Below are 72089 nucleotides of genomic sequence, written 5' to 3' on the forward strand. Positions count from 1 at the left end.
TACCAGAATCACTAAGAACAGAACTATCAAGAATATATTTTCTTGATATGTTCAGAAGTTAATTTGAATGAAAGAGTTATGTAACATGGCACGTGATGACGATATGATCTGTGAATCATCACGTTCCATTAGAAACTCAGCATGACTTACTGTAATATAATCACGTTGATCAAGTGTCATTATATTATACTAATTCATGCATCAATTTCTTTACATTTCTCCAGAATGTATTCATAAATTAAACTTAGATTTTTTTCCCGAAGTTTCCAATATAATGAAACACAGGAAGCACGGAGAGGTATATAATTTCGGACGAGAATATTTATGAAAATATCCTCAGAAATATCGAAGATATTGATGATGATATTTTGGAATTTCTAAGTTCGATGGTTGATGGAGAAAGATTTTCCGCAAGATTTTAATATGACTTCGGAGCAAGATATTCTCTAAAGATTTCAGCGGGTCCAGAATTATCTGGATTCTTTGAATATAGGGTATGGTCCTTGTATTTATCCTTGGTCTCCTTCATGGTTAGCTCAATCCGTTTTCCAGTTCCAACGTTTCTGAGCTTTTCCAACATACTATTCTTTATCATCAAAATTCTGACGACTAAGGTCGTTTACGGTTGCCTACAGTTTCTGCTGCTTCATTCAGCTTTTTCAACATTCAGAGTATCGATTCGCAAACTGGGTGCCTTTTCAAAATTTCAGAATTGAAGATCGTAATTCTAGGAGATAATTGTTATATGTATACATATAACTATTAATGTAGAAATGCTACGAGATTCAAAATACTGATTGCTGATTCTCGGTAATTGGTATGGCAATTATTGTTACAGGGTATAGATGAATACAAGATGGGGTTCAAATGAATATAATGATTTTTCGGAAAGTCCAAATTCATTGAAGTTGCTGGTAATTTTACTGCTAATGTGGTGAAATATAAACGGTTCTCCGGTAACGATGATGACAGGCAAACTTATATGTCGAGGTTATAATAAGGCTAATTCGAATGGAAAGTCGAAGTTGACTTGCTGGAGCTGTGACAAAATTGGCTAATTGGAAAAAAGAGTTGAAATGTTATTTTTGGTAATAACAATGTCAAAGGAGCTAGAACAGACACGTGTTAAACGTTTACACAGATTTCGAGTGTTTACAGGTGCATAACTATATGCATCAATCTTTTCTTCCATAGATGAAGTGCGGTTGGTTCATCCTCTGGATTGAGGTGTTTTTAAGAATCATGAAAGGTTTGAACGCAGATTGTAATCGTCAAGATACAATGAGGTTTAAGATGAAATCAAGTGGCAAACTTGAAGAATTGTTTAGTTTCATATGTTATAATCAATATTTTAATTCATTTTAATTTATCCAATATTATTAGTCCACAGTCGATAGTCCACAGTTAACAGTCCAATAATTCATATATAGTTTAATATATAATATTCGAATTAATTAATACGTGTCGTGACCCATGTACATGTCTCAGACTCGATCACAACTCAAATTATATATATTATTATAGAATCAACCTCATCCCTGTATAGAGAACTCGATCATTACTGCATATAGAGTGTCTATGGTTATTCCAAATAATATATATAAATGCGTCGATATGATATGTCAAAACCTTGTATACGTGTCCCGATATTTAAAGTGCGAAAAATAAATACAGAAATTAAATGACAATAAATAAAGTGCGTAAAGTAAATAACAGATATTAAATGACGATAAATAAAATTGCGAGAATATAAATTGCGATAATTAAATTGCGATAAATAAAATGTAATCAGTTAGCTAGGAACAGTTAGCTAGGATTTTGTTAGCGTGGATTCTTAACAAAATTTCTCGTAGTTAATTTGTTTGTTTCTAACAAATTTTATTTTTGTCAAATATTTTCTTTATTATGCCACTTGTTGGATTCTGGTATGTCAAAATCCAAATATGAAATTGAATGAAAATGGTTATTTTGTGGTGAACGAATTCGTATAACTGTGGATGTAAATAGGATAGTAAATGACCGTTGAATCAGATTCGAAGAACGTACAGTCTAACATGTTAATATGAAATCTAAATATTCCTCGTGTATTACCTACCCGTTAAAATATTTTCACCATTAACAGTTTGTACAAAAGAATTTTTAATTACCATCTTTATGAAAATATACTTCCATATATATTTTTCTTCAGATGTAATCATGCATTTAGTGAGTTAATATAATATTAATCTCATTTGATTTATCGTTAGTACAAGAATATATAATCTCTAGAACATTAGAGATTACATAATCGTCATGTCGTACGAAAATAAATGATGTAGAATATCATGTAGAACGAAGATAATCGATGTAGGACATCATGTAGTATGATGATTATGCTGGAGATACAGACTGTGAGTTTGAGGCGTGTAGTGTTGAGACTTGTGCTGCAGATGTTGCCGGTGCTGTTGCTGAAGCTGGTAGGTTTTGCACCACACTCTCCAAATTGATTACTCGAGCGCGAAGTTCATTGACTTCTTCTATTATTACGGGATGATTGTCGGTCGGAATGAGCGGATGAATAAGATCTAGAATTTTAGATAGAATATAATCGTGGCTAGGTATTCGGGAAATGAGACTGAAAATGGTGTTTTGGATAGGCTCGCCAGTATATGCTTCAGGTTCTTCACCAAGAGGTGAATTCGGTTGGTGAAAATGATCGCCTTCTTCTCGTCTTCATTGATTAAGTAGGCTACGATCTCATCAGATGAATTAGGGATGGATGATTGGTTGATTCATTCTGGTGAAACCGTTTTCGAAGATTAAGTGATAATCCATGTCGGAATAGCTGTCGAAATAACTATCGAAATCTGAGGGACTCGAACTGGTTGAGGGATTCATCTCGTACGATCAGATGAAGAATTTTCGATAAGAAATAGATTATAGGATGTAGATTAGTACCCTGCAATACATAATTTACATATGTATATATAATACTAAAATTTCATAAGCTACGGAGTAATCTACGGAATCTGTCAGGCAAAGGTAACAATAACAGATACGCTAAGATATGGATTAGTAGATATGCTAAGATATGAATTTTTGTCTATACACTATTCATGCAATTATTGCAGTAAGATATGTCTAGACTAAGAATGATAAGTAGGTATTTTCCTAAGGATGATAAGTAGATGATTTCTGACAAAAATGATAAGCAAAACTTTTAACATGCAGACACGGTCGAAGTCCAGACTTACTAATGCATCCTAACGACTATCAGTTAGACACACTAACGCAAGCCCTGGTTCCCTAAGACCAACGCTCTGATACCAACTGTAAAGACCCGTCCTAATCCATCCGGACAAAGTCCACATCGATTATAAACGATTCACAACAGTTGATTACATCGCGAGGTACTTGACCTCTATATGATACATTTTACAAACATTGCATTCGTTTTCAAAAGACAAAATTCCATCTCATTGTAAGTTAACAGGCATGCATACCATTTCATAATATATCTAAACTATAAATGACTTGATAATATTCTTGATGAACTCAATGACTCGAATGCAACGTCTTTTAAATATGTCATGAATGACTCCAAGTAATATCTCTAAAATGAGCAAATGCACAGCGGAAGATTTCTTTCATACCTGAGAATAAACATGCTTTCAAGTGTCAACCAAAAGGTTGGCGAGTTCATTAGTTTAACATAAATAATCATTTCCATCATTTTAATAGACCACAAGATTTCATTTTCAGATCTCATAAATATACGTCCCATACATAGAGACAAAAATAATCATTCATATGGATTGAACACCTGGTAACTGACATTCACAATATGCATATAAGAATATCCCCATCATTTCGGGATCCTCCTTCTGACATGATATAAATTTCGAAGTACTAAAGCATCCGGTACTTTGAATGGGGCTTGTTGGGCCCGATAGATCTATCTTTAGAGTTCGCGTCAATTAGGGTGTCTGTTCCCTAATTCTTAGATTACCAGACTAAAAAGGGGCATATTCGGTTTAATAATCCAACCATAGAATGTAGTTTCGATCACCTGTGTCTATTTCGTAAAGCATTTATAAAAGCAGCGCATGTATTCTCAGTCCCAAAAATATAGATTTCAAAAGCATTTAAAAAGGGAGTAATGAAACACACTATAATGTATTTTGTAGTAAAAATACATATGACGACATTGAACATGTGTAGGGTTGGCCTCGGATTCACGAACTTATATCAGGTATATATATTAATACATATAATCATAACCAAATAAATTTATATATTATATCTTAATTTATATGTCTTATATATTTAATTTGTATATATTTAAAATAGTTAATATTTATATAGTTAAATATTATATTAAAAATCAATAATTTGTAATAGGTAAATATTTATATAAATAATTCTTAATATATATATAATTTTATGTAATATTAGGGTAGTTATAATAAATATACTCATATATAGAAGATATTTATTTGTTATAATAGTATTGTTAATATAAAATTAATAATGATAATAATAATAATAATAACTAACATAATAATAATAATAATAATAATAATAATAATAATAATAATAATAATAATAATAATAATAATAATAATAATAATAATAATAATAATAATAATTATAATAATTATAATAATTATAATGATAGTAGTAATAATAATAATAATAATAATAATAATAATAATAATAATTATAATAATAATAATTATAATAATAATAATATTAATAATATTAATAATAATGATATTTCATCATAACCTAATTATAATTTTAATCGTTTCCATATTTGACATTCTAATTATTATATTTATAACCCTAACTTTATCAATATTTTAGTTAAATCATAATAGCTATCATACTTGTATCCATACTTGCAACTATATCTATAATTATATTGTTTATCATCATTTAACTCCTGATCAAAAATCATAATCTCATCAAATATTTAAAGATAATGTCAGATGTAATGGATTAAAATTATACCCTCGGTGTAAATTGAGCGTGAGAGTCGAGCATTAGTTGCACTTGGGCCTTCAGAGAAATTATAGCAGTCCACCAAGGATATTAATTTCCTGGGCCTTACAAAATTGCAAGAGCCCAATAACAGCCCGCCTAATTTATTAGATACTATCTGATTTCTCTTTCTTTGGTATCTGTCGGTTCACCCTCCCCAAATCAAATCGACATCAGAAGAAAAAAAAATACACCATCTTTTATTCAATCGATCATCAACTTTATCATCACTAGATCAACTGATTAACAACAATCATTGATGCTTCATCATCGTCATCGTTTAATCGTCCCCGCCAGTGTTAATCATCACCACAATCGAATCAATCAGAAAATTGAAGTTGTATTTGGGGGTCTGTTCAACTATGAAGAAATTGACAATCGAGTATTTACAGGTACTGTATCATTCATCGATCTAATTATCTTTGGTTATCATCATCATCAAGTCACTACAGAAATAGAACCCGTAAATGGGTGTTTCCTTTTATTTATTTACTTATTTATTTATATAATTATATAATTTTATCATCCATCATCGTCCACCATAGATGGTAAATCATTTCATTCAGATTTTCGGTGATGTAATCTATCTGTTTGGTTTATATAAGAACGATTGAAGTATTCTATTTTCTCTTGTTAAATTGTAAATAAATCCAATTTGATTTGTGTAAAAAGGTTCGATGGTGTTTGTGTGATATATTGGAAGTTTGTTTGATGATAATGAAGGAGAAAACAGTAGTAACTTTGGTGAGTCTGTTGTGTTTTGTATTTCTCGGCCAGAAAGATAATCACTGTCAACAATAATGGGTTTTGCAGGTTCATGATGTTGGAGTTGTGAGATTTTAGAATCATAATAGATAATCAGGGAAAGATTAAGCATGAAATGATGTGGCATTTTGTGGTGTTTACCTTCGTCCAGGAATAGAAGCATTGTAGGAACGTAGAGGTGTAGCTGGGTATCGAACAGAAGTAAAAAGAACCAGGAGCAGATGTAGGTGTTCATGATGAAGGGTCATTTGATTATAAGATGGTGGCGTGTTAGATGGTACCGGTGATGAAAGGTGGGAGGCTTTGAGTGTTATCTGATGGTGTTCAAGCTGTAAAATAGGGAGGAGTAGCAGCAAACGAAGTGGTTGTGGGTGACCATGAATATATGTATTAGGTATGTGTTTATATGTATATATATATATATATATATATATATATATATATATATATAATCAATCAATTAATATGATTATGATTGTAAATAAAGAAAACATTAAGCGATTAACAGCAGTTCGGAGATGGTGGTTCGTGGTAGTTGTGAGGTTGAATTGTAGCTGTGAAATATTAATAATATGTGCGTTTGCAGGGGGTTCAATTGGAAGATAGAAAGAAGGTATTGACTGATGTTGTGGTTGTGTTTTGATAGCAGTGATGGTGAATCAATGAAGATGATGAAGATGGTGTCAGTTATCTTGGTTCAAAGTGTAAAATCAGCTCGACAGGGTGGTGGGTTTGGTGAGAGTTGAATTTGGTGGTGGTTCAAATGGTTGTTGATAGTGGTTTGTAAAGTGATGATGGTGGTTTTTGGGTCGGTTTATTCTCAACGAGAAACTTAGCAGTTTAACAACATCAAAGCATTCAAGGGTAATTGATAGGAATTGTTTTAGGTGCTAGAGTTGTTGCTTAAAAGCTATGAGGACAGAGTTATCAAGCTGGGTTTTATTTGTTTTCAATTTTTAATTCAACAAAATTATATGTGGTATAATATATAATCTGATCTAGTACATATTGTAATAGTTTAATTCAATCACAAGTTTGTTTTGTAGTATAGATTGATAGACAGAAAATCAATTGGGAATAGGAGGAGAAGACTTTTGTAAAAGCCCATAGAGATTGATAACACAATACATATTATTTGGATATTTGTATGTATCAAACCGTATTTATGTATATACATACATATACTGTATATGTATTTATATATGTGTATTTGTATTTCGTATAAATATATGTATTTATTCATATATCTGTATCTATATCTTTATATATCAATTATATACATATATTTGTATTTGCATTTTAATTAAATAAATAAACATAATAATATTAATTATATAAACATTAATATTTAATATTAATTTTATTAATAATAATGTAACTAATAATAATAATAACAAAATTAATAATGATTATAATATCAATAATATTAATAACAATACTTGTATAAATCAAACTTAATATATTTATATATATATATATATATATATATATATATATATATATATATATATATATATATATATATATATATATATATATATATATATATATATATATATATATATATATATAAAGTAATAATAATATTAATAATATTAATTTTATCATTTATAATGAAATAATGCTAATAATATAACTTTTATATTTTAACTTGTACTTAATTTAATTATTAATATTACATGTTAACATATATTGAATATTGAATATTTATATATTTTATATATATTACAATATACATACAAGATTAATTATGTATAGATTCATATATTTACATAGATATTTATTTTTAATGGTTACTTCATTATTTTATATACTACTTTACATTTTCAACTCAAATGATTAGATTGTATTTTATTTTACATATTTAATTTAAATTATGTTTCATTACTTCTAATTATTATACATCCTTACATTTACATATATATACATATTAATTTACAACTAATTGTTCGTGAATCTTCGGGAGTAGTCCACGGTCAAATGAATATATTAACATAGTTCAAAGATTTTGAAATTAAACATTAGAGACTTTGCTTATCGTGTCGAAATTATATTAAGATCAAGTTTAAATTTGATCGGAAATTTCCGGGTCGTCACACCGCAACCCGTATGCGCACCTAATATGTATGCGGGCACCCGCTAGGGTGCGTATGCGTATGCCCATGTGCGTTTATCTTTTCTCGGTACAGCAATTACTTGACTATCAAGTAAATATCTTTTCCATAATTACATCCGTGATTCGGGGGAGTTTGTTATGGAAAGGATTGCCTTTATCTCGGATGGTTCTAGAATTAGGGTTTGCCTATATATACAAACCCTAACTATCATTCTAGACATCATCACCTTACGTAACAACTTCATCTAGCATCTTCTCAAGGTTAACAAGTTAGTTTCTTGATTAACTAGCACCTACGACCTTATTTGGGGCCTTCTAATCGACGATCGTCATTAAAAGGTGGACTTAATCACTTGGCCACCCCGCCAACATCATCATGTCGACCGGGGTTATTCACGGTAGCCGGACCGGAGTGCCTCGTTCTAAGATCCTTAAACCCCACTAACGTATTGAGCAGGCATGTTAAACCCTATGGTAAAAATATGCATGATCAAGTGGTGCTTTCATTGAGAGCCGAATTAGTTCAAGACTGTTTAATTGCTTTTCTCTTTTAAAAGGTTTTGAATCATAAGGCTTATTGTTCATGAAAATTTTTGAATTTTTTCTTTTAACAATATCATGACTTCCGGGGACTCGTCGAAACGTACTCAAACGGATAATCAAAACACACCATCTGGCAGTCAGCATATGCTGGCTATGATTACGGGGGCGGGATACGCGCCATATCTTCCACCTGTATCCGGCGAGCCTTTTCAGAGGTATAAGCCGATATATCCAGATGGGATTACACCGCCAAGGGCAAACTCGCCAGTTACCACCACGCGGTTGGATTTTTCCGCAGTGGATCCAAGGGTCATCTTGGTAGGCACTAGCGGTGAAACAGTAGGCCCAAACATAGTGTGCTGCGGCCAGGTACCTATTTATAGTACCACGGTTTCAATCCCTCTGCAGACGCAGAGTGTTCAGCAGAATTCATCGTTTACACCGTTGCAACCTTGGCAACCACCGCGTCCAATTTCGTAGTTTTTGATTCCTGCGAATGCGCAGGCATTACTTAATAGTTGGGGGTTCGGTGTCATTCCGGATGCCAATTCTCATTGGACGCCGATAACCGCAGAACAACAAAGCACTGCGCATACGGTTGGGCTTATAGCGGCATATCCTCAGGTCTCGCAGGCATCTGCGCCACAGGTTTCGGTACCTTTTCAGATACCCGTATACTCTGTGTCGGCAAGCCTGCCTTCTTTTCCAAATTAGCCTTGGTTGTATCCGCCGACGCCAGGGCAGCCCTGGCAAAATATTCAGGGGCAGGCAAACCTCGCAAGCCAATTTATGCAGGCGGCACCTCCTGACATGGTCCACCTATTTTCACAACCTGATTTTGTTCAGGATATGATGAGGCGTTTCTTCGCAGGGCTCAAAGGTGACCCTGTTAAACCACCTTTTGAGCTACCAACTACTTTTGATCAGTTTCCTCCGCATATAACTGCATATCCGTTTCCATCTGCGCCAAAGATACCTCATACGTTGGGTACTTACAATGGCTTAACTGATCCAGATGACTTCTTACAGCGTTTTGAAGGCGCAATGCGCACTCAACGTTGGGTGGATCCGGTTGCGTGTCAGATATTTCCAATGACACTGCAGGGTATTGCTCGTGAATGGTTTAATAAGCTGCCGACGGGTAGTATAGCCGGGTTTATGGATCTGCGGACGAAATTCTTGCTGCAATATCAGAATCAGAGGCCACACAAATGCACTCATATCGAATGTCATGATATTGTGCAGAAATCCAAGGAATCTTTGGGTGAATTTCTCATAAGATATACTAATGAGTGTCTGCGCATACCAGATCTCAAGCCAGAGCAACAGATTTCTGGACTCATACATGGTATAAACTCAGAACGTCATCCAACACTGGTAAGGCGTCTGCGCCATACGGTCCCAACAACTTATGCGGAAGCGCTTAATGAATGCCATGACTATATGCGGAGTGGCGAAGATAATGATATTCCAACAGCTAGTTCACGCAACGAGAGGAAAGACGATGATGATCGTTTGCGTGATCAAAATCGTGGCAACAACTCTCGCGGAAGGTATCCTAGCGGTGGTCCTATCAGGAATGATAAAGGGAAATCAAGTGGCAATTATCGAAACAATAATCATCGCGGCATCAATAATCAGAACTATGCGTGGCTTAAAAGTTTGTCTAAAACGCCAAAAGAAATTTTGTCAACCGAACCAGTGTGCGCAACCTTTGCGGTTCCAACTCCGCTTACAGAATTCGGTATGCGGGATAAAACAAAGTATTGCGAATTCCATGACGATTACGGGCATGACACTAATCGATGCAAAAATTTGATGGAATGAGTGCTCGAGGCACTACGCGCAGGTAAATTGGATCACCTAAAACCACCTAAGAAGGATAAGGGAAAATCCGCAGAAGAAGGGTCGAAGGCAAAAACTTTCGCATGGCAAAAAGTTGATAAAACAAAAAATGCCGACTTAACCATTAATATGGTCGACGCAGAGAAAGTTAGCCAGCGGAGAAAGTACAATGATCACCATGACTGGGAACTTCTCCCAATCACGTTTCCTCCTGTAATGTCAATCGACACAGTTAACGAGCCCATTATCTTCAAGTGTCGCATCCCTACTTGCGGAGTACAAGTTAAACGCATGCATATTGACACCGGGAGTGCCATGGACATTATGTACGAGCATTGCTATCGTTTCCTCCCTGATAAAGTTAAAACGCAGCTACACCAGTCTGATATTACGTTATCTGGGTTCTCTGGGGAAAGCTCATGGCCGCTGGGCCGGATAGAGCTAATAATAGAACTTGCGGATGACAAGAATCCGCAATTGGTTAGACACGAGTTAGTGGACTTTTACGTGGTTCGTTCAACTTCGTGGTACAACGCGTTGCTCGGGAGAAATTTCATACGACGTTTTAACATTATACCGTCGGTGGTGCATGGTTTAATAAAGTTTCCTACGAAGGGAGGGGTTGCCACAATTGCTTCACATTAAACAACCGAGTTGTGTGGATCAGTTGTGCCTGTAAACATTCCCAGCGTAGGAGAATAACCCGCAAGCAGTACGGTCATAGCAAACCGTTTACATTTGGATAAGCGGATTAAAATCGACGCAGGCTTGTCAGCCGAAACAAAGGCCAAATTGCACAGAATATTGACCGCTAACGCAGATGTTTTTGCGTGGCATGAATCAGACATGACCGGGGTACCGCGAGACATTGCGGAACATAAATTGAATGTTAACCCATCACTCACGCCCGTTAGACAAAAGAAGTGACATATGGCTCTTGAGCGCAGTGATTGGCTATGCGCAGAAGTAGATAATCTTGTTAAAGCAAACATCCTGCGGGAGGTGCGGTATCAAACATGGGTTGCTAATCCTGTGTTAGTCAAAAAGGCTGATGGTAATTGGCGGATGTGTGTTGATTTTAAAGACATTAATAAAGCGTGTTCTAAGGACAACTACCCTCTCCCGAAAATAGATTGGAAGGTGGAATCACTGTCAGAGTTCCAGTACAAGTGTTTTCTAGATGCGTACAAGGGTTATCACCAAATCTTAATGGCTACGGAAGATGAGGACAAGACTGCTTTCCATACGCCGCAAGGTATTTACTGTTATACGAAGATGCCCTTCGGATTAAAAAGCGCAGGTGCAACCTATCAGCGCGTAATTGATGCGGCGTTCAAACACTAAATTGGTAGGAATCTTGAAGCGTACGTTGACGACCTGGTAATTAAGAGCAACACTGAAGAAGAAATGCTCGCGAACATCCTAGAAACGTTTGTGTCTCTACGAAGGATAAACATGAAGCTTAACCCGCTCAAATGTAGTTTTGGGGAAGAGGAAGGCAAGTTTCTAGGTCATGTGGTGACAGCGCGGGGAATCAAGGAAAATCCCAAAAAGATTGAAGCCATTGATAGTTTACCATCTCCGAAGACAAAGAAAGACGTGCAGAGTCTAACTGGGAAGCTTGCGGTGATCACGCGATTTTTGTCGAAGGCCGTAGAGCCACAATTGCCATTCTTCAATACTTTGAAGAATTGTTTAAAGAAAAAAGACTTCGTGTGGACTCAGAAAGCAGAATCAGCCTTTCAGGAGATGAAGAAGGTGCTCGCTGAATTACCAACACTCACCGTGCCAGTATAAGGAGAAACGCTTACGCTGTATCTTGCGGCATCGAAAGAGGCTATCAGCTCGATTCTTATCGCAGATCGCGGAAAGGTAATCCACTTTTATTTACATGCATTATTTATTTCGCAGAAATATAACACTGAGGTTTTCTCAGATGCAAATGCCGGTCTACTTCGTAAGTAAGACGCTGACATCAAGCGAAGTAAACTATTCACCAATAGAAAAGCTAGTATATGCGCTAGTCCACACGGCGCGGCGTTTGCGCCGGTACTTTCAAGCACATCCAATCGTGGTTCTAACTGATCAACCGATCAAACAGGTTGGTACATGCCTAGTTTGCGGCAATGTTCGGGGTTACCGCATTGACTAACGCAATCATTTTTCTTTCAGGTGTTATACAAGCCTGAGATTTCTGGCCGAATGGCTAAATGGGCAGTTGAGTTAGGAGAACATGAAATAAATTTTTCTTCGCGCAGCGCGGTTAAGGGTCAAATACTTGTGGATTACCTAGCAGAGTTACCTGCGGATGTCGAGGCATCAGCAGAACATCAAGATACTCCTGCACCAACTTTGTCACCATGGGAGTTATACACCGATGGTACCTGCAGCGCAGCTGGCGCGGGTGCGGGTGTAATTTTAACTGGTCTAGATGGTGAAGAGCATACATATACGCTACGGTTTAATTTTGCTATTACGAACAACGAAGCAGAATACGAGGCTCTGTTAGCGAGTATGCGTATTGCGCATAAATTGAATGTTAAAATTCTGCAAGCTTATGTGGATTCAAAGCTGGTATGTAGTCAAGTCAGCGGGGACTTTGAAGCACCCGACATTGCCATGCAGCAATATTTATCGCTTGTTCATAACCTCGCTGACTAGTTTGAAGCTTTTCAAATCTCCCACGTAATGCGGGGGAAAAATAAGAAAGCGGGTGCGCTTAGTAAATTGGCCACTTTGACTTTTGATCATCTGGGGAAGAAAGTTCTTATAGAAGAACTGCATGCAAAATCCATCGTTATGATGCCTTTGGTGGCACCTGTCGATGAATCCAGCTCAACATGGATGAAACCCATTATTACTTTCCTGCGGGACGGCACATCACCTGCGGACTCCATTGATGCGAAGAAGGTTCGCACCAAGGCACCACTATATGCCCTTGAGGGTGACGTCCTATATCGGAAAAATTATTTAGGACCGCACTTAAGGTGTATTGGCCTGAAAGAGGCAGAGGAGGTTATACGCGAGGTGCATGAAGGTGCATGCACTCTTCATTCGGGGCACAGGTCTATTGTGTCAAAAATTATGCGGCTAGGTTATTATTGGCCCACTATGTACGCAGATACCGCGCGAATAGTTAAGCAATGCGAATCTTGCCAAATACATGCACCCATCAGCAGGGCACCTACGCATCCTATGATACCGGTCTCCTCACGGTGGCCATTCTGCAAATGGGCAATTGACATAGTCGGACCATTTCCAAAAGGCCGAGGTAATATTCTCATTTATTTTATACCGTATGCTATTTACGTCAGTATCTTACGCATACTCTGCACACGCAGGAAACATCAAATTCTTGATTGTTGCAATCGACTATTTCACGAAATGGGTTGAAGCACGACCGCTGGCGACAATATCAGGAAAAAGGGTGCGTAATTTTGTATGGGAAGACATAGTTTGTCGATTCAGTATACCAAACGAAATTGTTAGTGATAATGGTACGCAATTTGTGGGAGATCCTTTCCGCAGCTGGTGCTCGGAGCTTAATATTAAGCAAACTTTTACATCCGTTGCGCATCCGCATGCGAACGGCCAGTGCGAAGTCACCAACCGGGACATAGTGGCTAGAATCAAAGCTAGGTTGGGCCATGGTAGAGTTGGTTGGGTGGACGAACTGCCAAAGGTTTTGTGGGCGCATAGAACAACGCCCAAAGGAAGCACTGGTGAGACTCCGTTCAGTTTGGTCTATGGATCAGAAGCTGTTGTGCCCACAGAAGTTGGGGGTACCAACGTTCCGCATACAGAATTTTGACGAACAAAATAACTCAGAAGCTTTGCGGGAAAATCTTAATCTGCTTGAAGAACGCAGACTCTCTACGGCAGTAAACGAAGCCAATAACAAGCAGAAAATTGCGAAGTACTACAATCAGCGTATGCGTTCGCGCTCTTATAAGTGCGGGAACTTAGTTTGGCGTAAGAATGACGCAAGTCATGCGGAGGATACTGGAAAATTGGGCCCCCGCTGGGAAGGTCCGTATAGGGTAGCAAAAGCAAGCAACACCGGGGCATACCATCTCGAGACATTAGATGGAAAACCAGTGAAACGCACTTGGCACGCGACATTGTTGAAAAAATGTTATATGTAGCTGGATGGACCTGATCACTCCAATTTATTTTAGCGCATTATTTTTTCTATGTATTTTCCGTCCATTTGGATGTGTCGCGGTTGTAATAATTATTAATGCCAATTGAATATTTACTCGCGCATACTTTTATTGTTTTTCTTTTTGTATGCGGTTCCTGCCTACTTAAGGGGTGTCCTCTAGCCCCCGTGCGGCAGAAGCCTGTTTGGTTACAAGGCTAGACATTAACGGCAGGCGAAGGAAATTGATTTTTCCCTAGCCAAGCGCCACGCAGACTAGATGGCTGCCAAGTTGACTTAAAAATACAAGCATTGGTTTGCTTGTGTGTAATTACTCTCGCATTGGTTTGCGTGAGGAACTCTTAAGCATAAAAGCATTGGTTAGTTTTTAGTTGCGTTGCTTACCATACAGCTAAAGTGCACCCCTAGTACATGACAAAGCAATAACGTAGTTGCTTTTGAGTCTAAGTTGTTCAAGGAAAAATCGCTAAAGTATTGGTTTATTTTACGCAGTACCTGATCATACGCATAAGTTTTGGTTAACTCGCATGGGCATGCAGTTAATTCTTTGTTTTGATTCGCGATATATAAACAAATTAATACACTACGCATGCATAACACGATAATATATACATAAAATTATTACAAATGGTAATTGTTTCAAACGTCTGCCCATCACGGGACGTAAGGCCCAAAAATTGTATTTACAATTGCCTGCCTAAGCATAGGACTTACGGCGCAAACTATTACAACAACCTAATAATCCTCCTTGAGGAACCGGTCAATCGACATGTTAGGGTCCGCCGCAAACGCATTAATTAGGGGGATCGGGATGGCAGTGGTGGCTTCTTCTGCTTCCATGAGCACCGCAGCCGTACCCTCCTTCAATTTTTTCTGCACGACGTCGGGGTACGGCGGTGTGAGCCCGCAGGCTTGGATCACCTCTAGCACTGCCTTGTTGATTTCGTGGTCTTTAACCGCGTCAACATAGGCGTTGAACTTGTCGGACACGGGCCCGAAATCCATCACCTTCTGCGCAATGGTAGGAAGAGCGGTGCGAAGCTTTGTCAAGTCCGCCTCCGCTAGCTCGCGGCCAGTCACCTTGTCATCCTTCTCCCTAGTAACCTTTTCCAGCTCCACCCGCAGACGCTCAGTCTCCCTCTTGGACTGGTCAACCGCCCCAACCAGCTCGCGGTTTTTCTTTCTTTCTTCAATCAATGCGGTTTTGGTTTCCGCCGCAGTTAACTCTACCGCCTTGCGCGCTTCTTCCGCGGCGTCCCTGTCTTTCTTAACCTGCTCAACTCCCGCTTGCAGCAGCCCTAATTCAGTTTCTTTCCGCACGGCCACTTGATACAAGTTAGTGGAACAGTGGGCTTGATCCGCAACCATGCCAAAAAAGACGAGGCCATTTTGGATGAAGGCGTTGAGCGCCTGATTAAAGGGCAGTGCAGCTAGTTGGTTGCGGAACTCAGCCGGGAAGGTTTGTTGGAGGAAGGCGGATTGCTCTGCGGCGTTTTCCGCCGATGACTGGGTGAGCTGCGCCAGGTTCGCCAATCGGAAGCTACCGTGTGGCGGGGTTGGTGTAGACTCGGAGTCCAGGTGTATCGTCTTGTCCTTTGACTCGACGGTAGCTTGAAGGTACGGATTGACTCGTGGTGGGGTGTGATGCGTCTCTTCAGCATGCTCTGCGTATGATCACTTATATGTTCAAATCAGCTTAAGAGTATTGTGTACATTTAATTGCTTAATCTAGGCCAATAAAAGCGTATCAATTACGGAGTATTACTTTTCCTAACCAATAGATACCACCAAGGTGGTTCACCAGTATAAAGTTTCTTTCACATGTTTTCTTCTCTACAATACTGTTATTACAATGCATTATACATTATATATATTTAAAATTTACAGTTAATAGTTATAGACTGTTTTACAGGTTTTAGGAGTGGCTTATATTCAAATGTAGCAATTTTATATAAATGTTACCCACAGAAGTCGGATGCATATTCTACTGGATCGTTATCATGATGTTAGTAAAGTCTAGGAAGTAGGAACATATTGGAGTTTTCCATTCATTGTTCATCTTGATTGTTTAATAATGTATCAAAGTGTGTAGGGGTCGCTTTATGAATGAATATTTGCAATTTCATCTTATTTGTTAATTTGTTATCAATAGTTATCGAAATCATGTATGCACGGTAGGGAAAAAATCTGCAGGTATGGGTCATGATTTGAAACCAAAATGGATCCGACTTCTTATATGATTTGAAACCAAAATAGTTATGGCTTTATGAATGGATCCGCTCACGCGAACTACGTTTTGCCATCCTCGGGAATCAATTATATGAAACCAAAATTTCTTATACCTGGCACAAAAAAAAATAATAATAATAATTAAAAAAAAAATAGATCCATCGACTCAAACTTTTGGACCTATTGGATCTCGTGGACAATAAAAAAAGAGTTAATTACACCGATGGTCCCTGTAATCTTGGTTAAATTACGTCTCTAGTCCCTAACTCTTAAAAATTATATGCTTCATCCCTGTGGTTTTAAGTCCAAACGGAGGTGGTCCCTATGGTCTTGGTTAAATTACGTCACTAGTCCCTAACTCTTAAAAATTATATGCTTCATCCCCGTGCTTTTAAGTTTAAACGGCGGCGGTCCTTTTTTAAAACCACAAGGACGAATAACCGGATGGTTACTTTTTTTAAGTCTAAACATGAACTCAAGTTTTTTCATATAATATACACCGATCGTGAACACGCCTACCAAAATAATCAATATGCGCCGAACATAATACATACTTAATTCAACTGTACCATATGCAAACAAGAATATATATGAGTTGAATCAAATATTCTTTTATCATGATTGCAGTTTATACATAATTTAAAAGAGCATTCAAATCGAAAAAATTAAGTAGAGTTTGAATGATGTCATATATAATTAAATTTTAGACAAAAAGATTAGGGGGTGCTTTAATCAAGATCACAAGAATCACCGCCGTTTATATTTAAAAGCACGGGATGAAGCATATAATTTTCAAGAGTTAGGGACTAGCGACGTGATTTAACCAAGCCCACAAGGATCACCGCCGTTTATATTTAAAAGCACGGGATGAAGCATATAATTTTCAAGAGTTAGGGACTAGCGACGTAATTTAACCAAGACCACAGGGACCACCGCCGTTTGAACTTAAAACCACAGGGACGAAACATATGATATTTAAGAGTTAAGGACTAGCGACGTAATTTAATCAAGACCACAAGGACCATTAGTGTAATTAACTCTGTTTAAAATGACTCAAGATTGGACTCGCTCTTTTTATTTGTCGAGATTGAACTCACTCTTATTTTTTTATGAGTTAATTACACTAATGGTCCTTGTGGTCTTGTTTAAATTACGTCGCTAGTCCTTAACTCTTAAATATCATATGTTTCGTCCCTGTGGTTTTAAGTTCAAACGGCGGTGGTCCCTGTGGTCTTGGTTAAATTACGTCGCTAGTCCCTAACTCTTGAAAATTATATGCTTCATCCCGTGCTTTTAAATATAAACGGCGGTGATCCTTGTGATCTTGATTAAAGCACCCCCTAATCTTTTTGTCTAAAATTTAATTATATATGACATCATTCAAACTCTACTTAATTTTTTCGATTTGAATGCTCTTTTAAATTATGTATAAACTGCAATCATGATAAAAGAATATTTGATTCAACTCATATATATTCTTGTTTGCATATGGTACAGTTGAATTAAGTATGTATTATGTTCGGCGCATATTGATTATTTTGGCAGGCGTGTTCACGATCGGTGTATATTATATGAAAAAACTTGAGTTCATGTTTAGACTTAAAAAAAGTAACCATCCAGTTATTCGTCCTTGTGGTTTTAAAAAAGGACCGCCGCCATTTAAACTTAAAAGCACGGGGATGAAGCATATAATTTTTAAGAGTTAGGGACTAGTGACGTAATTTAACCAAGACCATAGGGACCACCTCCGTTTGGACTTAAAACCACAGGGATGAAGCATATAATTTTTAAGAGTTAGGGACTAGCGACGTAATTTAAGATTACAGGGACCATCGGTGTAATTAACTCTAAACAGAGTTAATTACACTAATGGTCCTTGTGGTCTTGATTAAATTACGTCGCTAGTCCTTAACTCTTAAATATCATATGTTTCGTCCTTGTGGTTTTAATTTAAAACGGCGGTGGTCCCTGTGGTCTTGGTTAAATTACGTCGCTAGTCCCTAACTCTTGAAAATTATATGCTTCATCCCGTGCTTTTAAATATAAACGGCGGTGATCTTTGTGATCTTGATTAAAGTACCCCCTAATCTTTTTATCTAAAATTTAATTATATATGACATCATTCAAACACTTCTTAATTTTTTCGATTTGAATGCTCTTTTAAATTATGTATAAACTGCAATCATGATAAAAGAATATTTGATTCAACTCATATATATTCTTGTTTGCATATGGTATAGTTGAATTAAGTATGTATTATGTTCGGCGCATATTGATTATTTTGGTAGGCGTGTTCAAGATCGGTGTATATTATATGAAAAAACTTGAGTTCATGTTTAGACTTAAAAAAAGTAACCATCTGGTTATTCGTCCTTGTGGTTTTAAAAAAGGACCGCCGCCGTTTAAACTTAAAAGCACGGGGATGAAGCATATAATTTTTAAGAGTTAGGGACTAGTGACGTAATTTAACCAAGACCATAGGGACCACCTCCGTTTGGACTTAAAACCACAGGGATGAAACATATAATTTTTAAGAGTTGGGGACTAGAGGATGTAATTTAACCAAGATTACAGAGACCATCGGTGTAATTAACTCTAAACAGAGTTAATTACACTAATGGTCCTTGTGGTCTTGATTAAATTACGTCGCTAGTCCTTAACTCTTAAATATCATATGTTTCGACCCTGTTGTTTTAAGTTCAAACGGCGGTGGTCCCTGTGGGCTTGGTTAAATCACGTCGCTAGTCCCTAACTCTTGAAAATTATATGCTTCATCCCGTGCTTTTAAATATAAACGGCGGTGATTCTTGTGATCTTGATTAAAGCACCCCCTAATCTTTTTGTCTAAAATTTAATTATATATGACATCATTCAAACTCTACTTAATTTTTTCGATTTGAATGCTCTTTTAAATTATGTATAAACTGCAATCATGATAAAAGAATATTTGATTCAACTCATATATATTCTTGTTTGCATATGGTACAGTTGAATTAAGTATGTATTATGTTCGGCGCATATTGATTATTTTGGTAGGCGTGTTCACGATCGGTGTATATTATATGAAAAAACTTGAGTTCATGTTTAGACTTAAAAAAAGTAACCATCCGGTTATTCGTCCTTGTGGTTTTAAAAAAGGACCGCCGCCGTTTAAACTTAAAAGCACGGGGATGAAGCATATAATTTTTAAGAGTTAGGGACTAGTGACGTAATTTAACCAAGACCATAGGGACCACCTCCGTTTGGACTTAAAACCACAGGGATGAAGCATATAATTTTTAAGAGTTAGGGACTAGAGACGTAATTTAACCAAGATTACAGGGACCATCGGTGTAATTAACTCTAAACAGAGTTAATTACACTAATGGTCCTTGTGGTCTTGATTAAATTACGTCGCTAGTCCTTAACTCTTAAATATCATATGTTTCGTCCCTGTAGTTTTAAGTTCAAACGGCGGTGGTCCCTGTGGTCTTGGTTAAATTACGTCGCTAGTCCCTAACTCTTGAAAATTATATGATTCATCCCGTGCTTTTAAATATAAACGGCGGTGATCCTTGTGATCTTGATTAAAGCACCCCCTAATCTTTTTGTCTAAAATTTAATTATATATGACATCATTCAAACTCTACTTAATTTTTTCGATTTGAATGCTCTTTTAAATTATGTATAAACTGCAATCATGATAAAAGAATATTTGATTCAACTCATATATATTCTTGTTTGCATATGGTACAGTTGAATTAAGTATGTATTATGTTCGGCGCATATTGATTATTTTGGTAGGCGTGTTCACGATCGGTGTATATTATATGAAAAAACTTGAGTTCATGTTTAGACTTAAAAAAGTAACCATCCGGTTATTCGTCCTTGTGGTTTTAAAAAAGGACCGCCGCCGTTTAAACTTAAAAGCACGGGGATGAAGCATATAATTTTTAAGAGTTAGGGACTAGTGACGTAATTTAACCAAGACCATAGGGACCACCTCCGTTTGGACTTAAAACCACAGGGATGAAGCATATAATTTTTAAGAGTTAGGGACTAGAGACGTAATTTAACCAAGATTACAGGGACCATCGGTGTAATTAACTCTAAACATAGTTAATTACACTAATGGTCCTTGTGGTCTTGATTAAATTACGTCGCTAGTCCTTAACTCTTAAATATCATATGTTTCGTCCCTGTGGTTTTAAGTTCAAACGGCGGTGGTCCCTGTGATCTTGGTTAAATTACGTCGCTAGTCCCTAACTCTTGAAAATTATATGCTTCATCCCGTTCTTTTAAATATAAACGGCGGTGATCCTTGTGATCTTGATTAAAGCACCCCCTAATCTTTTTGTCTAAAATTTAATTATATATGACATCATTCAAACTCTACTTAATTTTTTCGATTTGAATGCTCTTTTAAATTATGTAAAAACTGCAATCATGATAAAAGAATATTTGATTCAACTCATATATATTCTTGTTTGCATATGGTACAGTTGAATTAAGTATGTATTATGTTCGGCGCATATTGATTATTTTGGTAGGCGTGTTCACGATCGGTGTATATTATATGAAAAAACTTGAGTTCATGTTTAGACATAAAAAAGTAACCATCCGGTTATTCGTCCTTGTGGTTTTAAAAAAGGACCGCCGCCGTTTAAACTTAAAAGCACGGGGATGAAGAATATAATTTTTAAGAGTTAGGGACTAGTGACGTAATCTAACCAAGACCATAGGGACCACCTCCGTTTGGACTTAAAACCACAGGGATGATGTGACGACCCGGAAATTTCCGACCAAATTTAAACTTAATCTTTATATTACTCCGACACGATAAGCAAAGTCTGTAATGTCGAGTCTTAAAATTTTGAAACTATATTCATGAATTCAGTAACCTTTGACTAATCCCGACGATTCACGAACAATTGTTTATAAATAAATATGTATGTATAAATATATATATATATATATATATATATATATATATATATATATATATATATATATATATATATATATATATATATATATATATATATATATATATATATATATATATAAAGGTAAGTTTATTTTATAATTGGAAATTATAAAATATAATTTAAACATTTGAATTAAAAATATAAGATGAGTTACAAAATAATTATGTTGTAAATTAAAATAAATCTATATATAAATATATATGATTTCTATATATGAGATTATGACTATATGTATATTGTAATGTATAAGAATGCAATTCAATTACATAATATATAAATATTAAACATTATGTAATTAATAAGTTGTAAAATTAGTATATTAAAAGTAATCCTAAGTGAAAATATTGTTATTAATACTTTAATTATTAATAAAATAAATATTAATATTATCATAGGCATTAATAAGATAATTACATATATAACATATAGATATAAAATTTGATATGTATAAATTGATATATTATTATTATTAATATCATTATTATCACTAATAATATTAACACTATTATAATTAATATTAATATTAATATCATTAATAATATTATTATCATCAATATTATTATAATTCTTATTCTTAATACCAATATTAAAAGTATTATTATTATTATTACATTTATCTTTGTTTAGTATTAGTATAATATTAATTATATTTAAATTATCAAATTAGATAAACTAAGAAGTAATTTGTTATACATCTTTTTCAGCTGTCCACTTCTTTCCTCCTTTTTACTGATTCATTGTCGACATAGAGATCCTTTAGTATCTTTTTATTAACAAAAATGAGTGTACAATCACTTTCAATCCCTTATTTTATTTACTCCTTTTGCTGTACCCCTGTGATAACCTGTCGAACCATATATGATATACGTTAATCGATTTCCTCAAAAAAAAAATTTGTCACTCGAATACCACTATCAAATATCAATCATACACTGTTGCTATCTCTTACAATTTAATGAAGTTTAAACAGAAAATTATCAAAACCCAGTTGTCCACTTTGTTCGTTCCATGTTCAAACAAAAAAAAAATCGAATTAATTTGAAAATCTAGAAATACAGAAGTGTCCTAAATCATGCTTTGAATGATTCCTCAAATTTTCAGATTTTAATTCGTTGAATCAAATACGAATTCGAAGAGTCAAACTTCAAAACAAAAAGTCAACCCTATGTTCTTCAATTCAAATTCGAGATCGAGTTTGTGATTCAAGCCTGAAAGATGATCCCAATAGTTTATAGGTATGATCTTCAAACTATTTTGTGAAGGAAGGATAGTCTAAAACGAAGTTAAAAATCGAATTCAATTTTTTTCCCTGTAGCGACGAAAGAGCTGCACTCTTTAAAAAAAAAAATAAAAAATTTTTTCTTTTCTCAAATCAATTGGTCACGAATTAATTGTCTTTCTGTTTTAGATACTCAGTTTTAAAAATTATTTTTGTTATAAAAATTAGCAAGTGTAATGAATTGGGTCGATTGGTATTTGAATGAAGAAGAAGGAGTAGGAAACAGTTAGATAGGGTTTAAGAGGATAAATGGGTCGTAAATAAGCAGAAAGACAGAAACGGACTAGTGACTAGAGTGGTGTTTGTTTATCGAGAGGTCCCTGGTTCGAAACTTGGCATAGATAAATGTACATTTTTTTAGCTGAGCTGTTGGCAAAGGTGGGGTATTGGGCCTTAAATGATTTATTGTAGTTGGGCCGAGAATGGTGCAGTTGGGCCAATGGTAGAATAGGGATAGAATCAATTTCAGTTTATATGAAGTTACATATGAAATTATATAAGAAAAAATGGAATGGATGAGTGGTTTAAGGTGTTTTCGGTGAATGAGAGGTTGCGTGTTCGATCCTGGTCAATGGCACATTTTTTTTTTGAAGCTTATTATTGAGGTAGTCACCAATTTTTTTTTTATTATCTTTATTATTGTTATTGTTATTATTATTATTATTATTATTATTATTATTATTATTATTATTATTATTATTATTATTATTATTATTATTGTTGTTATTTTTATTATTGTTATTAGTATTATTATTATTGTTAATGTTATTGCGATTATTAGTAATATAATTATTATTATCTTTACAAATACAAGTATTAGGATAAAATTATCATTTATTATTATTATTATGATAACAACTAATATCATTAGTAATATTATTAATATTAACATTACTTTTATTATTAAGTTTTAACAGCAATATTATTATTAACACTTTTACTACTAGAATCATTATTATTATTATTAAAATTATATTATTATTATTATTACCAATATTTCTATCATAATAATTACAATAAAAGTTAGTTACATAAAAATATATTTAATAAAACTATATTATATATTTTATTTATTTAGAGTATGTAAAATAGATATATTTAGATTATTAATGAAACATATAATTTACTAAGATAACAATTGTAATAAATAAATATGTTCGATTACAATGTGTTAATATAAATAATTGATATAGGTTCGTGAATCCGAGGCCAACCCTGCACTGTTCAATATAGTCATATGTATTTTTACTACAAAATACATTAGGTGAGTTCATTTGATTCCCTTTTACTCTTTACATTTTTGGGACTGAGAATACATGCGCTATTTTTATAACTGCTTATTTAAATGCTTTTGAAATATATTTTGAACTGCGAATACATACAAATGCTTTATTAACTGTTTTACAATATTTATATGCGTGAGTTTCATTAATCCCTTTTTAAATGCTTTTGCAATATATATTTTTGGGACTGAGAATACATGCGCTGCTTTTATAAATGTTTTACGAAATAGACACAAGTAATCAAAACTACATTATATGGTTGAATGATCGAAATCGAATATGCCCCTTTTTATTAAGTCTGGTAATCTAAGAATTAGGGAACAGACACCCTAATTGACGCGAACTCTAAAGATAGATCTATCGGGCCCAACAAGCCCCATCCAAAGTACCGGATGCTTTAGTACTTCGAAATTTATATCATGTCCGAAGGAGGATCCCGGAATGATGGGGATATTCTTATATACATATTGTGAATGTCGGTTACCAGGTGTTCAATCCATATGAATGATATTTTTGTCTCTATGCAGGGGACGTATGTTTATGAGAAATGGAAATATGAAATCTTGTGGTCTATTAAAATTATGAAATGATTACTTATGTTAAACTAATGAACTCACCAACCTTTTGGTTGACACTTGAAAGCATGTTTATTCTCAGGTATGAAAGAAATCTTCCGCTGTGCATTAGCTCATATTAGAGACATTACTTGGAGTCATTCATGACATATTTCAAAAGACATTGCATTCGAGTCGTTGAGTTCATCAAGATTATTATTAAGTCAATTATAGTTAGATGTATTATGAAATGGTATGCATTCCGTCAACTTTTGATGTAATGAAAGATTGTCTTTTCAAAAACGAATGCAATGTTTGTAAAATGTATCATATAGAGGTCAAGTACCTCGCGATGTAATCAACTGTTGTGAATCGTTTATAATCGATATGGACTTCGTCCGGATAGATTAGGACGGGTCCTTTCAGTTGGTATCAGAGCGGTGGTCTTAGCGAACCGGGTCTCGCATTAGTGTGTCTAACTGATAGTCGTTAGGATGCATTAGTGAGTCTGGACTTCGACCGTGTCTGCATGTCAAATGTTTTGCTTATTATTTCGTGTCAAAAATTACTTGCTTATCATTCTTAGAGAATCACTTGCTTATCATCCTTAGTCTAGACACATCTTATTGCACTGAGTGCATGATTAGTGTATAGACAAAATTCATATCTTAGCATATCTGCTAATTCATATCTTAGCGTATCTCTTATTGTAAACTTTGCCTGACATTTTCTGTAGATTCCTCCGTAACTTATGGGATTTTAGTATTATATATGCATATGTAAATTATGTATTGCAGGATACTAATCTACGTCCTATAATCTATTTCTTATCAAAAATCCTTCATCTGATCATACGAGATGAATCCCTCAACCAGTTCGAGTCCCTCAGATTTCGATAGCTATTCCGATAGTTATTCCGACAGCTATTACGACATGGATACTCACCTAAGCTCCGAAAGCGATGTCACCAGAATGAATCAATTAATCAGCCATTCCCAATTCATCTGATGCAATCGTAGTCGACTTAATTAATGGAAACGCGCAGAATGCAATCCCTTCCACCAACCGAATTCACCTCTTAACAATGAACCTGAAGCGTTTACCGGCGAACCTGTTCGAGACACCATTTTCAGTCTCATTTCCAGGGTAACTCGAAAATATTATATTCTATCCACAATTCTGAACCTTATTCATCCGCTCATTCCGACCGACAATCATCCTGGAGTAATAAGTCAACGAACGTCGCGCTCGAATAATCAATTCGGAGAATATGGTGCAAAATGTACCAGCTTCAACAACATCACCGGCACCAACAGTACCATCAATCACAACACCAGTACCATCAACAATCCATGCTTCAATATCATCATCTGTACTTTGAGTATGATCTTCGTTCTACGTATCGTTCTACCTCATTTATCTTCGTTCGACATGACGAATATGTAATCTCTAAAGTTTTAGAGATTATTTATTCTAGTTCTAACCGAAAAGCAAATGAGTTCAATATCATATTAACTCATTAAATCCATGAATACATCTGAAGAAAATATATATGTATATATGTTTTCATAAAGATTGTAATTAAAAATTCTCTTGTACAAACTGTTAATGGTGAAAATATTTTAACGGGTAGGTAATACCCGAGGAATATTTAAATTTCACATTAATAAGTTACATTGTACGTTCTTCGAATCTGATTCAACGGTCGATTACCATCCTACCTACATCTATCGATATACGAATCCGTTCACCACAGAATAACCATTTTCATTCAAATTCAATTTCATATTTGGATTTTGACTTACCAGAATCCAACAAGTGGCTTAATGAAGAAATAATAAACACAATAAAAATTGATTAGAAACAGACTAATTAACAACATGAAATTTTGTTAAGAATCCACGCTAACAAAATCCTAGCTAACTGTTCCTAGCTAACTGTTAATTCCGTATTACATTTTATTTATCGCAATTTATTTTATCGCAATTTAATTCTCGCAATTTTATTTATTGTTATTTAAATTCTGTTATTTACTTTATGCAATTTATTTATCGTTATTTAATTTATGTTATTTATTTTACGCACTTTAAATATCGGGACATGTATTCAACGTTTTGACATATCATATCGACGCATCTATATATATTATTTGGAATCACCATAGATACTCTATATGCAGTAATGATCGAGTTCTCTATACAGGGTTGAGGTTGATTCTACAATAATATATATAGTTTGAGTTGTGATCGAGTCTGAGACGTATACGGGTCACGATACGTATTAATTAATTCGAATATTATATATGAAAATGAATTATTGGACTGTCAACTGTGAACTATCGACTGTAGACTAATAACATTAGACAATTAAAATGAATTAAAATATTGATTATAACATATGAAACTAAACAATTCTTCAAGCTTGCCACTTGATCTCATCTTAAACCTCATTTGTATCTTGACGATTACAATCTGCGTTCAAACCTTTCATGATTCTTGAAAACGCCTCAATCGATAGGATGAACCAACCGCACTTCATCTACGGAAGAAAAGATTGATGCATATAGTAATGCACTTGAAAAACTCTCGAAAACTGAGTAAACGTTTAACACATAACTGTGCTAATTTCTTTAGTGTTATTATTACCCAAAAATAACTTTGCAGTTCTTCTTCAAAATAGCCAATTTTGTCACAGCTCCAGCAAGTCAACTTCGACTTTTCGTTCGAAACAACTTTATTATAACCTTGATACATACGTTGTCTTTTAGTCTTCGTTACCGGGGAACTGTTTATATCCCACCACATTAACAGTAAATGTACCAGCAACTTCACTACTCTTTGGCGTAAGTCACTTCGATAAATCACTATATTTATTCATAAATACCCTATCATATACTCATCCTCATTTTGTAATAAGAATTGCCTTACCGGGAATCAGCAAATCAGTATTTTAAATCTCGCAACGTTTCTACATCAACAGTTATATGTATACATATAACATTTATCTCTTAGAACTATGATCTTTCATTCTGAAAAGCACCCAGTCTGCGAATTAATACTCTGAATGTTGAAGAAGCTGAATGAAGCAGCAGAAACTGTAGACAACCGTAAACGACCTTAATCGTCGAAAGTTTAATGATAAAGAATAGTATGTTGGAAAAGCTCAGAAAAGTTGGAACTGAAAAACGGATAGAGTTAACAATGAAGGAGACCAAGGACAAATACAAGGACCATACCCTATATTCAAAGAATCCAGATAATTCTGAATCCGTTGAAATCTTTAAAAAAAAAAAAAAAATCCTGCTCCGAAGTCATGTTAAAACCTTGTGAAAAATCTTTCTCCATCAACCATCGAACTTAGAGATTCCAAAATATCATCATCAATATCTTCGATATTTCTGAGGATATTTTCATAAATATTCTCATCCGAAATCATTAATCTCTTCGTGCTTCCTGTGTATCATTATATTGGAAACATTCAATAGAAAATTTAGTACCGAAAAGCGGATTAAGCGAAACTATGAAGGAAGCCGTGGACAAATCACAAGGAATAAGTTTAACTTCAAAGAATCCAAAAGATTCTATTTCTGACGAAATCTTTAGCAAATACCTTGTTTCCGAATCTAAACCCTTACGGATAAATCTTCTTCATCATTCGTCGATATTAGAAATTCCAAGATATCATCGTACGTTTCATTATAAATATCCTCCATATTTTTGAAGATATTTTCATAACTATTCTTATCTGAAATTATTAATCTCTTCATGATATCAGTGTTACATTATATAGAAACTATTAGTTTCTATATTCTGTAAACTTTCGAGCTTAAGATATAAATGTTATAGAAGTAATGTTGGGAACTGATACATGAATTAGTATAATATAATGACACTTGATCAACGTGATTATATTACAGTAAGTCATGCTGAGTTTCTAATGGAACGTGATGACTCGCAGAACATATCGTCATCACGTGCCAAGTTACATAACTCTTTCATTCAAATTAACTTCTGAACATATTAAGAAAATATATTCTTGATAGTTCTATTCTCAGTGATTCTGGTAATTTGACAAATCAAATCGTGCCATTACGATTTCCTTCTTAGAACATTAACGATGTTCATTCTGAAGTATATATTTGCGAATTCTTAACAATTACAAGCGGTGTTTAATCGCAAGAAGAAGAAACGAAGGGACAAAGCTTCAAAATATAAGAGAAAATATAAAGCCCAATAACAACACGGAGGTTACAAACCGTTGATATTAATACGAATAACAATATAAAGACATGGAATAATTAAGAATAGTATTACCCCAAGGCAATAGTAGAAGTAAACAGATTTTTTGGTGGAAGATTCAAAAAGGAGGATGAAGGAAATAATAATTAGGAAAAATATTAAGGATTAGAACTGGATTAAGCATTTTCATAATCTTTTGGATGTATGAACTAAGAAAGAAAGTATAGGAATGGAGAGAATAATGGAACGGAAGAGCTTAAATTTATAATGGAAATATCAGACAGAGTAATCAAGGCAGATCACCGTATTTAATTATAGATATCTTAATTTCCTTACTCGCCGAAGAATCAAATCTTTTAGAATTCGAAGATTTCTTTTAATCCCTTGAATTCCGGAATTCAACCAAGACAACATTAAAAGTTAAGACGCACCTTGTTTTCTAAATTTAATCGTGACTACGTCAAAAGTTATAGAAAATCTCCATTTATTCATCTCGATCTCTTGTGATAGCTTCCTTCGTGCTCTTCAAATAATCGAATTACTTTATCTGTATTATTCAATAATGATAAAACTCTATTTATCAGCTCATATTCGTCAGGAAAATATTTTTTGTTGTTAGCCATAACTACCTCACTCAAATTTCGGGACGAAATTTCTTTAACGGGTAGGTACTGTGACGACCCGGGAATTTCCGACCAAATTTAAACTTAATCTTTATATTACTCCGATACGATAAGCAAAGTCTGTAATGTCGAGTCTTAAAATTTTGAAACTATATTCATGAATTCAATAACCTTTGACTAATCCCGACGATTCACGAACAATTGTTTGTAAATAAATATGTATGTATATATATATATATATATATATATATATATATATATATATATATATATATATATAAAGGTAAGTTTATATTATAATTGGAAATTATAAAATATAATTTAAACATTTGAATTAAAAATATAAGATGAGTTACAAAATAATTATGTTGTAAATTAAAATAAATCTATATATAAATATATATGATTTCTATATATGAGATTATGATTATATGTATATTGTAATGTATAAGAATGCAATTCAATTACATAATATATAAATATTAAACATTATGTAATTAATAAGTTGTAAAATTAGTATATTAAAAGTAATCCTAAGTGAAAATATTGTTATTAATACTTTAATTATTAATAAAATAAATATTAATATTATCATAGGCATTAATAAGATAATTACATATATAACATATAGATATAAAATTTGATATGTATAAATTGATATATTATTATTATTAATATCATTATTATCACTAATAATATTAACACTATTATAATTAATATTAATATTAATATCATTAATAATATTATTATCATCAATATTATTATTATTCTTATTCTTAATACCAATATTAAAAGTATTATTATTATTATTACATTTATCTTTGTTTAGTATTAGTATAATATTAATTATATTTAAATTATCAAATTAGATAAACTAAGAAGTAATTTGTTATACATCTTTTTCAGCTGTCCACTTCTTTCCTCCTTTTTACTGATTCATTGTCGACATAGAGATCCTTTAGTATCTTTTTATTAACAAAAATGAGTGTACAATCACTTTCAATCCCTTATTTTATTTACTCCTTTTGCTGTACCCCTGTGATAACCTGTCGAACCATATATGATATACGTTAATCGATATCCTCAAAAAAAAATTTTGTCACTCGAATACCACTATCAAATATCAATCATACACTGTTGCTATCTCTTACAATTTAATGAAGTTTAAACAGAAAATTATCAAAACCCAGTTGTCCACTTTGTTCGTTCCATGTTCAAACAAAAAAAAAATCGAATTAATTTGAAAATCTAGAAATACAGAAGTGTCCTAAATCATGCTTTGAATGATTCCTCAAATTTTCAGATTTTAATTCGTTGAATCAAATACGAATTCGAAGAGTCAAACTTCAAAACAAAAAGTCAACCATATGTTCTTCAATTCAAATTCGAGATCGAGTTTGTGATTCAAGCCTGAAAGATGATCCCAATAGTTTATAGGTATGATCTTCAAACTATTTTGTGAAGGAAGGATAGTCTAAAACGAAGTTAAAAATCGAATTCAATTTTTTTCCCTTTAGCGACGAAAGAGCTGCACTCTTTAAAAAAAAAAAAAAAAAATTTTTCTTTTCTCAAATCAATTGGTCACGAATTAATTGTCTTTCTGTTTTAGATACTCAGTTTTAAAAATTATTTTTGTTATAAAAATTAGCAAGTGTAATGAATTGGGTCGATTGGTATTTGAATGAAGAAGAAGGAGTAGGAAACAGTTAGATAGGGTTTAAGAGGATAAATGGGTCGTAAATAAGCAGAAAAACAGAAACGGACTAGTGACTAGAGTGGTGTTTGTTTATCGAGAGGTCCCTGGTTCGAAACTTGGCATAGATAAATGTACATTTTTTTTAGCTGGGCTGTTGGCAAAGGTGGGGTATTGGGCCTTAAATGATTTATTGTAGTTGGGCCGAGAATGGTGCAGTTGGGCCAATGGCAGAATAGGGATAGAATCAATTTCAGTTTATATGAAGTTACATATGAAATTATATAAGAAAAAATGGAATGGATGAGTGGTTTAAGGTGTTTCCGGTGAATGAGAGGTTGCGTGTTCGATCCTGGTCAATGGCACATTTTTTTTTTTTTGAAGCTTATTATTGAGGTAGTCACCAATTTTTTTTTTATTATCTTTATTATTGTTATTGTTATTATTATTATTATTATTATTATTATTATTATTATTATTATTATTATTATTATTATTATTATTATTATTATTATTATTATTATTATTATTATTATTGTTGTTATTTTTATTATTGTTATTAGTATTATTATTATTGTTAATGTTATTGCGATTATTAGTAATATAATTATTATTATCTTTACAAATACAAGTATTAGGATAAAATTATCATTTATTATTATTATTATGATAACAACTAATATCATTAGTAATATTATTAATATTAACATTACTTTTATTATTAAGTTTTAACAGCAATATTATTATTAACACTTTTACTACTAGAATCATTATTATTATTATTAAAATTATATTATTATTATTATTACCAATATTTCTATCATAATAATTACAATAAAAGTTAGTTACATAAAAATATATTTAATAAAACTATATTATATATTTTATTTATTTAGAGTATGTAAAATAGATATATTTAGATTATTAATGAAACATATAATTTACTAAGATAACAATTGTAATAAATAAATATGTTCGATTACAATGTGTTAATATAAATAATTGATATAGGTTCGTGAATCCGAGGCCAACCCTGCACTGTTCAATATAGTCATATGTATTTTTACTACAAAATACATTAGGTGAGTTCATTTGATTCCCTTTTACTCTTTACATTTTTGGGACTGAGAATACATGCGCTATTTTTATAACTGCTTATTTAAATGCTTTTGAAATATATTTTGAACTGCGAATACATACAAATGCTTTATTAACTGTTTTACAATATTTATATGCGTGAGTTTCATTAATCCCTTTTTAAATGCTTTTGCAATATATATTTTTGGGACTGAGAATACATGCGCTGCTTTTATAAATGTTTTACGAAATAGACACAAGTAATCAAAACTACATTATATGGTTGAATGATCGAAATCGAATATGCCCCTTTTTATTAAGTCTGGTAATCTAAGAATTAGGGAACAGACACCCTAATTGACGCGAACTCTAAAGATAGATCTATCGGGCCCAACAAGCCCCATCCAAAGTACCGGATGTTTTAGTACTTCGAAATTTATATCATGTCCGAAGGAGGATCCCGGAATGATGGGGATATTCTTATATACATATTGTGAATGTCGGTTACCAGGTGTTCAATCCATATGAATGATATTTTTGTCTCTATGCAGGGGACGTATGTTTATGAGAAATGGAAATATGAAATCTTGTGGTCTATTAAAATTATGAAATGATTACTTATGTTAAACTAATGAACTCACCAACCTTTTGGTTGACACTTGAAAGCATGTTTATTCTCAGGTATGAAAGAAATCTTCCGCTGTGCATTAGCTCATATTAGAGACATTACTTGGAGTCATTCATGACATATTTCAAAAGACGTTGCATTCGAGTCGTTGAGTTCATCAAGATTATTATTAAGTCAATTATAGTTAGATGTATTATGAAATGGTATGCATGCCGTCAACTTTTGATGTAATGAAAGATTGTCTTTTCAAAAACGAATGCAATGTTTGTAAAATGTATCATATAGAGGTCAAGTACCTCGCGATGTAATCAACTGTTGTGAATCGTTTATAATCGATATGGACTTCGTCCGGATAGATTAGGACGGGTCCTTTCAGATGAAGCATATAATTTTTAAGAGTTAGGGACTAGAGACATAATTTAACCAAGATTACAGGGACCATCGGTGTAATTAACTCTAAACAGAGTTAATTACACTAATGGAACTTGTGGTCTTGATTAAATTACGTCGCTAGTCCTTAACTCTTAAATATCATATGTTTCGTCCCAGTGGTTTTAAGTTCAAACGGCGGTGGTCCCTGTGGTCTTGGTTAAATGACGTCGCTAGTCCCTAACTCTTGAAAATTATATGCTTCATCCCGTGCTTTTAAATATAAACGGCGGTGATCCTTGTGATCTTGATTAAAGCACCCCCTAATCTTTTTGTCGAAAATTTAATTATATATGACATCATTCAAACTCTACTTAATTTTTTCAATTTGAATGCTCTTTTAAATTATGTAAAAACTACAATCATGATAAAAGAATATTTGATTCAACTCATATATATTCTTGTTTGCATATGGTACAGTTGAATTAAGTATGTATTATGTTCGGCGCATATTGATTATTTTGGTAGGCCTTGTTCACGATCGGTGTATATTATATGAAAAAACTTGATTTCATGTTTAGACTTAAAAAAAGTAACCATCCGGTTATTCGTCCTTGTGGTTTTAAAAAAGGACCGCCGCCGTTTAAACTTAAAAGCACGGGGATGAAGCATATAATTTTTAAGAGTTAGGGACTAGTGATGTAATTTAACCAAGACCATATGGACCACCTCCGTTTGGACTTAAAACCACAGGGATGAAGCATATAATTTTTAAGAGTTGGGGACTAGAGACGTAATTTAACCAAGATTACAGGGACCATCGGTGTAATTAACTCTAAACAGAGTTAATTACACTAATGGTCCTTGTGGTCTTGATTAAATTACGTCGCTAGTCCTTAACTCTTAAATATCATATGTTTCGTCCATGTGGTTTTAAGTTCAAACGGCGGTGGTCCCTGTGGTCTTGGTTAAATGATGTCGCTAGTCCCTAACTCTTGAAAATTATATGCTTCATCCCGTGCTTTTAAATATAAACGGCGGTGATCCTTGTGATCTTGATTAAAGCACCCCCTAATATTTTTGCCTAAAATTTAATTATATATGACATCATTCAAACTCTACTTAATTTTTTTGATTTGAATGCTCTTTTAAATTATGTATAAACTGCAATCATGATAAAAGAATATTTGATTCAACTCATATATATTCTTGTTTGCATATGGTACAGTTGAATTAAGTATGTATTATGTTCGGCGCATATTGATTATTTTGGTAGGCGTGTTCACGATCGGTGTATATTATATGAAAAAACTTGAGTTCATGTTTAGACTTAAAAAAAGTAACCATCCGGTTATTCGTCCTTGTGGTTTTAAAAAAGGACCGCCGCCGTTTAAACTTAAAAGCACGGGGATGAAGCATATAATTTTTAAGAGTTAGGGACTAGTGACGTAATTTAACCAAGACCATAGGGACCACCTCCGTTTGGAATTAAAACCACAAGAATGAAGTGTAGTGACCCGAACTTTTCCATGTTTATATATATTAATTGAGATTGATATTTACATGATTAAATGTTTCCAACATGTTAAGCAATCAAACTTGTTAAGACTTGATTAATTGAAATATGTTTCATATAGACAATTGACCACCCAAGTTGACCGGCGATTCACGAACGTTAAAAATTGTAAAAACGACATGACGATATATATATGGATATACATATGGTTAACATGAGATTATGATAAGTAAGTATCTCCATAAGTATGTTAACAATGAGTTATATACATATAAACAAGACTACTAACTTAAGGATTTCGAAACGAGACATATATGTAACGATTATCGTTGTAATGACATTTAAATGTATATATATCATATTAAGATATATTAATATATCATAATATCATGATAATATAATAATTTAACATCTCATTAGATATAATAAACAATGGGTTAACAACATTAATTGAGATCGTTAACTTAAAGGTTTCAAAACAACACTTACATGTAACGACTAACGATGACTTAACGACTCAGTTAAAATGTATATACATGTAGTGTATTTAGATGTATTAAAATACTTTTAGAAGACTTCAAGACATATATCAAAACACTCATACTTAACGAAAATGGTTACAGTTACTTTCCCATTCTTTTCTTTCATCAAGAATTCTAGTCGTATTCTTACCCGTATTATACACAGCTTCAAAACGTACTTACTATGGGTATGTACCAATAGGAACTAGCATGGGATTCCACTCTTGATTATGTCATGTATGACTAATCAATTTTAACTTCTACCATGAGCTTGTCAACTAACTAGAACTCCTTTTAACCCCACTCACCACTCACCAATTACCACTCATCATTCACTCCATTTCACTTCCAATTCTCTTTCTAATTCTCTCTCAACACACACACACACTATTATGAACGTATTTTTCCAGTAGTTAATCATCATCTTCATCAAAAATTACTTCAAGAATCAAGCTATAATCATCATAGGAAGAACACTTCAAGAACACTTCAAAAATCTCTTCAAGTTTACTAATTTACTTCCAAGCTTTCTAATCCATTCCAAGTAATCATCTAAGATCAAGAAACCTTTGTTATATACAGTAGGTTATCTTTCTTATTCAAGGTAATATTCATATTCAAACTTTGATTCAATTTCTATAACTATAAACTATCTTAATTCGAGTGAAAATCTTACTTGAACTTGTTTTTGTGTCATGATCCTACTTCAAGAACTTTCAAGCCATCCAAGATCCTTTGAAGCTAGATCATTTCTTGTCACTTCCAGTAGGTTTACCTACTAAACTTGAGGTAGTAATGATGTTCATAACATCATTCGATTCATATATATAAAACTATCTTATTCGAAGGTTTAAACTCGTAATCACTAGAACATAGTTTAGTTAATTCTAAACTTGTTCGCAAACAAAAGTTAATCCTTCTAACTTGACTTTTAAAATTAACTAAACACATGTTCTATATCTATATTATATGCTAACTTAATGATTTAAAACCTAGAAACACGAAAAACACCGTAAAACCGGATTTACGCCGTCGTAGTAACACCGCGGGCTATTTTGGGTTAGTTAATTAAAAACTATGATAAACTTTGATTTAAAAGTTGTTATTCTGAGAAAATTATTTTTATTATGAACATGAAACTATATCCAAAAATTATGGTTAAACTCAAAGTGGAAGTATGTTTTCTAAAATGGTCATCTAGACGTCGTTCTTTCGACTGAAATGACTACCTTTACAAAAATGACTTGTAACTTATTTTTCCGACTATAAACCTATACTTTTTCTGTTTAAATTCATAAAATAGAGTTCAATATGAAACCATAGCAATTTGATTCACTCAAAACGAATTTAAAATGAAGAAGTTATGGGTAAAACAAGATTGGATAATTTTTCTCATTTTAGCTACGTGAAAATTGGTAACAAATCTATTCCAACCATAACTTAATCAACTTGTATTGTATATTATGTAATCTTGAGATACCATAGACACGTATACAATGTTTCGACCTATCATGTCGACACATCTATATATATTTCGGAACAACCATAGACACTCTATATGTGAATGTTGGAGTTAGCTATACAGGGTTGAGGTTGATTCCAAAATATGTATAGTTTGAGTTGTGATCAATACTGAGATACGTATACACTGGGTCGTGGATTGATTCAAGATAATATTTATCGATTTATTTTTGTATATCTAACTGTGGACAACTAGTTGTAGGTTACTAACGAGGACAGCTGACTTAATAAACTTAAAACATCAAAATATATTAAAAGTGTTGTAAATATATTTTGAACATACTTTGATATATATGTATATATTGTTATAGGTTCGTGAATCAACCAGTGGCCAAGTCTTACTTCCCGACGAAGTAAAAATCTGTGAAAGTGAGTTATAGTCCCACTTTTAAAATCTAATATTTTTAGGATGAGAATACATGCAGGTTTTATAAATGTTTTACAAAATAGACACAAGTACGTGAAACTACATTCTATGGTTGAATTATCGAAATCGAATATGCCCCTTTTTATTAAGTCTGGTAATCTAAGAATTAGGGAACAGACACCCTAATTGACGCGAATCCTAAAGATAGATCTATTGGGCTTAACAAACCCCATCCAAAGTACCGGATGCTTTAGTACTTCGAAATTTATATCATATCCGAAGGGTGTCCCGGAATGATGGGGATATTCTTATATATGCATCTTGTTAATGTCGGTTACTAGGTGTTCACCATATGAATGATTTTTATCTCTATGTATGGGATGTGTATTGAAATATGAAATCTTGTGTTCTATTGTTACGATTTGATATATATAGGTTAAACCTATAACTCACCAACATTTTTGTTGACGTTTTAAGCATGTTTATTCTCAGGTGATTATTAAGAGCTTCCGCTGTCGCATACTTAAATAAGGACGAGATTTGGAGTCCATGCTTGTATGATATTATGTAAAAACTGCATTCAAGAAACTTATTTTGTTGTAACATATTTGTATTGTAAACCATTATGTAATGGTCGTGTGTAAACAGGATATTTTAGATTATCATTATTTGATAATCTACGTAAAGCTTTTTAAACCTTTATTGATGAAATAAAGGTTATGGTTTGTTTTAAAATGAATGCAGTCTTTGAAAAACGTCTCATATAGAGGTCAAAACCTCGCAACGAAATCAATTAATATGGAACGTTTTTAATCAATAAGAACGGGACATTTCAGTTGGTATCCGAGCGTTGGTCTTAGAGAACCGGAATTTTGCATTAGTGTGTCTTATCGAGTTTGTTAGGATGCATTAGTAAGTCTGGACTTCGACCGTGTTTACTTGAAAAATGATTGCTTAACAAATTTTGTTGGAAACTATATATTTTTAACATGTGAATATTATGTGATATATTAATCTCTTAACGCGTTTGATATTATGTGATAGATGTCTACCTCTAGAACAAGTCCCATTGACTCACCTAATAATAATGAAGAGTCAAATGTAAATTGGAATGATTCGTGGACTGATTCACAAGTTCCCGAAGAGGAACCGGAAGAAGAGTCGGAACCAGAAGAAGAATCGGAACCGGAAGAAGAATCGGAACCGGATGAAGAAATAGAACCGGTGGGGGAAATAATAAAACGGTTAAGTAAAAGAAAATCCTCAACCAACCGACCAAGGTTAATTATGGTCAATGGTGTTTCCGCCAAGGAAGCAAAATATTGGGAGGATTACCAATTCTCCGATGAATCGGATTCCGACGAGAATTCCGATGATGTTATAGAAATTACCCCAACTGAATTTAAAAAGGCAAAAGAAAATAATAAAGGAAAGGGCATAAAAATAGAGAAATCTAATTCCAACCCCGATGAACTTTATATGTATCGTCAACCCCCGAAGTCCTTAAGTTGTAACAATGACCCGGGAACCTCTAAACCACCAGGTTTTTCTAAACCAATGTGGATAACGACGGCTCGTATTAGGGGAACATCATATATCCCTAGAAACTTGGCAAAACGAACCAAAACCGAAGAAGAAGAAACAAGCGAGTCGGAATAAGATAGTTGTATTCGTGTGGTGTAATATAAGTAATATAGTGTGCTTATGCTTTATAATATATGTAAAAATTGCTTGTATTAATAAGTATTTTTTTTATGAATCTAACTCTTGTCTATTTTACAGTATAAAAACACAAAATGGATAGACAGCCCAATATTTTAAGAGACCTACCCGGAGACATGATTGATGAAATCTTGTCTAGAGTCGGTCAGAATTCTTCGGCACAACTATTTAAGGCGAGATCAGTTTGTAAGACATTCGAAGAACGTTCCAAGAATGCCTTGGTTTATAAAAGGCTTTCGTTCGAAAGATGGGGGATATCACATTGGGAAATCCATAAGTTACGATGTGTTTACCTTGACGCATATATTGCGGGGAACTCAAATGCTATTTTACGCAATGGGTTAAGAAATTATTTTGACTCAATATATCCGAATATTGGACTTCGTGATTTAGAAAAAGCGGCTAACATGCAACATAAAGAAGCATGTTATGCTTACGGATTAGTAATGTTCGCTTCTCACCAAAGTGAGAACAAGAACATCGGGCTACAACTATTAAACAAAACATTCCCACAAGTGACGGAGTAGGTAATTGGGGTAAGAAATGAGGTTTTTAGATTGTTACGGGACTGTTGGACATTACGTAACCCTCGTCCCTTTGACGACGTTACAACACGCTGTCTTATCAACGGCCATAATGGTTATGTTCCACAAGACCAAGGATGGGAAGTAATCCTAGTAAAACCAGAATGCATGACTTGTTTCTGGATGTATGAATTACGTGTCTTTATTGCCTTTGCTGAACGACTTGTGTACTAGCTAGAATTATCTTCACAACCATCTTGTATCAAATTTATTGTGTGCTATATTTCATGCTATATGTAAAATAAGCGGTATTGTAAGTTTGTAAAATATTGTGTAAAAGTTTGAACGCGAAATATTATTATAATCAGTTTTTCATATAGAATTGTAGTAGTTGAATTGTATATTAGCTACTAAGTATGAACTTAACGGGTAGGTACTACCCGAATTTAAACTTATAAAACGCTAATATGAAGAAAAAGCTTTTATAAATGAGTTCATATTATGCTACGAAATACTATTAACTACTCTTAATATTCTGTATGATTAACTTGTTCCATTTGACTATTTTGAAGGAAATGGCACCGACTACTCGACACACTGTGAATATGAATGAAGAGGAATTCCGTACTTTTCTAGCTTCAAACATAGCCGCAGTACAGGCTGCGCTACATACCAACAATAACCTTGGATCTAGCAGTACAGGAAATCGTGTAGGATGCACCTACAAAGAATTCACTGCCTGCAAACCTTTGGAATTTGATGGAACCGAAGGACCGATCGGATTGAAACGGTGGACCGAGAAGGTCGAATCGGTGTTTGCCATAAGTAAGTGTACTGAAGAGGACAAAGTGAAGTATGCTACGCATACCTTCACAGGTTCTGCGTTAACATGGTGGAATACCTATCTAGAGCAAGTGGGACAAGATGATGCGTACGCACTACCGTGGTCAGCATTCAAGCACTTGATGAACGAGAAGTACCGTCCCAGAACCGAGGTCAATAAGCTCAAGACAGAACTTAGAGGGTTACGAACCCAAGGATTTGATATTACCACGTACGAAAGACGATTCACAGAATTATGCCTATTGTGTCCGGGAGCATTCGAAGATGAGGAAGAGAAGATCGACGCGTTTGTGAAAGGATTACCGGAAAGAATCCAAGAAGATATAAGTTCACACGAGCCCGCCTCCATACAACAGGCATGTAGAATGGCTCACAAACTAGTGAACCAGATTGAAGAAAGAATTAAAGAACAGACTGCTAAAGAGGCCAATGTGAAGCAAGTCAAAAGAAAGTGGGAGGAAAACGGTGATAAGAATCACCAATACAACAACAACAGCAATTACAACAATAATCGCAACAATTATCTCAACAATCGCAACATCAATCGCAACTACAACAAACGGCCCAACAACAACAACAACAATAACAACAACAACAACAACAACAACAGCAACTACAACAATCATCCCAACAATAATAATAACCGCAACAACAACAACAATCAGAAGCAGCTATGCCAAAGGTGTGAAAAGTATCACTCGGGGTTCTGCACCAAATTTTGCAACAAGTGTAAAAGAAATGGTCATAGAGCGGCGAAGTGTGAGGTCTACGGACCAGGGGTTAATAGAACGAAAGGAACAAATGGTGTCGGAACGAGTAATGGCGGAGCAAGTAGTGTCGGAGCAAGTTATGCCAATGTAGTTTGTTATAAATGTGGAAAACCGGGCCACATTATTAGAAATTGCCCGAACCAGGAGAACACGAATGGACAAGGCTGCGGAAGTGTGACGACCCCGTCAAAACACTTAACGGATCCGTCAGTTGGTCCCATAGCTTGATCGGACTTAAATGAATTAAATAAACAAAGTTGCATTCTTTTATTTCAAAATGTTACCCAAAAAGGAAACAAACCAAATTAAGTAGTTTAAAAACCAACCAACCATAATATTAAACCAAAAGTTGACACAAAACATTGCCAACAAACCCACAATTTAAATTATCCAAAATAGAATGCAAACTTAAGTTTCATAAATTGTTTCAATAAAATCTGCCCAAATGCATGCAGACTCTTCTAACGACAGCGGAAGCATCAAATAACTCAAGTACCTGTGAAAACATGCAAGTAAACTGTCAACACAAAGGTTGAGTGAATTATAGGTTTAAATAAATAAGTAAACTTTAGACCACAAGATTTAAAAATGTTAGAAAACATTAAACATTATTCCATTATCAATGAGCCACCTGGTAACCACTTAACCCTTTATTTACCCTTGCCAATCACAATAAAAATATACACTTGGACAGTGTATCTACAACAAATTACGAAGTACTAAACATTCTGATTATAAATTGCTAGCGCGACTAGCTCGAAATGGGGTTGTCAAACCCGATAGATCTATCCGTAGGATTCGCGTTCACCGGTAGAAACCAATGATTACAGTTACCAGACTAGGGAATATTTTTGTCCAACTCACAATGAATAATTAAATTTAACTGTTACTTGTGTCTAACCGTAAATAAAAATATGCATGTAATCACATCCCAAAAAGTATACTTTGAAAAGTATATAAAAACGGGACTATAACTCACCTTAATTAGCAACCGAAGAAATCTCACAAACAAGCGAACAGCAAGTAAAGTAAAGTGATCAAGAAAGATCACAACGCCGACCTATAAATAAAGCAGGTCGAAATAAATAACTAACTTAGGCCAAGTCTTAGTATGATAGCTATTGTACATGTTGCAAGTTGACATAGAACATTACTCAGCAAGCATCGGTTTGATTGGAACAGCATAAGGACACACACTTTCTATTTTTAGAAAGTTTCTATTTTTAGCAGGTTTCCATTTTTTGGAAAGTTTTCTATTTTAGGACAGTTTCTATTTTTGGAAAGTTTCTATTTTAGGAAAGTTTCTATTTTTGGAAAGTTTCTATTTTTGGAAAGTTTCTATTTTTGGAAAGTTTCTATTTTTGGAAACTTCTATTTTTAGAAAGTTTTGAAGTTAGGAAAGTTTCCTTATTTAGAAAGTCAACAGAAGTCAACAGAAAGTCAAAGTCAACTGAAAGTCAACTCAAAAGTCAACCTTGGTCAAACATAGTCAACATTAATTTGAAAAGTGTAAGTTATAATAATAACATAGGTTATAATGTTATTTAAAGTTAAAAGTGTATAATAATGTCTTAACATAAGTTTAATTAAATAAAATGAATTATTAAAGTTAATATAAGTTGAAATGTTATAATTAGTATAACATAAGTATTTAATTAATTAATTAAATATTAATCATATTATAAATATTATTAATAATAATAATCTTTAAATCATATCATAAGTATTATAAATTAATAATGAATTATTAATTATATCATAAGTTTCTAATTAAAATTATTAAATCATAAGTATTTAATAATTAAATCATAATTAAATAATAATTAAGTCTTATAATAATTAAATAATTATTTAATCTTTATTATAAGTCTTATAATAATTTCTCAAAAATAAAGTTAATACTTATCATAAGTATTTTCCTTTAATAATAAAAGTATTATTAATCATAAGTTTAATTAAAATGTTAATTAAATTATAATTAATAATTAAATGATATAATAAATATTTATATCATAAGTCTTAAATAATAATAATTACTTCTTTTATCTAAAGTAATTTATTAATAATGAAATCCATAATTTTTATCATAAGTTAAATCATTAACCATAAGTTTTTAAGTTTAAAAGTTCATCGGGTCGTATCTTGAGCCCCGGGTGTCGGTTTCGGGCAAGCCACATATGCAACTTCACCTACTCAAACCACCCGACACAATTATGAACTCAAGAACACTCCAAGAACAGTCCCTAGGTCGTGGATATCAGCCATGACCACACTTGGGAAAATCAATTTACTCAAAACAGTAATTCGGGCACAACGGGTGAACCGTGGCTCAGATTTAGGTGACCCGAACATGAAAATTCGTCTCACCATCAGTCCTAACCAAATGAAACACCCTAAAGACACCAAGGATGGTCACAAAGTCGGACCCAACCTTGTTCATGCCAAGAACACCTTTCAATCTTTAATAAAAATCAAATTAAGCATATCAAGGGCTCCGGGAATCGAAACGACATGAATCCGGAGTCTAAAATTAATGTCTTGATGAGAGGAACTCATTTATGTACTTTATTTTAACATTCACATCAGTTACAAAGTCAGAAAATACGAATTATGCTGCTGTCCAAAATTTACAAACCGAAATCATAAGCAAACGAGTAATTCTACGCATCCAAACAACATTACAACAACTAATATACATCATACTAATAATATAACATACAAAATCAGTAATATATATGAAAAATCAAAAAGCTAGGGTTAGGGTTTATACCCAAATCGAGAATCAAAGTATATGATCGCGTAGAGAACGAAGAGAGGAACACGATTGTATAAACGATTTGATGATCCAAGTAATATTTTGATTGATGGTGATGATGTTTATGGTGGTGGTGGTCGTCGCCCAAAAGAGAGAAAGGGAGGAAGAAAGCAAAAAAATTAGGTTTTAGGTTTAGATAAGATTTTGTAAAAATAAAATAAATCAAAATATGGGAAAACAAGGGAGTGTATCCCCCCTCCCTTGTGGCTTCGGCCGAAAATGGGTAGGGTGGGCCCCATGGTGGGCCAAATTTGCTAAGTGCTTAAAGTCTGATGGCCCGAAAGCCCGAACGAATCCCGAAACGCGAAAACACGCTTACGCGATTAAAAATCCGGAAAGATAACAAACGCGCGACGAAAAATAAATATAAATACACCTATTAATAATATGATCATAAAATATCATATTTAAAATATTTAGGATTTAAAAATCCCGAAAGCTCGACCGTTGGTTTTAAAACCGAAAAGATTCGGCGGATAGAAATCCGCGAGACGTAGAAACGTATAAATTAAAATAAGAATACATATATTCATATAACACATAATAATTATTATATATATATTATTACAAAAATAATAATATAGGTCATAGAAATGACGTGGCACACTAACAGTTAACGGTCGTTAAATAATTAACGGAAAAAGTTAACGGAAAAAGTAGGGTCGTGACAGTACCTCCCCGTTACGGAAATTTCGTCCCGAAATTTAAGCAGGCGCAGGGGTTGACTCGGCATCTAAGAACAAATGCGGGTACTTCTGACTCATTTGGTCTTCACGCTCCCAAGTGAACTCGGGACCGCGTCTAGCGTTCCATCGGACCCGAACAATAGGAATTCTGCTCTGTTTAAGAGTCTTAACCTCTCGGTCCATGATCTCAACTGGCTCCTCAATAAAATGCAATTGCTTGTCAACTTGAAGTTCCTCCAAAGGAATAGTCTGATCAAATTCAGCCAAACACTTCTTTAAGTTCGAAATATGGAAAACATCGTGAACAGCACTGAGTTCTTGTGGAAACTTCAAACGATAAGCCACCGGTCCAACTCTTTCAATGATCTCAAACGGTCCCACGAAACGAGGACTTAACTTCCCTCTTTTACCAAAACGAATAACGCCCTTCCAAGGCGAAACTTTTAACATAACACGATCACCAACTTGAAATTCAACATCTTTCCTTCCTTTGTCGGCATAACTCTTTTGCCGACTTCTAGCAGTTCTCAACCTTTCTTTAATTAGCACAATCTTCTCAGTAGTCTCGTGAATAATCTCTGGACCTGCAAGTTGAGCATCCTCAACCTCATTCCAACAAATAGGAGACCTACATTTCCTATCGTACAAAGTTTCAAACGGTGCGGCTTTAATACTTGCGTGATAACTGTTGTTATAAGAAAACTCAGCTAACGGCAAATACTTATCCCACCCATTCCCAAAATCAATCACACAAGCTCGCAACATATCTTCTAATGTCTGAATGGTCCTCTCACTTTGGCCATCCGTTTGAGGATGATAAGCGGTGCTCATATCTAATCTAGTTCCCAAGGTTTCCTGTAAAGATCGCCAAAACCTCGATACGAAACGACTGTCTCGGTCCGAAATAATGGATACAGGAACACCATGCCTAGAAACAATCTCCTTCAAGTACAAACGAGTGAGCTTCTCCATTGAATCTGTTTCCCTGATTGGCAAAAAGTGAGCCGACTTAGTGAGTCGATCTACAATCACCCAGATAGTGTCATAGCCACCCGCAACTCTCGGTAACTTAGTAATAAAATCCATTGTAATTCCTTCCCACTTCCACTCGGGAATCTCGGGTTGTACCAACAGTCCAGACGGTTTTTGATGTTCAGCTTTAACCTTAGCACAGGTCAAACACTTAACCACATACGTAGCCACATCACCTTTCAAATTTGGCCACCAATACAGCTCCTTAAGATCATGGTACATCTTTCCTGAACCAGGATGAATAGAGTACCTAGACTTATGAGCCTCATCCAAAACAAGTTGTCGCAGTTCACCAAACTTCGGAACCCAAAGACGTCCTACAAAGTACCTAGTACCATCTGCTCGAATCTCAAATTTCTTAGCCATACCTCTTACGTTCTCTTTCACAAAATTCTCTTCCTTTAAGGCTTCTTGTTGTGCCTCAAGAATCTGCCTTGCGAGGTTTGTTCTAATTGTCATATTCAAGGCCCTAAACCTGCGAGGTTCAGCCCTTTCTTTACGACTCAACGCATCCGCCACCACATTGGCCTTACCCGGATGATACAAAAGTTCACAATCGTAATCGTTCAACGTCTCAATCCATCTTCGTTGTCTCATGTTCAACTATTTCTGATCGAGGATATGTTGAAGACTTTTGTGATCCGTGTACACAGTACTCTTGACCCCATACAAATAATGTCTCCAAATCTTAAGTGCAAAAACAACGGCCCCCAACTCTAAATCATGAGTTGTATAGTTCTGCTCGTGAATCTTCAACTGACGTGATGCGTACGCAATAACTTTCTTTCGTTGCATCAAAACACAACCAAAGCCTTGACGCGAAGCGTCACAATAAACAACAAAATCATCATTACCCTCAGGTAGTGACAATATCGGAGCGGTAGTCAACTTCTTCTTTAAAATCTGAAAAGCAGTCTCTTGTTCATCCTTCCACTCGTACTTCTTCCCTTTATGCGTTAAAGCAGTCAGAGGTTTCGCGATACGAGAGAAATCTTGTATGAACCTTCTATAGTAACCTGCTAATCCTAGGAACTGACGAATCTGAGTAAGAGTTTTCGGGGTTTCCCACTTTTCAATCGCCTCAATTTTAGCAGGATCAACTTGTATTCCCTGTTTACTAACAATATGACCAAGGAACTGAACTTCTCTTAACCAAAAAGCACACTTAGAGAACTTAGCGTACAACTCTTCTTTCTTTAACAAATCAAGCACTAACCTCAAGTGTTCTTCGTGCTCTTCATCACTCTTAGAATAGATAAGGATGTCGTCGATGAAAACAATAACGAACTTGTCCAGATAGGGTCTACACACACGGTTCATGAGGTCCATGAACACAGCAGGTGCATTTGTCAATCCGAACGGCATAACAAGAAATTCAAAGTGACCGTAACGGGTGCGAAAAGCAGTTTTTGAAACATCAGATTCTTTAACACGCAACTGATGATAGCCAGAACGAAGATCAATTTTTGAATAAACAGAAGAACCCTGAAGCTGATCGAACAGATCATCAATTCTCGGAAGAGGATAACGATTTTTAACAGTGAGCTTATTCAGTTCACGATAATCAATGCATAAACGAAAAGAACCATCCTTCTTCTTAACAAACAGAACAGGAGCTCCCCAAGGGGACGAACTAGGACGAATAAAACCTTTGTCTAACAACTCATGGAGTTGACTTGACAATTCTTGAAGTTCAGAAGGCGCAAGGCGATAAGGAGCACGTGCTACAGGAGCAGCGCCGGGAACAAGATCAATCTGAAATTCTACCGCGCGTTGCGGCGGAAGGCCAGGTAAGTCATCGGGAAACACCTCGGGAAAATCCCTAACAATATGAACGTCATCAATGTTCTTTACTTCCTTACTAGGATCAACAACATGAGCAAGGATAGCATGATAGCCTTTGCGGAGATGTTTTCGAACTTTCATACAGCTAATAAGGTTTAACTGTGTGCATTTCTTATCTCCAAAGACCATCAGTGGCTCTCCAATCACATCAGTAATTCGAATAGCCTTATCATAACACATGATCTCAGCACGGTTTGCAGACAACCAATCCATACCAATAACAATATCAAAACTACCAAGTTCAATCGGTATCAAATCTATCTCGAAATCCCTACCACCCAGATTAATGTTACACTTACGATGTACAGTCTTAGCAGTAAGTTCCTTACCATTAGCTACTTCAACAACATAAGTATTGTCTAAGAGAGTTAATGGCGTTTTGATTCTCGGATCAACCCCGTGTTCAATCTTCTCAGACAAACCATCAATGTAAGCCTCAATTTTGCGGTCCTCATCCGCATAAACCCTAGGACACAGCAAAGTTAACTCAAAAAACCTTCGTTCATAGGCATCTAACTCGGTGCCATGCATTTTCAAATTCTTGAGCTCAACCTCTAGCTTCTTAAGCTCACCCCGAGGTCTATAGCGGGTGATCAATCTTTCCTTAAAATCATTCCAGGCCAAACCATAAGCTACATCGCTTCCCAAACTACTAACCAGATTGTTCCACCATGTCAAGGCACTATCCTTGAGAGTGCAACTAGCGAAACTAACTTTGTCCTCTTCACGGACCCGACTGACCCTAAAAATAGATTCGATTTTCTCGAACCAACGAGTAAGCCCTATTGGTCCTTCCGTACCACTGAATTCTTGGGGTCGACCAGCCATAAAAGTTTTGTGGGAACATCCCACGTTGTTGTTCACATTGGCGTTAACATTAGCATTTGCTGCCATAGCAGCAGCAATTCCTTCATTGATCAGGCATTGCATACGCGCTTCAGTGGACTCCCTTGGAGGCATGATCTTCAAAATAGAATAACACATCCGTTAGTATCAAGAATAATACTAGTGTCATAAAGGAATAGATCAAAACACGAAAAGACTAACCATTAAGATATTAGTCAACTAACACTATGAGTAATAACATGACAGTTATGATTGTTATAGAAATAACCATCACATGCATACATATTTTATGATAACATCATACAACATACATAGCACCTAACATACATGAACATATATTACGCATAATATAACATGCCAAGATCCATAATATCAGAAATAAAACATGATAATGATAATAGATGTCATAAAAATAACCATCCATACATAATGAAAAAAAATATCCCATAACAAAATCTTAATAAAATCCTCGGCAAAACGCCGTACATAACCCAAAATGTATGTATAAAAAGGACATTAAGTCTGATGAAATAGATAATCAATATGAATAATCACATCACATTCGCTTAGAGCGGGTGTGATAAGCTGGTCCAGCATGAGTCTCAGCAGGATCCTCATACTTACGCAACTTCCCTTTCACAACATCCAACTCTTCCTTCAACACACGAACAGTGCTCTCGAGAGCCTCGAACTTAGCATTAACTTCTCGATCACGCTTACGGTTCGCATCCTCAACCCTATGCTTGAAAGTGATAAAGTTACCCATGTCGGCACGGATCTCGTCCATAACTTCATTATGTGGCAAGGTGCGCAAACAATCACTAAGGGCGTTAATACGTGTCACCTCATTATAAGCCCGGTTCATATGAGTAATGGTAAAAAATAGTAATGAACAGGATCATCGATCTCTGGTTAATTAGCACGACGTCTAGCAGGAGACGGTGGAGCAGGAGCAGCAACAGAGTTATCGCTCGAAGTCGACATCTGCAAACAGCAAAACCGCAAACCACATACTAAAAAGATATGAAAGCTAATAATATAACTTATACGAAATGAAATGCATAATAATGCTATAGCAAAAAGGTCGGGCTGTAGACTAGACTCTAATGCACCCTAATAACCACGGGTTGACCACATTAAGACCGCCTAGTTCCCTACAACCAGAGCTCTGATACCACATGTGATGACCCCGTCAAAATACTTAACGGATCCGTCAGTTGGTCCCATAGCTTGATCGGACTTAAATGAATTAAATAAACAAAGTTGCATTCTTTTATTTCAAAATGTTACCCAAAAAGGAAACAAACCAAATTAAGTAGTTTAAAAACCAACCAACCATAATATTAAACCAAAAGTTGACACAAAACATTGCCAACAAATCCACAATTTAAATTATCCAAAATAGAATGCAAACTTAAGTTTCATAAATTGTTTCAATAAAATCTGCCCAAATGCATGCAGACTCTTCTAACGACAGCGGAAGCATCAAATAACTCAAGTACCTGTGAAAACATGCAAGTAAACTGTCAACACAAAGGTTGAGTGAATTATAGGTTTAAATAAATAAGTAAACTTTAGACCACAAGATTTAAAAATGTTAGAAAACATTAAACATTATTCCATTATCAATGAGCCACCTGGTAACCACTTAACCCTTTATTTACCCTTGCCAATCACAATAAAAATATACACTTGGACAGTGTATCTACAACAAATTACGAAGTACTAAACATTCCGATTATAAATTGCTAGCGCGACTAGCTCGAAATGGGGTTGTCAAACCCGATAGATCTATCCGTAGGATTCGCGTTCACCGGTAGAAACCAATGATTACAGTTACCAGACTAGGGAATATTTTTGTCCAACTCACAATGAATAATTAAATTTAACTGTTACTTGTGTCTAACCGTAAATAAAAATATGCATGTAATCACATTCCAAAAAGTATACTTTGAAAAGTATATAAAAACGGGACTATAACTCACCTTAATTAGCAACCGAAGAAATCTCACAAACAAGCGAACAGCAAGTAAAGTAAAGTGATCAAGAAAGATCACAACGCCGACCTATAAATAAAGCAGGTCGAAATAAATAACTAACTTAGGCCAAGTCTTAGTATGATAGCTATTGTACATGTTGCAAGTAGACATAGAACATTACTCAGCAAGCATCGGTTTGATTGGAACAGCATAAGGACACACACTTTCTATTTTTAGAAAGTTTCTATTTTTAGCAGGTTTCCATTTTTGGAAAGTTTTCTATTTTAGGAAAGTTTCTATTTTTGGAAAGTTTCTATTTTAGGAAAGTTTCTATTTTTGGAAAGTTTCTATTTTTGAAAAGTTTCTATTTTTGGAAAGTTTCTATTTTTGGAAACTTCTATTTTTAGAAAGTTTTGAAGTTAGGAAAGTTTCCTTATTTAGAAAGTCAACAGAAGTCAACTGAAAGTCAAAGTCAACCGAAAGTCAACTCAAAAGTCAACCTTGGTCAAACATAGTCAACATTAATTTGAAAAGTGTAAGTTATAATAATAACATAGGTTATAATGTTATTTAAAGTCAAAAGTGTATAATAATGTCTTAACATAAGTTTAATTAAATAAAATGAATTATTAAAGTTAATATAAGTTGAAATGTTATAATTAGTATAACATAAGTATTTAATTAATTAATTAAATATTAATCATATTATAAATATTATTAATAATAATAATCTTTAAATCATATCATAAGTATTATAAATTAATAATGAATTATTAATTATATCATAAGTTTCTAATTAAAATTATTAAATCATAAGTATTTAATAATTAAATCATAATTAAATAATAATTAAGTCTTATAATAATTAAATAATTATTTAATCTTTATTATAAGTCTTATAATAATTTCTCAAAAATAAAGTTAATACTTATCATAAGTATTTTCCTTTAATAATAAAAGTATTATTAATCATAAGTTTAATTAAAATGGTAATTAAATTATAATTAATAATTAAATGATATAATAAATATTTATATCATAAGTCTTAAATAATAATAATTACTTCTTTTATCTAAAGTAATTTATTAATAATGAAATCCATAATTTTTATCATAAGTTAAATCATTAACCATAAGTTTTTAAGTTTAAAAGTTCATCGGGTCGTATCTTGAGCCCCGGGTGTCGGTTTCGGGCAAGCCACATATGCAACTTCACCTACTCAAACCACCCGACACAATTATGAACTCAAGAACACTCCAAGAACAGTCCCTAGGTCGTGGATATCAGCCATGACCACACTTGGGAAAATCAATTTACTCAAAACAGTAATTCGGGCACAACGGGTGAACCGTGGCTCAGATTTAGGTGACCCGAACATGAAAATTCGTCTCACCATCAGTCCTAACCAAATGAAACACCCTAAAGACACCAAGGATGGTCACAAAGTCGGACCCAACCTTGTTCATGCCAAGAACACCTTTCAATCTTTAACAAAAATCAAATTAAGCATATCAAGGGCTCCGGGAATCGAAACGACATGAATCCGGAGTCTAAAATTAATGTCTTGATGAGAGGAACTCATTTATGTACTTTATTTTAACATTCACATCAGTTACAAAGTCAGAAAATACGAATTATGCTGCTGTCCAAAATTTACAAACCGAAATCATAAGCAAACGAGTAATTCTACGCATCCAAACAACATTACAACAACTAATATACATCATACTAATAATATAACATACAAAATCAGTAATATATATGAAAAATCAAAAAGCTAGGGTTAGGGTTTATACCCAAATCGAGAATCAAAGTATATGATCGCGTAGAGAACGAAGAGAGGAACACGATTGTATAAACGATTTGATGATCCAAGTAATATTTTGATTGATGGTGATGATGTTTATGGTGGTGGTGGTCGTCGCCCAAAAGGGAGAAAGGGAGGAAGAAAGCAAAAAAATTAGGTTTTAGGTTTAGATAAGATTTTGTAAAAATAAAATAAATCAAAATATGGGAAAACAAGGGAGTGTATCCCCCCTCCCTTGTGGCTTCGGCCGAAAATGGGTAGGGTGGGCCCCATGGTGGGCCAAATTTGCTAAGTGCTTAAAGTCTGATGGCCCGAAAGCCCGAACGAATCCCGAAACGCGAAAACACGCTTACGCGATTAAAAATCCGGAAAGATAACAAACGCGCGACGAAAAATAAATATAAATACACCTATTAATAATATGATCATAAAATATCATATTTAAAATATTTAGGATTTAAAAATCCCGAAAGCTCGACCGTTGGTTTTAAAACCGAAAAGATTCGCCGGATAGAAATCCGCGAGACGTAGAAACTTATAAATTAAAATAAGAATACATATATTCATATAACACATAATAATTATTATATATATATTATTACAAAAATAATAATATAGGTCATAGAAATGACGTGGCAGACTAACAGTTAACGGTCGTTAAATAATTAACGGAAAAAGTTAACGGAAAAAGTAGGGTCGTGACAGGAAGAGTTTTCAATATTAATGCGGCAGAGGCACAGGAAGACCCGGAGCTTGTTACGGGTACATTTCTTATTGACAATAAATCTGCTAACGTTTTATTTGATTCGGGTGCGGATAGAAGCTATATGAGTAGAGATTTTTGTGCTAAATTAAGTTGTCCATTGACGCCTTTGGATAGTAAATTTTTACTCGAATTAGCAAATGGTAAATTAATTTCAGCAGATAATATATGTCGAAATCGAGAAATTAAACTGGTTAGCGAAACATTTAAGATTGACTTGATATCAGTAGAGTTAGGGAGTTTTGATGTGATAATCGGTATGGACTGGTTGAAAGAAGTGAAAGCAGAGATCGTTTGTTACAAAAATGCAATTCGCATTATACGAGAAAAAGGAAAACCCTTAATGGTGTATGGAGAAAAGGGCAACACGAAGCTACATCTTATTAGTAATTTGAAGGCACAAAAACTAATAAGAAAAGGTTGCTATGCTGTTCTAGCACACGTCGAGAAAGTACAAACTGAAGAAAAGAGCATCAATGATGTTCCCGTCGCAAAAGAATTTCCCGATGTATTTCCGAAAGAATTACCGGGATTACCCCCACATCGATCCGTTGAATTTCAAATAGATCTTGTACCAGGAGCTGCATCAATAGCTCGTGCTCCTTACAGACTCGCACCCAGCGAGATGAAAGAACTGCAAAGCCAATTACAAGAAATTTTAGAGCATGGTTTCATTCGACCAAGCACATCACCGTGGGGAGCTCCTGTTTTGTTTGTCAAGAAGAAAGATGGTACATTCAAGTTGTGTATCGACTACCGAGAGTTGAACAAACTTACCATCAAGAACCGCTACCCACTACCGAGAATCGACGACTTATTTGATCAACTACAAGGCTCGTCTGTTTATTCAAAGATTGACTTACGTTCCGGGTATCATCAAATGCGGGTGAAAGAAGATGATATTCCAAAGACTGCTTTCAGAACACGTTACGGTCATTACGAGTTTATGGTCATGCCATTTGGTTTAACTAATGCACCAGCTGTGTTCATGGACCTTATGAACCGAGTGTGTGGACCATACCTTGACAAGTTTGTCATTGTTTTCATTGATGACATACTTATTTACTCAAAGAATGACCAAGAACACGGTGAACATTTGAGAAAGGTGTTAGAAGTATTGAGGAAGGAAGAATTGTACGCTAAGTTTTCAAAGTGTGCATTTTGGTTGGAAGAAGTTCAATTCCTCGGTCACATAGTGAACAAAGAAGGTATTAAGGTGGATCCGGCAAAGATAGAAACTGTTGAAAAGTGGGAAACCCCGAAAACTCCGAAACACATACGCCAGTTTTTAGGACTAGCTGGTTACTACAGAAGGTTCATCCAAGACTTTTCCAGAATAGCAAAACCCTTGACTGCATTAACGCATAAAAGGAAGAAATTTGAATGGAATGATGAACAAGAGAAAGCGTTTCAGTTATTGAAGAAAAAGGTAACTACGACACCTATATTGTCATTGCCTGAAGGGAATGATGATTTTGTGATTTATTGTGACGCATCAAAGCAAGGTCTCGGTTGTGTATTAATGCAACGAACGAAGGTGATTGCTTATGCGTCTAGACAATTGAAGATTCACGAACAAAATTATACGACGCATGATTTGGAATTAGGCGCGGTTGTTTTTGCATTAAAGACTTGGAGGCACTACTTATATGGGGTCAAAAGTATTATATACCGACCACAAAAGTCTTCAACACATATTTAATCAGAAACAACTGAATATGAGGCAGCGTAGGTGGATTGAATTATTGAATGATTACGACTTTGAGATTCGTTACCACCCGGGGAAGGCAAATGTGGTAGCTGATGCCTTGAGTAGGAAGAACAGAGAACCCATTCGAGTAAAATCTATGAATATAATGATTCATAATAACCTTACTACTCAAATAAAGGAGGCGCAATAAGGAGTTTTAAAAGAAGGAAATTTAAAGGATGAAATACCCAAAGGATCAGAGCAGCATCTTAATATTCGGGAAGACGGAACCCGGTTTAGGGCTGAAAGGATTTGGGTACCAAAATTTGGAGATATGAGAGAAATGGTACTTAGAGAAGCTCATAAAACCAGATACTCAATACATCCTGGAACGGGGAAGATGTACAAGGATCTCAAGAAACATTTTTGGTGGCCGGGTATGAAAGCCGATGTTGCTAAATACGTAGGAGAATGTTTAACGTGTTCAAAGGTCAAAGCTGAGCATCAGAAACCTTCAGGTCTACTTCAACAACCCGAAATCCCAGAATGGAAATGGGAAAATATTACCATGGATTTCATCACTAAATTGCCAAGGACTGCAAGTGGTTTTGATACTATTTGGGTAATAGTTAATCGTCTCACCAAATCAGCACACTTCCTGCCAATAAGAGAAGATGACAAGATGGAGAAGTTAGCACGAATGTATTTGAAGGAAGTCGTCTCCAGACATGGAATACCAATCTCTATTATCTCTGATAGGGATGGCAGATTTATTTCAAGATTCTGGCAGACATTACAGCAAGCATTAGGAACTCGTCTAGACACGAGTACTGCCTATCATCCACAAACTGATGGGCAGAGCGAAAGGACGATACAAACGCTTGAAGACATGCTACGAGCATGTGTTATTGATTTCGGAAACAGTTGGGATCGACAACTACTGTTAGCAGAATTTTCCTATAACAACAGCTACCATTCAAGCATTGAGATGGCGCCGTTTGAAGCACTTTATGGTAGAAAGTGCAGGTCTCCAATTTGTTGGAGTGATGTGGGGGATAGACAGATTACGGGTCCAGAGATTATACAAGAAACTACCGAGAAGATCATCCAAATTCAATAACGGTTGAAAACCGCCCAAAGTCAACAAAAGAGCTACGCTGACATTAAAAGAAAAGATATAGAATTTGAAATTGGAGAGATGGTCATGCTTAAAGTTGCACCTTGGAAAGGCGTTGTTCGATTTGGTAAACGAGGGAAATTAAATCCAAGGTATATTGGACCATTCAAGATTATTGATCGTGTCGGACCAGTAGCTTACCGACTTGAGTTACCTCAATAACTCGCAGCTGTACATAACACTTTCCACGTCTCGAATTTTAAGAAATGTTTTGCTAAAGAAGATCTCACTATTTCGTTAGATGAAATCCAAATCAACGAAAAACTCCAATTCATCGAAGAACCCGTCGAAATAATGGATCGTGAGGTTAAAAGACTTAAGCAAAACAAGATACCAATTGTTAAGGTTCGATGGAATGCTCATAGAGGACCCGAGTTTACCTGGGAGCGTGAAGATCAGATGAAGAAGAAATACCCGCATCTATTTCCAGAAAATTCGTCAACACCTTCAACAGCTTAAAATTTCAGGACGAAATTTATTTAACGGGTAGGTACTGTAGTGACCCGAACTTTTCCATGTTTATATATATTAATTGAGATTGATATTTACATGATTAAATGTTTCCAACATGTTAAGCAATCAAACTTGTTAAGACTTGATTAATTGAAATATGTTTCATATAGACAATTGACCACCCAAGTTGACCGGCGATTCACGAACGTTAAAACTTGTAAAAACGACATGACGATATATATATGGATATAAAAATGGTTAACATGAGATTATGATAAGTAAGTATCTCCATAAGTATATTAACAATGAGTTATATACATATAAACAAGACTACTAACTTAAGGATTTCGAAACGAGACATATATGTAACGATTATCGTTGTAACGACATTTAAATGTATATATATCATATTAAGATATATTAATATATCATAATATCATGATAATATAATAATTTAACATCTCATTAGATATAATAAACAATGGGTTAACAACATTAATTGAGATCGTTAACTTAAAGGTTTCAAAACAACACTTACATGTAACGACTAACGATGACTTAACGACTCAGTTAAAATGTATATACATGTAGTGTATTTAGATGTATTAAAATACTTTTGGAAGACTTCAAGACATATATCAAAACACTCATACTTAACGAAAATGGTTACAGTTACTTTCCCATTCTTTTCTTTCATCAAGAATTCTAGTCGTATTCTTACCCGTATTATACACAGCTTCAAAACGTACTTACTATGGGTATGTATCAATAGGAACTAGCATGGGATTCCACTCTTGATTATGTCATGTATGACTAATCAATTTTAACTTCTACCATGAGCTAGTCAACTAACTAGAACTCCTTTTAACCCCACTCACCACTCACCAATTACCACTCATCATTCACTCCATTTCACTTCCAATTCTCTTTCTAATTCTCTCTCAACACACACACACTATTATGAACATATTTTTCCAGTAGTTAATCATCATCTTCATCAAAAATCACTTCAAGAATCAAGCTATAATCATCATAGGAAGAACACTTCAAAAATCTCTTCAAGTTTACTAATTTACTTCCAAGCTTTCTAATCCATTCCAAGTAATCATCTAAGATCAAGAAACCTTTGTTATATACAGTAGATTATCTTTCTTATTCAAGGTAATATTCATATTCAAACTTTGATTCAATTTCTATTACTATAAACTATCTTAATTCGAGTGAAAATCTTACTTGAACTTGTTTTTGTGTCATGATCCTACTTCAAGAACTTTCAAGCCATCCAAGATCCTTTGAAGCTAGATCATTTCTTGTCACTTCCAGTAGGTTTACCTACTAAACTTGAGGTAGTAATGATGTTCATAACATCATTTGATTCATATATATAAAACTATCTTATTCGAAGGTTTAAACTCGTAATCACTAGAACATAGTTTAGTTAATTCTAAACTTGTTCGCAAACAAAAGTTAATCCTTCTAACTTGACTTTTAAAATTAAATAAACACATGTTCTATATCTATATTATATGCTAACTTAATGATTTAAAACCTGGAAACACGAAAAACACCGTAAAATCGGATTTACGCCGTCGTAGTAACACCGCGGGCTGTTTTGGGTTAGTTAATTAAAAACTATGATAAACTTTGATTTAAAAGTTGTTATTCTGAGAAAATGATTTTTATTATGAACATGAAACTATATCCAAAAATTATGATTAAACTCAAAGTGGAAGTATGTTTTCTAAAATGGTCATCTAGACGTCGTTCTTTCGACTGAAATGACTACCTTTACAAAAACAACTTGTAACTTATTTTTTCGACTATAAACCTATACTTTTTCTGTTTAGATTCATAAAATAGAGTTCAATATGAAACCATAGCAATTTGATTCACTCAAAACGGATTTAAAATGAAGAAGTTATGGGTAAAACAACATTGGATAATTTTTCTCATTTTAGCTACGTGAAAATTGGTAACAAATCTATTCCAACCATAACTTAATCAACTTGTATTGTATATTATGTAATCTTGAGATACCATAGACACGTATACAATGTTTCGACCTATCATATCGACACATCTATATATATTTCGGAACAACCATAGACACTCTATATGTGAATGTTGGAGTTAGCTATACAGGGTTGAGGTTGATTCCAAAATATGTATAGTTTGAGTTGTGATCAATACTGAGATACGTATACACTGGGTCGTGGATTGATTCAAGATAATATTTATCGATTTATTTCTGTATATCTAACTGTGGACAACTAGTTGTAGGTTACTAACGAGGACAGCTGACTTAATAAACTTAAAACATCGAAATATATTAAAAGTGTTGTAAATATATTTTGAACATACTTTGATATATATGTATATATTGTTATAGGTTCGTGAATCAACCAATGGCCAAGTCTTACTTCCCGACGAAGTAAAAATCTGTGAAAGTGAGTTATAGTCCCACTTTTAAAATCTAATATTTTTGGGATGAGAATACATGCAGGTTTTATAAATGATTTACAAAATAGACACAAGTACGTGAAACTACATTCTATGGTTGAATTATCGAAATCGAATATGCCCCTTTTTATTAAGTCTGGTAATCTAAGAATTAGGGAACAGACATCCTAATTGACGCGAATCCTAAAGATAGATCTATTGGGCCTAACAAACCCCATCCAAAGTACCGGATGATTTAGTACTTCGAAATTTATATCATATCCAAAGGGTGTCCCAGAATGATGGGGATATTCTTATATATGCATCTTGTTAATGTCGGTTACCAAGTGTTCACCATATGAATGATTTTTATCTCTATGTATAGGATGTGTATTGAAATATGAAATCTTGTGGTCTATTGTTACGATTTGATATATATAGGTTAAACCTATAACTCACCAACATTTTTGTTGACTTTTTAAGCATGTTTATTCTCAGGTGATTATTAAGAGCTTCCGCTGTCGCATACTTAAATAAGGACGAGATTTGGAGTCCATGCTTGTATGATATTGTGTAAAAACTGCATTCAAGAAACTTATTTTGTTGTAACATATTTGTATTGTAAACCATTATGTAATGGTCGTGTGTAAACAGGATATTTTAGATTATCAATATTTGATAATCTACGTAAAGCTTTTTAAACCTTTATTGATGAAATAAAGGTTATGGTTTGTTTTAAAATGAATGCAGTCTTTGAAAAACGTCTCATATAGAGGTCAAAACCTCGCAGCGAAATCAATTAATATGGAACGTTTTTAATCAATAAGAACGGGACATTTCATGAAGCATATAATTTTTAAGAGTTAGGGACTAGAGACATAATTTAACCAAGATTACAGGGACCATCGGTGTAATTAACTCTAAACAGAGTTAATTACACTAATGGTCCTTGTGATCTTGATTAAATTACGTCGCTAGTCCTTAACTCTTAAATATCATATGTTTCGTCCATGTGGTTTTAAGTTCAAACGACGGTGGTCCCTGTGGTCTTGGTTAAATGACGTCGCTAGTCCCTAACTCTTGAAAATTATATGCTTCATCCCGTGCTTTTAAATATAAACGGCGGTGATCCTTGTGATCTTGATTAAAGCACCCCCTAATCTTTTTGTCTAAAATATAATTATATATGACATCATTCAAACTCTACTTAATTTTTTCGATTTGAATGCTCTTTTAAATTATGTATAAACTGCAATCATGATAAAAGAATATTTGATTCAACTCATATATATTCTTGTTTGCATATGGTACAGTTGAATTAAGTATGTATTATGTTCGGCGCATATTGATTATTTTGGTAGGCGTGTTCACGATCAGTGTATATTATATGAAAAAACTTGAGTTCATGTTTAGACTTAAAAAAAGTAACCATCCGGTTATTCGTCCTTGTGGTTTTAAAAAAGGACCGCCGCCGTTTAAACTTAAAAGCACGGGGATGAAGCATATAATTTTTAAGAGTTAGGGACTAGTGATGTAATTTAACCAAGACCATAGGGACCACCTCCGTTTGGACTTAAAACCACAGGGATGAAGCATATAATTTTTAAGAGTTAGGGACCAGAGACGTAATTTAACCTAGATTACAGGGACCATCATTGTAATTAACTCTAAATAGAGTTAATTACACTAATGGTCGTTGTGGTCTTGATTAAATTACGTCGCTAGTCCTTAACTCTTAAATATCATATGTTTCGTCCCTGTGGTTTTAAGTTCAAACGGCGGTGGTCCCTGTGGTCTTGGTTAAATTACGTCGCTAGTCCCTAACTCTTGAAAATTATATGCTTCATCCCGTGCTTTTAAATATAAACGGCGGTGATCCTTGTGATCTTAATTAAAGCACCCCCTAATCTTTTTGCCTAAAATTTAATTATATATGACATCATTCAAACTCTACTTAATTTTTTCGATTTGAATGCTCTTTTAAATTATGTATAAACTACAATCATGATAAAAGAATATTTGATTCAACTCATATATATTCTTGTTTGCATATGGTACAGTTTAATTAAGTATGTATTATGTGTCGGCGCATATTGATTATTTTGGTAGGCGTGTTCACGATCGGTGTATATTATATGAAAAAACTTGAGTTCATGTTTAGACTTAAAAAAAGTAACCATCCGGTTATTCATCCTTGTGGTTTTAAAAAAGGACCGCCGCCGTTTAAACTTAAAAGCACGGGGATGAAGCATATAATTTTTAAGAGTTAGGGACTAGTGACGTAATTTAACCAAGACCATAGGGACCACCTCCGTTTGGACTTAAAACCACAGGGATGAAGCATATAATTTTTAAGAGTTAGGGACTAGAGATGTAATTTAACCAAGATTACAGGGACCATCGGTGTAATTAACTCTAAACAGAGTTAATTACACTAATGGTCCTTGTGGTCTTGATTAAATTACGTCGCTAGTCCTTAACTCTTAAATATCATATGTTTCGTCCCTGTGGTTTTAAGTTCAAACGGCGGTGGTCCCTGTGGTCTTGGTTAAATTACGTCGCTAGTCCCTAACTCTTGAAAATTATATGCTTCATCCTGTGCTTTTAAATATAAACGGCGGTGATCCTTGTGATCTTGATTAAAGCACCCCCTAATCTTTTTGTCTAAAATTTAATTATATATGACATCATTCAAACTCTACTTAATTTTTTCGATTTGAATGCTCTTTTAAATTATGTATAAACTGCAATCATGATAAAAGAATATTTGATTCAACTCATATATATTCTTGTTTGCATATGGTACAGTTGAATTAAGTATGTATTATGTTCGGCGCATATTGATTATTTTGGTAGGCGTGTTCACGATCGGTGTATATTATATGAAAAAACTTGAGTTCATGTTTAGACTTAAAAAAAGTAACCATCCGGTTATTCGTCCTTGTGGTTTTAAAAAAGGACCGCCGCCGTTTAAACTTAAAAGCACGGGGATGAAGCATATAATTTTTAAGAGTTAGGGACTAGTGACGTAATTTAACCAAGACCGTAGGGACCACCTCCGTTTGGACTTAAAACCACAGGGATGAAGCATATAATTTTTAAGAGTTAGGGACTAGAGACGTAATTTAACCATGATTACAGGGACCATCGGTGTAATTAACTCTAAAAAGAGTTAATTACACTAATGGTCCTTGTGGTCTTGATTAAATTACGTCGCTAGTCCTTAACTCTTAAATATCATATGTTTCGTCCCTGTGGTTTTAAGTTCAAACGGCGGTGGTCCCTGTGGTCTTGGTTAAATTACGTCGCTAGTCCCTAACTCTTGAAAATTATATGCTTCATCCCGTGCTTTTAAATATAAACGGCGGTGATCCTTGTGATCTTGATTAAAGCACCCCCTAATCTTTTTGTCTAAAATTTAATTATATATGACATCATTCAAACTCTACTTAATTTTTTCGATTTGAATGCTCTTTTAAATTATGTATAAACTGCAATCATGATAAAAGAATATTTGATTCAACTCATATATATTCTTGTTTGCATATGGTACAGTTGAATTAAGTATGTATTATGTTCGGCGCATATTGATTATTTTGGTAGGCGTGTTCACGATCGGTGTATATTATATGAAAAAACTTGAGTTCATGTTTAGACTTAAAAAAAGTAACCATCCGGTTATTCGTCCTTGTGGTTTTAAAAAAGGACCGCCGCCGTTTAAACTTAAAAGCACGGGGATGAAGCATATAATTTTTAAGAGTTAGGGACTAGTGACGTAATTTAACCAAGACCATAGGGACCACCTCCGTTTGGACTTAAAACCACAGGGATGAAGCATATAATTTTTAAGAGTTAGGGACTAGAGACGTAATTTAACCATGATTTCAGGGACCATCGGTGTAATTAACTCTAAACAGAGTTAATTACACTAATGGTCCTTGTGGTCTTGATTAAATTACGTCGCTAGTGGTTAACTCTTAAATATCATATGTTTCGTCCCTGTGGTTTTAAGTTCAAACGGCGGTGGTCCCTGTGGTCTTGGTTAAATTACGTCGCTAGTCCCTAACTCTTGAAAATTATGTGCTTCATCCCGTGCTTTTAAATATAAACGGCGGTGATCCTTGTGATCTTGATTAAAGCACCCCCTAATCTTTTTGTCTAAAATTTAATTATATATGACATCATTCAAACTCTACTTAATTTTTTCGATTTGAATGCTCTTTTAAATTATGTATAAACTGCAATCATGATAAAAGAATATTTGATTCAACTCATATATATTCTTGTTTGCATATGGTACAGTTGAATTAAGTATGTATTATGTTCGGCGCATATTGATTATTTTGGTAGGCGTGTTCACAATCGGTGTATATTATATGAAAAAACTTGAGTTCATGTTTAGACTTAAAAAAAGTAACCATCCGGTTATTCGTCCTTGTGGTTTTAAAAAAGGACCGCCGCCGTTTAAACTTAAAAGCACGGGGATGAAGCATATAATTTTTAAGAGTTAGGGACTAGTGACGTAATTTAACCAAGACCATAGGGACCACCTCCGTTTGGACTTAAAACCACAGGGATGAAGGATATAATTTTTAAGAGTTAGGGACTAGAGACGTAATTTAACCAAGATTACAGGGACCATCGGTGTAATTAACTCTAAACAGAGTTAATTACACTAATGGTCCTTGTGGTCTTGATTAAATTACGTCGCTAGTCCTTAACTCTTAAATATCATATGTTTCGTCCCTGTAGTTTTAAGTTCAAACGGCGGTGGTCCCTGTGGTCTTGGTTAAATTACGTCGCTAGTCCCTAACTCTTGAAAATTATATGCTTCATCCCGTGCTTTTAAATATAAACGGTGGTGATCCTTGTGATCTTGATTAAAGCACCCCCTAATCTTTTTGTCTAAAATTTAATTATATATGACATCATTCAAACTCTACTTAATTTTTTTCGATTTGAATGCTCTTTTAAATTATGTATAAACTGCAATCATGATAAAAGAATATTTGATTCAACTCATATATATTCTTGTTTGCATATGGTACAGTTGAATTAAGTATGTATTATGTTCGGCGCATATTGATTATTTTGGTAGGCGTGTTCACGATCGGTGTATATTATATGAAAAAACTTGAGTTCATGTTTAGACTTAAAAAAAGTAACCATCCGGTTATTCGTCCTTGTGGTTTTAAAAAAGGACCGCCGCCATTTAAACTTAAAAGCACGGGGATGAAGCATATAATTTTTAAGAGTTAGGGACTAGTGACGTAATTTAACCAAGACCATAGGGACCACCTCCGTTTGGACTTAAAACCACAGGGATGAAGCATATAATTTTTAAGAGTTAGGGACTAGAGACGTAATTTAACCAAGATTACAGGGACCATCGGTGTAATTAACTCTAAACAGAGTTAATTACATTAATGGTCCTTGTGGTCTTGATTAAATTACGTCGCTAGTCCTTAACTCTTAAATATCATATGTTTCGTCCCTGTGGTTTTAAGTTCAAACGGCGGTGGTCCCTGTGGTCTTGGTTAAATTACGTCGCTAGTCCCTAACTTTTGAAAATTATATGCTTCATCCCGTGCTTTTAAATATAAACGGCGGTGATCCTTGTGATCTTGATTAAAGCACCCCCTAATCTTTTTGTCTAAAATTTAATTATATATGACATCATTCAAACTCTACTTAATTTTTTCTATTTGAATGCTCTTTTAAATTATGTATAAACTGCAATCATGATAAAAGAATATTTGATTCAACTCATATATATTCTTGTTTGCATATGGTATAGTTGAATTAAGTATGTATTATGTTCGGCGCATATTGATTATTTTGGTAGGCGTGTTCACGATCGGTGTATATTATATGAAAAAACTTGAGTTCATGTTTAGACTTAAAAAAAGTAACCATCCGGTTATTCGTCCTTGTGGTTTTAAAAAAGGACTGCCGCCGTTTAAACTTAAAAGCACGGGGATGAAGCATATAATTTTTAAGAGTTAGGGACTAGTGACGTAATTTAACCAAGACCATAGGGACCACCTCCGTTTGGACTTAAAACCACAGGGATGAAGCATATAATTTTTAAGAGTTAGGGACTAGAGACGTAATTTAACCAAGATTACAGGGACCATCGATGTAATTAACTCTAAACAGAGTTAATTACACTAATGGTCCTTGTGGTCTTGATTAAATTACATCGCTAGTCCTTAACTCTTAAATATCATATGTTTCGTCCCTGTGGTTTTAAGTTCAAACGGCGGTGGTCCCTGTGGTCTTGGTTAAATTACGTCGCTAGTCCCTAACTCTTGAAAATTATATGCTTCATCCCGTGCTTTTAAATATAAACGACGGTGATCCTTGTGATCTTGATTAAAGCACCCCCTAATCTTTTTGTCTAAAATTTAATTATATATGACATCATTCAAACTCTACTTAATTTTTTCGATTTGAATGCTCTTTTAAATTATGTATAAACTGCAATCATGATAAAAGAATATTTGATTCAACTCATATATATTCTTGTTTGCATATGGTACAGTTGAATTAAGTATGTATTATGTTCGGCGCATATTGATTATTTTGGTAGGCGTGTTCACGATCGGTGTATATTATATTAAAAAACTTGAGTTCATGTTTAGACTTAAAAAAAGTAACCATCCGGTTATTCGTCCTTGTGGTTTTAAAAAAGGACCGCCGCCGTTTAAACTTAAAAGCACGGGGATGAAGCATATAATTTTTAAGAGTTACGGACTAGTGACGTAATTTAACCAAGACCATAGGGACCACCTTCGTTTGAACTTAAAACCACAGGGATGAAGCATATAATTTTTAAGAGTTAGGGACTAGAGACGTAATTTAACCAAGATTATAGGGACCATCGGTGTAATTAACTCTTTTAAACAAAATTAAAACTTTACAGGATCCAACAAGACCCGTCAAACTCATTTCAAACTTGTAAAACATTAATGACTTCGTTAAAAATCATCGTAGTCAAATCTTTTAGTTTTTAGTTTCACATTTTAGTTTAACGTTATGAGTTTCCGTCTTTAGTTTCGATTTCGCATTTCAGTTTTCATTTTTCAGTTTCGCTTTTTTGTGTTCTAGTTTTAGATTTTGTGTTTTAGTTTCAGTTTCGAGTTTTAGTTTCCAATTTCGTGTGTTCAGTTTCACGTTTTAGTTTGAGTTTCACTTTTCAGTTATGCGCTTCGGTTTTTGTTTTGTATTTAAGTTTACGTGAAACTGTACGCGAAACTAAAACATCAAATAGGAAATTGAAATGCAGACTTTGAAAAGTCATGCATGTAATAATTATTTATCGACTTTTGTTGACTATTGGGGTTGGCTAAATCTACCACTATTTTTTACTTGATATACCCAAAGTAACTAAGATCAATCTAAGATACCGTCATTAATTAATTACATAATCATATTATTTATCACTTTCTTAATTATACCCCTCATCATTATGTTTTCTTTTAATCTATACTAGCTTAAGACCTGCAAGATTTGCTGGGTTTGGTAATAAAAGTTATAAAAATAATACATTATTTTTGATCAATTAATGTGTATAAGAAACAAATCAAGACAAAACAAAAAATTGACAATATGTACTTCAAATGGCAACAATATTCATAAAATAGAACGTTCATCGATAAAGTGCATAAATACAACTGTACTTCTGAAATTCAAGATAACATGTTCAAACATATACTATTAGTGACTAATGTCTCAAAATGTCACACAGCTTATACCAACCTAAAGATCTTAACATTTTATTTACTTATTACTTATCTAAGCTTGTAGAAGCTTTGCTAATGTATTTAAACATTGTTTTATGATCATCAATTTTTTTTTGAACGAAAAAATTTTATTGAATCAAAACTCTAGCAAGAAGCTAGAGAGTTTTTACAAAGGCTGTAAAAGCCAAACATTCCAACTAATATGTTTATGACATCTATTATAATACCAATGAAAATACATATCACGAATGAAATCAAAAAGGCCACATTTCCGAATAGGAGAAGGCTCAAAAATAATACTATTTCGCATCTACCATAACGTCCAAAGCGAGGTCGTGAAAATCACCATAACTTTCTTCTTATGATCATCAATACTCGAGTAGACAACTAAGTAGTACGGTTAGAAAAATTCAACTTGCAAACTAAATGTTAAAATAGTCAACGTCCAATTCAAAGTAACAAACAACACATTTTGTAACCATAGAAACAATAAATTAAACATTCAGTATATGTACTTCAATGTTTGATGTGAATGGCAGATGGGAGGTGATGCCATATATTTCTCTTTCACCACATGCAATTTTACTAAATGAAAAAGTTGTATCAATGGTAACTCATTTTCTATCCAATCAAGAAGTTGTTTGTTGCATGCCAAATAATAAACATTGTCTGCCAAAAAGATATAAACATATTAATGGTTAATTAGATACATCTCATGTATGGCTTCATAGCAAATCCTAGATATTAAAAATTTAGGTGATTATTCACTTATATCACATACAAGAGCCAATACTATAACTTCAAGACGTAATGGTTCAACGGCAATAAATAATATAAAAACTAATTTAATGACGGGGTGTTTGGATGTGAGTTTTGGACATAATTGATTGACTATGAGAAGTAGGTAGAATAAGTAGCATTCGACTAATAATCTAATCTAATATATCTAAAATACGTATAACTATGTCCCAAAAAGAGCAGAAGACATAAACATTCAATTTCACTACAAAGATGAATGTATTCAAAAACGAATGTCCAAACGTTAAGATCAAACAATTTATTCAAAAAGATATGGTGGTTAGTCTGTGTATAATACAAACCATTTGTACAACACTGGAAATCACCTATGAATTTATTTAAAAAACCAAACTCCATAATTGCATAGCACAAGTGATCACCCCATGTTTAAACCAATTCAAAACAAATAGCAAGAATGTAGCAGCATAAAACAACATTTTGAAAAGAAAAAAAATCGAAACCAAGAGTGCACCACTTAAATATTTTATTTTACTCGTCCAGTAAAATAATGTAACAAACAGACTTACCCATATAGACACATATCACGATGAAGGTCGCAACATTAGATTTCACTTGCTGGTGTATATAAGAAGTTTATGAAGAGTAAAACTGTAAAAGTATGAGACATACCTTGTCGCATAAGGTGATGTTTAAAGACATATGATATTGCTGAATTGTGAAATCCGAAATATGTGAGATCATTACATCAACGTCTTGTGATGCCTAGGATCGTATATGTCATCAAATTCAATGTACATAATGAAGAGTGATCTGTTACAAATCTTTAAATCGAAAAAAAAATTCGGTAATCAAAGCAGACCCAGCCCATTACGGCCAAACACATTAAGATGAAAAACCCATTTAGACCCACTACTTCACTACCCAACTTACCACTTCAAACCATAGCATTTGTACCAACTAATACACACGTGTCAGCAATTTATACCAAGAGAAACAACATAACCCAATAACATATATACATACTAAAACAACATAACCCATATCAACCTGAAAAACAACATATATATAGCACTTGGGACTCGCACCCATATCAACCTGAAAAACAACATAACCCAATAACAACCCACGCCACAGTGCACCTACATTATATACATACTAAACTATATATATAACAACACAAATACAATGAACAGTAAATTGTGATTTTTTATTTTTGATTGAAAGGTTAATACATAAGGGCTTTGAAGGACTCCATTAATTTACCTAAACACATTAGTAATTATATATGCATTCAACTTTAAGCAAGTAAAAACTATACCTGACATTGGAGTAAAAAATATATGTAATTCTTATATTACTACTCACGTCGTCAGGTGGTTACCATATTATGGGGATTGCTATTAGAGATATTACGTAATTACGGATTATATCTTATACTTGGAGAATAAGTTGATGTATATTTTAAATTTATTTTGTATCCATATTTATCTGTAGTTACTCCTATATGTTAATGACATATCAATCTCACCAAAAGTGTGAAGAATTATTTTCTAATATGGTATGAGCCTAATAATTGATCCCTAATTCTAAAACACCTCCTACCTTCTCGTTTTCTTCTATTGTTCATTATTTTTGACGATTCACGTTTACGGATATCTAATTTGCTTACTGCAAATTAATGTGTTTGGTGGTTATTGTGTTTTAAGCCACCGTCAATAATAGCACCAGTTATTATTACTCTATTATTTATTTTGATTTTGACATCACTTATCTGATCCTTTTATCGCCGACGTCAACCACACATGTTTCTTTTTATATCAAGTGTAGAGAGGTAATTTTTCCTATTTATTAAACATAAATCAAGAGCAGACATCATTCGAAACAATTCCTTTTTATATTAAGTCGCGTGACAGGCCATCATGACAGGCCATACTCTTGGTAGACGATCTCCTCGTTGTCAGTTATGTCCTAATGATGGACACTATGCTTCTGCGTGCCCGGATCTCCATACTTATGCATCTCGCTCATCTATTTTTGATGCTAATTTGGCTCAAGCTTTTCATACAAATTGCAATGTGAACTCTAATTCCCTGGTTTGGTGTATAGATTCAGGGGCTACCGCACACATGACTCTATCATCATCTCATCTTGACTCAGTCGCACCCTACTCAGGCAATGAGAAAGTCATGGTTGGTAATGGTAACTCGATACCCATTTCAAATATCGGCTCTTCTATCATCTCCAAGGATATTAAACTGCTAGATGTTCTTGTTGTCCCCTATATTACCAAGAATCTTTTATCCATTAGCAAATTGACATATGATAATCCTGTTGACATATTATTTAATAACCATGAGTTTGTTATTCAGAATCGTCTCACAAAAGTTGTTCTAGCTACAGGTCGCCGTAGCCAAAATCTTTATGTGCTTGAGCGAGGACACAAGGCTTTTCTTTCAAAGTTACATTCTATCAAGCTTCGTGACTCTTTTGAGCGGTGGCATAGTCGTCTAGAACATGTATCATTTGACATTATTTTATTGTTAAATAAATTAGGACAGTTATCGGTCATGTCCTTATTACCAAAACCAGGCCTTTGTTCATCATGTCAACTCTCTATGAGTAAACGCTTATCCTTTATTAATAATAAAAAGCATTCTTCTCATGTTTTAGACTTGATACATTGTTATTTATGGGGCCCTGCTCCTGTTATGTCTACGCATGAATATAGACATTATGTAATATTTGTGGACGACTTTTCACGTTTCACTTGGTTCTATCCGTTAAAAGCTAAATCTGATTTCTTCAGCGTCTTTACATCCTTCTTAAATTATCACACCCCCGGTTAGAGCCTGTGTGAAATGTGACTTAATATCAAATAAACCAACATATTATGTAACGAGAACAAAACTATATGATAAAAACAAACTTTATTGAGTACGCAGCGGAAAATGAAATGTCATTACAAGAATTGAAATTACAATAAAGTAAATGTTTCAAATGCAAGAATAATAAATGCGATATCTCTTGATCCTAAGTCCAAGTAGCATCACATAAGCAGTAGGTAAGTAAACTTGATCAATCAGCACCTCAGACAAAACATGCTAACGTGTCAACCAAAAATGGTTGAGTGAAATCATAGGTTTAACAAATATGTTTGATCGTTGTTTTAGACCACAAGATTTTTGTTTATAAAGTTGATCTCGCAGATCAAAAAGTTATTCCAGTTCGTGATATTTAGACTAAACGTTCAAGTTTGCCCCAATGACAAGTTGTTCTGTCCTTGTCGGTTTAATTTCATTATCAAGTAATACAAAGACTTAGTCAAATGTATCGGGAACGTTACTCCCAATAGGCCTACCCCCAATAATTAAGAATGCATTTAACGAGCAATTAAAAATATCACTGTAGGGACTTTGTTGGACATAGCCAGGTATAGCATAGTTTAACAGTTGGTACTTGTGTCTAAATTGTAAATAGTAAAAGCAGCATGTGTCTCACCCCAAAAAGTTAAATAAGTTGCATGCAATAAAGAGTGGGGCTAAGAGTTCACCTTAGTAAGTAGGAGAGAGTTGTTATTCCTTGGAATAGAAGAGTTGGATGAATGTGAGCAGAAAGTCAACCTAATGACATTTAAGAGTAGTTAAATATTTTGCCCAAGTTTAAGTTAAGTTTAAGTATGCAAGTGTTTAAGTGTAGTTTGTTTTACTAAGCTCTCATTTTTAGTAAGTTTCCACTTTTAGTAAGTTAGTGTTGAACACTAGTGAATTGTTCTTAATAAGTTCACCACTTATTAAGTGTGCAAGCGAGTATATGATTACTATAGTCGGGTTTGACATTGTACATCATACCCAAACATCTATTCCACCGTCGAGTCACCAGAATGACCAATTGTTACCGGTTGGCCCAAGATTTCTTGACCAAAATCTAAGTTTGGCATTCGTAATCCACAAGCGTCCCATAGTGGTACCAATGATCACCCTATGCCTTAAGTAGCGTTGACGTTCGAGTAGTCCTCACGTTATCGTGAATGACTATTGTAATCGTGTGTTGTACTATAAGTAGTATATTATAAGTGTTACTAATAGTGTAAGTGTTAAGTAGTAGTATAAGTATATAAGTGTTAAATAGTATTAGTAGTATTAGGATTTTAATTAAGTAGAGTAGTATTAAATATTAGGGTTTAGTAATTAATTAACGATTAGGGTTAGTAAAGTAATGATTAAATGATTAGGTAATGATTAGGGTTACATATAATAAATGCTTAGGGTTTAGTAAATTAGGGTTTAATAATTAGGGTTAGGTTTAATTAGGGTTTAGGTATGTATATATGTATATATCGTGTATATGTATATATATATATATATATATACATATGTATATATATATATATATATATGTATATAGTTTTTTTTATTTTTTATTTTTTATATATATACCGTATGTATATATGTATATAGAAAATATATTTTTTTTGTACACATATATATATGTAAATCGTATATATATATATATATATTTGTTTCCATTTTAAATACTAACATATCTTTTAGCAAATCTTTAGGGTTTTAAGATCTAATCACTTCCACCTTTTTTTCTAGTTGTGTATGTATGTATATGTGTATAATATATATATATATATATATATATATATATATATATATATATATATATATATATATATATATATATATACATATATACATATATACATATACATACGGCGCATAAATATATATATATATATATATATATATGTATATATATATATATGTATATATATATATATATATATATATATATATATATATATATATATATATATATATATTACAATTAACAAACATGTGTGATATCATAAACATGATTAGGTTTTAGG

This window comes from Rutidosis leptorrhynchoides, chromosome 1, assembly GCF_046630445.1.
Source record: "Rutidosis leptorrhynchoides isolate AG116_Rl617_1_P2 chromosome 1, CSIRO_AGI_Rlap_v1, whole genome shotgun sequence".
Classification (NCBI taxonomy): Eukaryota; Viridiplantae; Streptophyta; class Magnoliopsida; order Asterales; family Asteraceae; genus Rutidosis; species Rutidosis leptorrhynchoides.